Source organism: Vitis riparia, chromosome 18, assembly GCF_004353265.1.
Source record: "Vitis riparia cultivar Riparia Gloire de Montpellier isolate 1030 chromosome 18, EGFV_Vit.rip_1.0, whole genome shotgun sequence".
NCBI classification, from domain to species: Eukaryota; Viridiplantae; Streptophyta; class Magnoliopsida; order Vitales; family Vitaceae; genus Vitis; species Vitis riparia.
Genome location: NC_048448.1, coordinates 30239715 through 30311803, shown reverse-complemented (window position 1 = coordinate 30311803; position 72089 = coordinate 30239715). Strand labels below are relative to the sequence as shown.

General features: G+C 35.3%; 1 protein-coding gene and 2 pseudogenes across 1 annotated transcript in view; 2 read left to right on the top strand and 1 right to left on the bottom strand.

Annotated features, from left to right (window-relative positions):
- Positions 1 to 5266, bottom strand: part of LOC117905688 (disease resistance protein RPV1-like) — an 11711-nt gene extending 6445 nt beyond the window's left edge. The window contains exon 1 of the mRNA XM_034818571.1: positions 4743 to 5266. Within this exon, the coding sequence (XP_034674462.1) occupies positions 4743 to 5266 (524 nt within the window). The remainder of the gene's footprint in view (positions 1 to 4742) is intronic.
- Positions 5267 to 23502: 18236 nt separating this feature from the next.
- On the top strand, positions 23503 to 30818 carry LOC117906528 (annotated as a pseudogene).
- A 13594-nt stretch (positions 30819 to 44412) lies between these two features.
- Positions 44413 to 48341, top strand: LOC117906527 (annotated as a pseudogene).
- Positions 48342 to 72089: the final 23748 nt, after the last annotated feature.

The following is a 72089-nucleotide window of genomic DNA, read 5'->3' as shown; positions in this document are numbered from 1 at the left end:
TTTGGTGTCATTGTAGAATCTTGAACTTGGTCAAATGGAAGTTAAGACAACATTCTTGCATGGAGAATTAGAAGAAGAAATTTTTATGCAGCAACCAAAGGGTTTTATAGTCAAGGGAAAAGAAAACCAGGTTTGTTTGCTCAAGAGATCATTGTATGGGTTAAAACAGTCCCCAAGGCAGTGGTATAAACACTTTGACAAGTTCATGACTAGTGTTGGATACTCAAGGAGTAAGTTTGATAGTTGTGTATATATGAGAAGGCTAACAGATGGGAGTTATGTATATTTGTTATTATATGTATTATATGTTGTTGAAAATCAAGAGCATAATGGAGATAACTCATTTGAAGACACAACTACAATCTGAATTTGAGAGAAAGGATCTTGGATATGCTAACAAGATTTTGGGGATGGAGCTATACAAGGATAGGCTTGCTAGTGTTCTAACAATCTCCCAAAGAGATTATATTAAGAGAGTGTGGAAAAGATTTAACATGGATGCTACAAAGGCTATCAATACATCAATTAGAGCCCAATTCAAACTTTCTTATGATTTGTCACCAAAAATAGAAGAAGAAATGTAGGATATGACTAATGTACCATATGCTAAAGGCATAGGAAGTATTATGTATGTCATGGGTTGTACAAGACCTGACCTAACCCCATTATCGTGGTTTGAAATATCGGTACACACACACACACACAGATATATATAGGTATTTGAATTTTTTGGATATATCAGAAATATAGGTAAAATATTTGTGGATATTTTGATAAAAATATCGGCGAGACAAAAATTATTCAAAAATTATGGAAAAGCTCCAAAGAAATGATAAAATAAGAAAGAATATGCATGTTAAAGTTATTTTGTAAGTGTAATTGACATAGGGATGGTCAAGGATAATATTTATCAAATTTTTTTAGAAAAAATTATTTCAAATTCCTTTAATATATTTATATTCATTTATTTTAAAAATTAGAAACTATTTTTATTAATACATGTTTTATTACATTTTAAATAAAAAATTTAATACTTTTAAGATTTATATAAAATATTTTGTTTGAGATTTAATTTCCAAAATTTTATTACTTGTGGTGACTACTTTTTGCTATTGACATTAATTTATTAAATTATTAAAAATTATATTAATAATTTATCTTATCAAATTAATTTTAATTTATAAAATATTAGAATTTAATTATTTTTTGTTTTAGAAAATTTTAAATAAATTTATATTTTAAAATAAAAACATTCAAAATTATATATGATTTTTTATACTATTTATATTTTTAATATTTAATTATCATATAAATGATGGTTTTTATACTTTTAGTAATCAATTAAATAAATTTTAAAATAAAATAAGCAAAATTAATTTGTTTATTAAAATATTTTTTTAATAATGGATTTTAATATAACTTGAGCGCTTATATATTAACAAGGGTGAATTAGCCTACGTGGTAACTGACCTTCAACCCAAGCCTTTTGGCCTAGTTCGAAACCCTACCCTGCGAGGGTCAAACTTGCAATTTCAAAAAAATATTTAAGGGAGGGAGTTTGATCGAGAGCCAATCGTTGACTCTTGATAAAATTGGGAAATTCCCTAAAAAAATTGGGAAAAATCTCAATAACTGTCGATATATCTCAAGGTACCCCAGACTTTGGGCTCATATACTAGAGAAAGTGAGAATAACCGGTTTGTTTGAAGGTTATGCAGATTCAGATTATGCCAAGGAGTTGGATGGGAGAAAACCAATAACAAGTCATTTGTTTACAATGTGTGGATGTATAGTAAGCTAGAAATCTACACTACAAAGTATTGTGGCTCTCTCTACCATTGAAGCTGAGTATATAGCTGTTGTAGAAGCCACTAAAGAAGCTTTGTGGTTAAAAAGTCTAGTATCTGAATTAGGGATGAATCAGAGAAATGGAATGGTTTTCAGTGATAGCCAAAGTGCTATTTGTTTGACAAAGAATCAAGGTTTCCATGAGAGGACTAAACACATAAATGTGAGATTCCACTTCATAAGGGATATCGTGGAACAAAGATCGGTGAATGTCAGCAAAATTTTAACCAAGGATAATATAGTTGATATGCTTACAAAACCAATTCCAAAGGTCAAGTTTAAGCAATGCTTGGACTTCATAAATGTCGGATCTGTATGATAGTAACAACATAGGCAAAATGGAATCAATCTAGGTTGAACTTGGTTTCTTATTTTGGTGCCAAGGTGGAGATTGTTGTGATGTGGCACAAAAATATACATGCCCAGCTAGTGAGATAGTTTTGGTGTGTGTGTGGCAACTCTTTCTGAATAATATTCCTTTTTTAGTTTCCAATTGAAAGGTTGTAATAAAAGGTTTTTTTTAATTCAATGTGATGCAAGTGCATAAAACATGTTTTCATAGCTAGGTTTTCTAGTGCTTTGTTTTAAGCCAAAAATAGGAGTTGTAAAGAGGACTATGTGCTGAAAGGGGGTTGTGCTATAATTTTTCTCTCTGTTTTTCTCTTGTGGATTGGTTCTTTTATTGCTCCCATTGGTGTAGCCTTGAACAAGCTAAACCACATAAATCCTATGTTGATGCTCTTTATCCTTTGTTCTGCTTTCTTATTAGATCAATGATTGTTTGTTTTTTGAAAAGCATCATTTTCATGTTGTTTTTTTAACTATATTATTATTATTATTATTATTTGTCATTTCGATATTTTCATGGTTGTGTCCCAACCAAAATAAATACCCTTCTCTTTTTCTACCATGATGTCTCTTAATTAGAAACCGTACACTTAAAATGTCTCTCTCTTAACAATACATACATATATATTGTTATTTGTCATCTCGATATTTTTGTCATTGTGTCCCACCCAAAATAAATACCCTTCTCTTTTTCTACCATGATGTCTCTTAATTAGAAACCTTACACTTAAAATGTCTCTCTTCACCAAGAAATTCATGCAGAACATACAAGCTTTTAATCAATATATATATATATATATATATATATATATATATATATATATATATATATATATATATATATATATATATATATATATACCCACCCAAAATAAATACCCTTCTCTTTTTCAGTCATGATGTCTCCTAATTAGAAACCTTACACTAAACATGTCTCTCTCTTCACCAGGAAACTCAAATAGAATAAACAATCTTTTAATCAATTGTAGTTCTCTTTCTATTTCAATTTTATTGATTCAAGGCAATTTCATTGTAAGATGTCACTTAAACAAATTTCTATTTTTATTATTTTTAAAATAAAAAAATGGAATGATTTTTCAATTACATTTATAATTCATGTAGGAAAAAAACTTTGTTTTATGATTTTTCCATTTTTTTTTTTTTGTCGAGTTTATACAATTTTTTAGTATTTATAAATGAGACATGGTTTGATAAAAGAAGAATAAAATACAAATAAATTGTTGGTATTAATTTCCTATTTTTAAAAAATTGGAAATTAAAAGCTTTTTATTATTATTATTATTACTATTATTATTATTATTATTATTATTATTTTATTAAATTTTTCATACGGAACTTGAAAAGCAAAGAGTAAAAGTATGTTATCAAACATGATTTTTAAATTATTCTAAATTTTAAAAGAAAAGTGCAACTAAACATATTCATTCAAGGTAGAACAAATGGTTTTGAGAGGCAAAAATGGCAATGTTGCAATCTACTATAAGTCATTTCATGTAAGTTACCCACTTCAAGCTATCTTTGAATTGCTCACTTCCCATATAAGTTATTTCATAGTTTATGGGAATTAGATGACAAGAAAATATGATATACATGTTTTCTTGTTTTGGCTTTGTATGCATAGTCTATACTTTGGACATCTTTTAAGCGTGTTAAATACAATTGTTTTTACTTGTGAAAAAACTATAAGATACATGTTGATCAGCTTATAGGATTTTGGGTTGGTTATATATATATCACACTCTTTAACACCCTCCTCATATGAAGAAATGTACAGACCATTTTCAAATACGGCTTATTTTCCAAGTTTAAACTTACACACAAATACTAGCCTTCTCAGTTATTTTTAATAAATAAAAATTTCTCTTAAAAGCGAGGGAAGTAAGGAGAAGGCAGCGAATTCAAAAAATTTTAATAATATTTGTACTTTGGCCCAGTTAAGTCCATTATGAGATACAAACCTCCTAATATGAAACAAAAACATCCACAAATTTTAGTAAATGACAATGGAGTGAGACATGGTGTGTGTAATCGTGGGGAGACAAACAGGGCTAGAGATCAATGATCATCCCTATCAGAAAGTCAAGTTTGGATGGGTAATTTGAGCTAAGGGTAGGAACAATTTTTTATTTGTTTTTTTCAATTCAAATATTTTGCATTTGAGAATACCTCAATGACACCTTCGATTGACTAAAGTATGCCAACAAAGCATGTTATGCACAATAATGTATGTCTAAAAACTAGAAGCTACAATGTACTGTCATGAAAGAATCTACAATGGACTATAGACTGTAGTTAAACAACAAACCTTTATGAATTGGAATTAAAATTTCCTACGATATCTATAATTATGAATATATGTATTATGATCATGTATGTTAAATGGATATAGTCAGGTTTTGAACCCTAAGATTTCAATTTAAGCTCAATCTGAAATCAGCTTCCTGATTAGGAAAAGTAAATTAAGGCAGCAAGAGTGAGTGGGTGAATTTTCCATAAAGAATATGATGAAGGGAAGTTAAAATTACCGGTCTTGATCAAGATGATAATATCCTTTTAATTTGCTTGCTTCCGTCAAGGCGGTCCTCCAATTGTCTATCTTTTCCTTCTCCTGCTTTGCGTCGTGATCGTGAAATGCTTCTTCATAACTACGCTTTTGTTTCCGCACATCAGATGGGTTCACATGATAGAAAACTGGAACAACTACTTTTCTCGTTGCTTGTGTGCACTCCATGATTTTGACAAGTTCATCCAAATTATAGCGGGATTGAGCGTAGCTTTTGGAGAACATTACAATGAAAACCTTCGATTTCTCAATAGCCATCAAGGATTCCGATGAAATAGCTTCTTTGCTTTCAGGTTTTCCAATAGCTTCTCTAAAGGGATGAAGCCCTTTTTTAACCAAAGCTGCATATAGATGATCAGCAAAACTTTTGCCGATGTCTTCCCGGCTGAAACTCAAGAAGACATCATACTCATCTTTAGAGATGGAAGTAGGAGACATAGAAGAAGAAGAAGAAGAAGACGCTGTTTTACTGATCTGGGAAGCCATGGTTAGAGAGCACACACACGACTGGGAGAGACAAGTAACCAGATACCTTCACATATACACGCTCTAGCGAGCCTTGAAAAGAAGATGGATTTATTGATAAAGGGGGTTGATAAGGCACTTCCTTTTTGTGGCTCAGTATAATTATCTTTGTATCAACTTTTCCATTATGCCTAATTTTCTTGATTTTTATTATTATTTTTTTATAGTAATTTTAGGAAATATTTGCTCTTTCTAACATTTAAAAAACAACTCTTTTAATAAAATTTTTTAATACTATGTTTGATCAAAGGAATAAGATAAGATATAATATATATATATATATTTAAGGATATTATATCTTGGTGGAATAATGAAATATAATATTCTTACATATACATATCCTATGAACGTGATATTGTAAGGTAGTATGTTGAATAAGATATATTATGTTATATTTAATTTGGGAAATAAATAAAAAATAATATGAAATTTATACTATTTTCATTGTTTAAAATAAAAATTATATTATATTCCAACATTTTTTATTTAAAAAATTGAAATTTCTCTTATATTTAACAATATTCATGATTAAAAATTTAAACTTTATATATGAATTTTTTATATTATATTATTCACTATATAAAAATAATTTATATATTATATATTAATATTAGTTTATAATTTTTTTTAGTTTTTATTTTTTAATCATAAATTTAATTTATAATAAAAAATTATTTTGCAAAATGAGCATATAAAAATTTTTTTAAAATGATAAAAAATAAATTTATGCTACATGGGATATGCATATATATCTTATATCTAAGCAATAAGATTAAAATATTCTAGGTCGAAGGGATAAAAATAAAAGTGTGGATAATATATCTCACTACTTATCATATTACATGTTTCTTTGAATATAGGATAAGATTGAAGAACTTATCTTATCCCATCATTAATTAAATATAGGATAAGATATAATATCGTCTCTCTTATCATATCTTATGTCATATTCAATCAATTAAACATGATCAAAGTATTAAAAAAATTGAAAGCATTTTCTATCAATCCAAAAAGAAAAATAAGAAAAGCATAAATTTAAAATCAACTTCTTTCGGAGGTCAAATAGAATACATAGATCTAAATTTGAATGGAATGTAAATAAAAATTAATATTAAAATGTCATTCCCAAGTTCTTGTTTCAAGAAAAATATCTAAAATTAAGACTTAAATTTAAATATACAAACCACACACAACCATGTGGATGATTAAGATAAAAATAAATAAATCAAACTAAAAAAATAAAAAGGTAATACAAATTAAGCAAAAATAAAAAGATAAATTAAGAAAAAATAGAGGTAAATTGGTTGAATTATATTTTGTAGATGGATATTGATTAAGACCTATTTAAAGTCACAAATTTTCATATAAGTCATGTTTGGTACTGAAAAAGTTCAAGGAAAATTGTGAAGGAAAGAAAATAAAGAGGAAACATAAAAAAAATAAAAAATAAAGGCAAATAAAAAATAAATTTAAAATCAATAAATTATTTTAATATCCTATTTCAAATAAATTTCACTTATCTAACTTTCTATATAATGATTAAATAATTTTAAAATATGTCATTTTTTATTAATTTTAATTATATTTGATTTTCTTTAATAGTTTTTATGATAAAATTAATTATAAGAAAATCATTTTTCTTAATATTTTTTTTTAAATATTTTTCGAAAACCAAACATAACCCAAAAGTAATTCAGTTGCTTTGAGAATTATTTAAATAAGAGAAAAATACTAATAGTAAGAATAATAATGTAACAAAAAAAATGATAATTTCTCAATTCCGAATTTATGTGCTTTTAGAAATAATATTTGACTAGAAATTACATTTTAACCGCATTTAACAAACTTTTATCTTTGTAAAAGAGTAATAACGGATGGGCAATAAAGAAGGCTCATATTTTCTTAGATAGACACAATTCCATCCATTAACTACACCTCGGATCAAAAGGTGGTGCTGGGTATGTCTTTTTTAATGTTTGAAGCCAACATTCCGCTTGAGATGCTTTTCTACTATCCATTTCATTATTTTGACTTTTTTATATACCTCGTGTTCTGCTATAACCTGTCATCCGCACCATCATCGATGTCAATATTTTAATTTTAATTTTTTACTGCCTTTTCCTCGTATGACGTGTTATTCACTACCATGCTTTTTTGTTTCACGCTTGTTCGCCGCCGGTTTTTTTTTTTTTTACTTATTTTTTCGGTTTTAGTGTTTGTCTTTTGTAAGACCTTGCGATGACCAAGATTCATGGAATCCAAAAGGTGGCACTGCCGTTTTTGTTTCCATTTATTTTTTTCGGTTTTAGTGTTTCTCCTTTTTAAGACGTCGCAATGGCCAAGATTCCTGGAATCCAAAAGGCGGCCCTGCCCTGCCCTTGTTTTTTTCGATGTTTGTCTTTTGTAAGACTTCGCGACAATATTCATGGAATCCAAAAGGTGGCATTGCTCCTTTTTTTTTTTTTTTTTTCTTTCTTTCTTTTATGATGTTTGTCTCTTGTAAGACTTCTCGATGGCCAAGATTCATGGAATCCAAAATATGGTACTTCTTTCTTTTATTTTTATTTTATATTTTTGGTTTTAGAGTTTATCTTTTGTAAGACTTCCCTATGACCAAGATTCATGGAATCTTTTAATTTATTTTTTTGGTTTTAGAGTTGGTCTTTTTTAGGACTTCGGAGATGGCCAAGATTCCATGGAATCCAAAAGGTCACGCTGCCTTTTTTTTTTTTTTTTTTTCCTGTTTATTTTTCGGTTTTAATGTATTATCCATTTTTAAGACTTCGTGTTGGCCTAGATAGCATGAAATCCAAAAGGTGGCATTGCTCTTTTTTTCTTTTTAGTTTTTTTTTTCGGTTTTAGTGTTTTGTCTTTTGTAAGACTTCGAGATGGTCAAGATTCATGGAACTTTTAATTTATTTTTTCAATTTTAGAGTTGGTCTTTTTTAGGACTTCGGAGATGGCCCAAATTCCATGGAATCCAAAAGGTTGCACTGCCCTTTTTTTTTTTTTTTGTTTATTTTTCAGTTTTAGTGTATCATCCATTTTTAAGACTTTGTGATGGCCTAGATAGCATGGAATCCAAAAGGTGGCATTGCTCTTTTTTTTTTTTTTTTTTTAGTTATTTTTTTTTTCGGTTTTAGTGTTTGTCTTTTGTAAGACTTCGCGATGGCCAAGCTCATGGAATCTTTTAATTTATTTTTTCGATTTTAGAGTTGGTCTTTTTTAGGACTTCGGAGATGGCCCAGATTCCATGGAATCCAAAAGGTTGTGTTGCCTTTTTTGTTTTTTTGTTTATTTTTCTGTTTTAGTGTATTATTCATTTTTAAGACTTCGTGATGGCCTAGATAACATGGAATCCAAAAGGTGGCATTGTTCTTTTTTTTTTTCAGTTATTTTTTTTCGGTTTTAGTGTTTGTCTTTTGTAAGACTTCACGATGGCCAAGATTCATGGAATCTTTTAATTTATTTTTTCGATTTTAGAGTTGGTCTTGTTTAGGACTTCGGAGATGGCCAAGATTCTATGGAATCCAAAAGGTCACGCTGCCTTTTTTTTTTTTTTTTTCTGTTTATTTTTTGGTTTTAGTGTATTATCCATTTTTAAGACTTCGTAATGGCCTAGATTGCATGAAATCCAAAAGGTGGCATTGCTCTTTTTTTTTTTTGGGGTTTTAATGTTTGTCTTTTGTAAGACTTGGCGATGGGCAAGATTCATAGAATCCAAAAGGTGGCATCCTCCAGAAATTATTTAAAAAGGAGTCCCCTCGGAGCAAAGAGTTTTTTTAGAGAAATTCCATGCAACTAGAGGACCGTGCAGGATTTTTATAAAGGAAAACTGTGGATTGTGATTCCAACTCTCGTGCATAGAAAGTGATTCCAACTAAGGGGCATGACTTAGTGCCACCTTACTTTAGATATCATCATGACACTTAGAAATGATACTTTACATATTAGTGCCACCTTACTTTAGATATCATCATGACACTTAGAAATGTTAAGTGCTTTTTGAACTTCTACGGCCAGTTTGAAAAGAACTTCTTAAAAAAATGGTAGTTATCTACAACATTTTTTGTCCGATTGAGAGGTGTGTCTTCAAGAATAATGTGTTAAAAAAATTAAGTTTACATTATGAGACACCTCCACAATTCTATAAAATTAAATTTATATTAAAAATATTTTTAAAAAAACACTTTTTCACAATTTTCTTTATTAATTATAAATATTTAAAAAAATTAAATTTATACTAAAAATGTCTCTTAAAGAAATAACTTTTCACAATTTCACAAAATCGAATTTATACTAAAGAACATACGTCTTTCATAATTTTTTATATCATCTACATAGTAAAAAAAATTGAATTTAGACTAAATATGTCTCTTCAAATGACACATTTTACAATTTCATAAAATTAAATTTATATTGAAGATGTTTATTTAAAATAGACTTTTCATAATTTTTATATCAGTCACCCATTGAAAAAAATGAATTTATACTAAAGGTGTCTCTTGAAAATACACTTTTAGTATAAATTCAAATTCATGGAATTGTGAAAGATGTCTCATCAAAAGACATCTTTAGGGTAAATTTAAATTTTGTAATGTGTGTCATTAATATGAAAATTGTGGAAAGTATTTCTTGAAAAGACATCTTCCGATGAGGCAAAAAATACCATAGATTTGGAAATATTTTTCAATGTGTTTTATTTTAAAACCTTAATTTTAAATGCGCTATACTTTTATAAAAAAACTCGGATGTTAAAAATTATTAGAAATTTGTCGTGGACAACATTTTAGATGGCGTTATGTACATGATAAAGCGACAAACATTAGAAATAATAGCGATGCATGGTTATAACTTATGAGCCCATGGATTTAAATTGTACATGTCAGGTCAACCTGCCTCACAAATAGTCATAGTAAAATACTTTTAATTGTAAAAAATTACACTTTACAAAAGCGTTTGGTATTTAGGATAACCTTTGGACACACCTATTCACACCCTATACAATTTGTTTTTCAGTTGAAAGTTTAGGGTAGTCCCCCTAAGTTTTGCAGAACCAGCCTAAAAATGTCACTCCGCAATGCTCAAACAGCTTCTTCTTCTTCTTCTTCTCCTCCTCCAAATACTACCTTTTCTCCTGAATACAAGTTTGATATTTTCTTGAGTTTTAGAGGAGCGGACACTCGCACAAATTTTACAGATCATCTCTATAAAGCTTTAGTTAGAAAAGGATTTCGTACCTTTATAGATGCTGCAGAACTTGAAAAGGGAGAAATAATTGATCAAAACCTTCTGCAAGCAATTGAAGAATCAAAATTTTTCATCATTATTTTCTCAGAAAATTATGCAAATTCTGAGTCGTGTTTAAATGAACTCGTGAAGATCATGGAGTGCACAGCAAAGGGAGGGAAAGCTTTTCCGATATTTTACCACGTGGATCCATCAGAAGTGGAAAAACAGTCTGGAAAATATGGAGAAGCATTTGCAGATCACGAAAATGAGGCAAACCTAGAGAGGGAGCAGATACAGAAATGGAGGACTGCCTTGACGGAAGCCAGCAAACTAGCTGGATATCATATACACTACCAGTAACTACAACTTCCTTTCTTCTTTCCCTTCCCTTGGCATATTTTCTCTTTACCTTACTTGACTTGTCTACTATTACTAGTAAAATTAGGACCATCTCAGTAGGAAAAAACTTGCGCATTATTACATGGAAGCCCGCTTCTCTATCCATTTCATAAAAATATCAGATACACTTACATATTTTCAAATATAGTTTTTTATCCTCATCTCTTCAATTTGATTATAAGCATTATATTGGGCATTTTAAATTTTAATATTGATGATTAAAAGTCTTACAAAGTGTGCACAAATGTCATATTCCTTAAAAGCTTTAGGGAGCCTTGATAAAATTAAAATAAAAAGGGGAATGAAAATTAACTTAATCAATAGTGATGTATTAGACCTAAGTAAGGCCGATTTTATTAATTTCTTTGAAGGGCCAATTGCAATTTGTCCATGTAATTGATGATGAGAATCTTGATATTAGTTGCATGTTATTTCATCTTTCATGTTATTTAATATGTTATGCTTAATCTTCCTCTTTCTTTCCATGCCACGTATAGATGTTTTGTATTCTAATGGAAAGCAAGATTATTTTTTCATGCATGAAATACTTATGCTAATAGTTCCAAGATGAATGAGAAATATATGTGCCTCGTAGACCATGTAAAAATGCACAAAATCCTTTGAGATGAAGGACGCTTCATAAAATTGGTAACAATTGAAGATATGTTAGTGTCATATCAAGTACTACAAACTTGATTGAAAGTTCTATTAAAAAAGTTCTTATTATTCTTGACGATGTGAATAATACGAAACAATTGGAAATCTTAGCAGGAGAACATGGCTGGTTTGGTAAAGGAAGTAGAATTATTATCACAACTAAGAAAAAACATCTACTACAGCATAAAGTGGATGAATTTTATCAGATTGAGGAATTAGGCACCCTTGAAGCTCTATAACTCTTTAGTCACCATGCCAATACTAAAGGAGAATCCCTGTGTAAGTTTTCTCACCTATCAACGCAAGTAATAAAGTATTGTGGTTTCCATCCTTTGGATCTTAAAGTTGTGGGTACTTTTCTACGTGGCAAGAGTTACTTGCATTGGCAAGTTCAGTTGGAAAATTTGGCTAGAGAGTCTGCTAGAGAAAATTTGGGTATTAGAGTAAGTTATAATGGATTAAATCTTCGAGAGAAGGATATATTCCTTGATGTTGCATGTTTCTTCAAAGGGGAGCACAAAGATTTTGTTGCAAAAATGCTGAATGAACATGATTTCTCTGCTGAAAAAGGAATAGAAGTTCTAACTGATAGGTGCCTCATAACAGTTTCAGAAAGAAAGTTATGGGTGCAGAGTATAATACAAGAATTGGGCTGGCAAATTGTTCGGGAAGCAGGCAAACCTTGCCGCTTTTGGATCATATGAATATCCAACGCCTATTGAGAACAAAGAAGGTATTTTTTCATAAATATATGTATTCTTAGATGTTTATATAGTTTAAGAAACTATTTACTGATACATATACACATAAAATTTTTGTTTTACTTATTTGTGGCTCTTTCTTGTAGGGGATACGTGAAGTTGAAGGCATATCCCTAGACCTATCCAAATCAAAGGATATAGATTTTTCTACAGAAGCCTTTGAAAAGATGACTGAACTTAAATTGCTAAAAGTCTTCTTGGGTTCTGACTGCGTAGATGGAAAGGAGAATTATAAAGTGAATCTTTCTACGGACTTTGGACTTCGTTGTTCTGTGTTAAGGTACCTCCATTGGCATGGATACCAACTAGAATCTTATCCTCCAAATTTTGAGGCAGTGGAGCTTCTTGAACTCAACATGCCATATAGCTGCCTAAAACAAATTACCGGGAATGAGGTATGATTGCTATGGTATTTTTTATACATGTGCTTGTTTCTAAGATGAGTGATGATGTAAATAAAAGCTAATTTACTCGATAAAAATTCTCCTTCAGATTCATTTTGCAAAGTTGACTACCCTCAATCTTAGTCACTCCCAACACTTGGAAAATATCCCAAACTTCTCGAGGATGCCAAATTTGGAGAGACTGGTTCTTGAAGATTGTAGAAGTTTGGTTAAGGTTGACCCATCTATTGGAAATCTGAACAAGCTTTCTTTGATGAATTTCAAAGACTGCAAAAGGCTTAATACTCTTCCAAAGAGCATTTGTAAATTCAAATTTCTTGAAACTCTTATTCTCGCGGGTTGTTCGAGACTTGAGAAATTGCTAGGTGACTGGGAGGAACGGCAAAGTTCAGTAAACCTGATGGCAAGTCGAACTTATAGAAGTGAGTATAAGATACTGTTATTTTGTTTGGTTTTCGCACACTATTAGGTCTAAGCAAATGCCATATATGTGATAGGGCAGTCCCCAGTCATTTTTTTATGCTTACTGTCATTGCAAAAGTTAAATCTAACTGGAAATGACTTTATTATCATACCAGGAGTCATCATTCTACCTCCGACGCTAAGAATTCTTCACTTGGGGCATTGCAAGAGGTTTCAAGAAATTCTAAAGCTTCCTTCAAGTATCCAAGAAGTAGATGCATACAACTGCATTTCTATGGGAACTTTATCGTGGAACACCAGACTAGGAGCATCCATTTTACAGAGGATCAAGGTTTCTCTCTCCCATGTTAAACTTTGTTATTTTCAAGGCAGATCTTTGCTCTGTTTTTCATGATAAACTTTAATTTTGATGGCAGATTAATCCGGAATCTGCATTTTCTATCGTTCTTCCTGGGAATACAATTCCAGACGGTTGGAACCCCCATAAGGTGACGGGATCTTCGGTGACTATGAAGCTGAAAAATCCTGATCGGTACAACGATGACTTCTTGGGATTTGCCGTGTGCCTTGTTTTTGCACCACAGGCTGAAAGGCATACCGACCCTGAAATATTTTGTGAATTGAAGAATTTCACATTTTTCTACTGTTGTGGCGAGGACAGTGTAGATGAATTTCCAGAGTCAGATCAAGAATGGGGCAACAACAGTACAGATCACGTATGGTTGGCATACCGACCACATGCTCGAGCTGATAGATGTCATCCTAAAGAATGGAATCATATTAAGGCTTCATTTGAAGTCTTTAACTGTGTGGTGAAAAAGTGTGCTATTCGCCTTATATAAAAGTAGTGTTTGGGTAAGAAACCCAGTGAAAATGGAATTTGTGGCTCATACTCCGTTGATAACTCCATTATTCATGATATTTCTTCCAGCTTCCAAAACTTTTGGATTGTTTGATTTGAATGTTCCAAAATATCCATACAAACTCCTTTCAAAGAAAGTCTGTTTATCTGTGGATGTCACCTTTGTTTCTCTCCACCAATTTGTAAAGATTGATTCATCTGAAATTGAGCAATCATCACTGACCTGAGGATTTAAGTCATCATCTCCACTGCCGGTACCAGTTATTGCCTGTCTGAAAACCACCCTTTTTACTAATCAGGGTGCTGCCTCCCTCACTCCCACAGCCAGAATCCACAAATTAGCACTGTACTTTCTCCTCCACCTGTAGCTGGCCAGTTTTCTCCTTAATTTTCAAGATCAATTAATGGTCACATAAAGGGAACTATGTTCCTATTTGCAGATATCTTGCCTGCATTCGTTGGAGAGGAAAAAAGAGAGGGATTGTGGGCGAGGCAGTGTAAGGGCTTATGGCTTTGGCGTGGGGGGATCTTCAGTGTGAGAGTGAATTGTGGGCTGTTCTGATGAGCTTTATCTTTCGATGTGTTTAATGTCTTTAAGATAAGGCCTTGTTTCATTGTTTCTATGTATCTTTACCTCCAACTTTGTACATTCTCCTTTGAATCTTTTTCATACCTGGAAAATGCTTCTCCGAAACTCCCATCTGCTTTCGGACATTGGATGGATCTACGTGATAAAAAATTGGCACAACCGGTTGTTCCATTTCTTTCCTGCACTCCATGATCTTCACGAGCTCATTCAAGCACCATCCGGAACTAGCATAGTTTTCTGAGAATACGACTATAGAAAACCTTGATTCCTCGATAGCTTTCAAGATTTCTGGAGCAATCTCTTCTCCTCTCTTAAGTGTATCATCTCTGAAATTTTTAATGCCTTTGTGAACTAAAGTGGTATAAAGGTGATCAGTAAAATTGAAACGGGTATCCTTGCCTCTAAAGCTCAGGGAAACATCGTACCTCCATGGACAGACAGAAGTTGAGGAGGAACAGAAAGCTTTTTGAGCACTTGTGTAAGCCATTGATGAAGTGCATGAACAAGAGTTTGGAGATTTCTCTACATATCATGAATGATTGACCACTATTAAGCTTTTTTGCTGGAAAAAAAAATTGGGTAACAGAAACAAGGGTGAAGTGTCCTTTGCAATATAAGGTCAACGACTCCAATAATATTTTAACAATATCAAGAAAGTTTAATTGCCTGTGAATCCTCAGATCAACTGTAGCAAAAAATCTTGCAAGACCAAAATATCCTTCGTGAATCTTGGGTTTGGATCATTGAATTTTAATTTTTCTTTTTATTTCATCTTCATTGTGTAAATTAAGTATTATACGCATTGTATATATTTAGATATTAGAAGGAAAATATGAATTAATTAATTGTTCAGAGGGCTTGATCAAGTGAAAATGATATGATATATGGCAAGTTAGCTGAATTTTTCAAAAAGCATTTGTTGGACCAAATGATTATTCGTGAACTCCAACAAAAATGACTACACAATAGGTTTCCTGTCCACTTATAGATGGCTCACCTTCATCTCTATTTTGGATCATATGGCAAAGGGATTAAAGCAGTCAACTCTTTATTATATTTGTATCATTAATCTGTTTTCTTTCTGCCAATTTTTCTGTTCAAACAAAAAATTGTAGCCTTATTTCCGAGTCCTTGACTCCAATCCACCAAGGATTCTTAAATCCTATCCGAAATCATTTTGTTGGAGAACGAATTTTTTATTAGGATTTGTTTCAAAACAATTTGAGTCCATTGTTACATTTTGTTAAATAAAATTACTGCAGAAAACTACACAGTTGATCGCTTTCAGCCTTGGATTTTACCAGTCTATGCACAATATTCCAATTAACTGAAGATGCAGCAATCATCAGATCAGGCAAAGACTCAATATTTATCAATTAAGCCATGTAAATTCTTGTTAATAGAGGCAAGTTAGTTTTCCTATTTTGAGTAGATTTCCAATTTTAGTCAAAATCTTCCGATTTGTACTCCCACTCTAATCGATTTGGATTGTAACATGTATTTTTCCCACATCAAGAATCAGCAATCAAACTTAAGATAGGAAGAACACTTTAAATTCAGAAATCTTCTTTGGAATGTGACAAGAGGTTGGTATATATCTATGATTTGATGATAAAAGTATGGTTATTGATGTTTGCTAGTAACTGATTCTCATGCTAGTTATACGAGGTTTCCTGTTGGTTCAGGCTTTGATTGGGATTCATTAATGGCAGCCCAGTGTGTATACTTTGTAGGAAGGAGAAAAGTTTCATATGGATTATTGACATGCTAATCTGAGGCTTTGGTAGGCTGCAAGTAAGTTGTTTAGTTTTCATATGGATTGTATGTTTTGGGACTAATACATCATAAATTTTTAATTCAATCCCTTTTTGGACATTTTCTCACCAACCAAACAAAGTGTACTTCTATTTTAAATTTTTCTTTTTCGTTTTTCAGTTTAAATTCTCTTATTGATTTATTGGGACACTATGCAAAGCATGAGGAAAATATCATTGTAATTGAAATAGAAACACACAATCTGGTTGTTAATGTGGGTCGGAGACAAGTGGAGGTGACATCATAGCTTGGAATTAACTGTGATCTGTTGCCAAATGGTATTGCATTAAAGACCCTAAAATGTATTTATGGTATCGTTGAAACTAGTTCATCTTTACAGTACTTGTGTGAAAACATGCAACTATAATTTGGAAGAGTTTCGGGTTGTCGGAATAAACCATTTCAAAGTATTACTCATTTTGCATATTCATGGGATATGGATATAAATTTTATGAATTCTATATGTTATTTTGAGATGGCCACGTGTCATCTTTGGAGAGACCATCAGACATTGCACATCTTGCCTGTTAGGAGAGATGATGGTTGGGCTGAAGATGGAATGAGCGGATGACACGTGTTATGGAATATTCCGAGGGAGAGCGTAGGCTGTTATAGAGAGAGGAGGTCGTTAGAGGGAGGGGATTTTTTTTTGGGTTGCTGGTTACAGAGAGGAGCGTAGGTAGCTTGAGAAGCAAGAAAGGTTTGAGAGCGTGTTGGGTTGCTTGGTGATTTTTGTTGCTGGTTACAGAGAGAGGAGGCTGTTAGAGAGGATGAGAGGAGCGTAGGTAGCTTTAGGGGGAAGGGAGTTTTTTTTTTTGTTTCAGAGAGGAGGAGCCTAAGAGTTGCTGGGAGAGGCAAGACAAACTGAGCTGAGAACATAGAGGGGAAGGAATATAGCTTTGAAGGAGGAAAAAACCAGAGGGATAGAGAGAGCGGCAGGTTAGATAACGAGAGAATGAGTGAGGGAAGCTTGAGAGAAAGTTAGGAGGAAAAGGAAAGAGTGGAGAGTAAGCTGGAGATTTTTGAAGGACGGAGGCAGAGGGAGGGGTATTTTCTTTTGGAGAGGAGAAGAAAATGAGCTTGAAAGGGGAATAGCACAGGTATGGTTTCTATCAGCTGGATCCCTTTGTTTTCATACCATTTTGTTATGTTTTCTGGGAATAATAGGATTTTTATTTTCATGACTGGATGTGAGCGTTGGGGACTTTTGTATGTTTTTGTGAAATCTGAGCTTGCTTGCCCTCACTTTATGCTTGATTTCTAACCTGTTTTCTGGGCTCTATTTTTGGCATTCGTGTCTTGATTTTTCCTTGAAACCCATTTGAGATCCATTTTGGCACACCCCTACATCTAAGCTGGTTGATTAAAACATGAAACGTCGCTTGTATGGATTCATTTTATTCCTACCCTTTGTACTCTGTTTTGCTATCTTTCCTGTTTCTGGTACCTGTCCATGGAGTGCATTATTTTTCTCATCTCTGCCTGTGGGAGCAAGGAACTACAGAGGATATATTCTCAGTAGGTGAGTGCTTGGTGATTATCTAGACACAAAGGTGACATATTCGTCATGGTAAGAAGGTTCTGGGTATGCAGTTGCTGGGTTGGTGCGCTGCTTGACACTGTTGCCATGTAATACAAGAAAAGTTGTCTCATCATTTGAAGAGAACCTTGCTGGGCAAAGGGTTTTGCATGCTTTTGAGCCTGATTTGCCTAAAGATCCTGTAGGATTTGATCTCATCATCAAGAAGCTAAGGGACCTCGTGCCGGTATGGATCAATTGTTCCTATGAATTCATTACGTTGGTTCATGCTACCATGCATCTTGATGCTCAATCATCTGACTGTATGCTATATATACTTCAGAGCATGGATCTCGCAGTCAGGTTCCTTGACTATGGGACTGACAAGTCTCAACCAGGATTATGCCCATCTATACACCCTTATGAAGGACCAGATATGATCGTGTGAGATCAAGATGTCTCACCTGGAGTATTGAAGAAGCTGCAAGCGGAGATATTCAAAGCCTCTGAGCAGGTCACCCTTAAACCCTTTGAGCGAACCATGCTTGTGATGTTGGTGGGTACAGAATGTCAAAGAAACAAAAGCCAACAGCTCATTCCACCAATAATACCCACACCCTTCACACCCACTGCAGCAGCTCGTTTCATTACCGTGCCCATATCACCATTTTTCAATGCCCACTCACCCATTCCTCTCACCATCCTATAAATCTTCATCCTCCACCATTCATTCCCCACTCACTCATTTTCTATCATCCCCGTCGTGCATGAACCCCTATGTACATATCTCCCCATCACAACCATCCACTTGTACCCTACCCTCTACCTAATTTCCCTGTCACCTTTCCCATTCCTTCATCTGCATAGCACGCATGACATTTTCCAGCATGGACAGAAATGAGTGGTGGCGCTGCGACTGGTGTGTTTGGTGCAACCCAATCTTCTTCCCCGTCGCCTTCCACAACAACATTTGGCGCTTCTTCCCACCGGCTTTTGGAAGTTCAGTGCCTGCTTTGGAGCTACTTCAACTCTTGCTTTTGGTAGTTCGTCATCATCATTTGGTGGATCTTTTGTGTTCGGACAATAGCCTGGTTTTGGAAGAGGGTCACAACCAGGTAGCTGAAGCGGAACTGTAAGATATGATCAATGAAGTTGATGCTGATCAAAATGGCACCATTGATTTCCCTGAGTTCTTGAATTTGATGGCACGCAAAATGAAGGATACTGACTCTGAAGAGGAACTCAAAGAAGCTTTCAAGGTCTTCGACAAAGATCAAAATGGCTTTATTTCTGCTGCAGAGCTTCGGCATGTAATGACAAATCAACTGCTAGAGACACAATGAAGAATGCCGGGGTTTCTACTGTACCAGGAAGTGATAGATCATTAAAAAGCACGGAAAAAGGTATCAAGCTTGCCAATGAGATTGGCTATCCTGTGATGATCAAGGCAACAGCTGGTGGTGGAGGACGTGGAATGCGCCTTACTAAAGAACCCAACGATTTTGTGAAGTTGTTACAGCAAACAAAAAGTGGAAGCATGCACTTCTACGGAATACCATGGACAAAGAATTGAATGGGTTAAACAAACGCCTGGAGCCAAGGTGCTATTCAAGTTACGTATGCAGGAAAATCGAGTGTGATGACGATGAAATGTTGACAGTGAAAAAAAAGAAGGGCATGTACACGAGTTCCTTGAGATTTGATCTGGTAAAACATTGGCATTTGGAATCCTTTCTCCACCCTGCAATGACTTTGGTTTCAACAGCTCAAAGGACGCCACTGCAGCCGCTACGCAGGAGTTCACTCGATCTGGTGGAGGCCTTTTGGAGCACCGCTATTGGTTGCTGGTGAGGACTGTTGGTCCCTCTGGATTGATAGCTGAAGTCAGGTCCGATGAGTCGCGTCACCAGTCGTCCCCAGAGGCTTCGCTTGGAAATAGATTCAGCTTTAAACATGGAAAGCGCCGCTGTGAATGACGTCAAGTGGGGAATTTGCCGCCAGATGATTGAACTGTTTTCTGTCCATCCTCCTTCTCCTGATGTGAAACTGAAGCTGCTCAAGGAAATTGCTGAAGAGCACGGGCTAGATTGGGATCCAGCTGCCTCTGAAACTGAGTTTTTCAAGCCACATGAAGACTTGCCGAATGGCCAATCATCCAACATTTTTTGTCTCTCATTACTTCAAATAAATTCTTTTAAATCAAAATTTGTTTCTAATCTTCTAGAATTTTCTATCTATCATTATTTCAAATAAATACTTTTAACACGAAATTTATTTATAATCATCTAACATTTTCTATCTATCATTTCTTCAAATAAATTTTTTAAGTCAAAATTTGTTTATAATCTTCTAGAAATTTCTACGTATTATTATTTTAAATAAATTCTTTTAACTCACAATTTATTTATAGTCATCCAGAATTTTCTATCTATCAGTATTTTAAATAAATTCTTTCGGCTTAAAATTTATTTATAGTTATCCAGAATTTTCTATCCATCATTACTTCAAGTAAATTGTTTTAAGTCAAATTTTATTTATAGTCATTCAACATTTTCTACCTATTATAACTTCAAGTAAATTCTTTTAAGTCAAAATTTATTTATAATCATCCATGATTTTCTACCTATCATTACTTCAAATAATTCTTTTAACTCAAAATTCAAATAATTATTTCAACTCAAAATTTATTAGGGTAATAGTATGTTAAATTGTAGAAAAAGATTCCCACTTTTTCTTTTTGGTTTCCTTCGTGATAATTTTATAATAAAGATAAATTGTAGAAGAAGATTCTAACTTATAACTTATCATAATTTAAGTTTTTTATTCGATAAAAAATAAATTTAGATAAAAATCAAATAAATACATAAAAATTGTTTTGAATTAATTTGTTTTTTCAAATCCAGATTTTAGTTTATACTATTCATTTATCATTCAATTCCCTTTTCACTTTACCCAATTATTAATTTATTTTGTATTTCTCATTCAAAAAATAAAAACTTAAAAAACCTCATCTATTCCCTTTATTTCCCATTCGCTAATGACAAGAAATCATTATCAATTTATTTAAATTTCTCTATCAATAATAATAATAATGAAAAAAAAAACTAAAAAGCCTCATTCATTCCCTTTGATGCGTGTTGATATTGGTGTTAGATAAAAATCTCTGAAGTTACAAGCAATAAAATGAAAATCCAAGAACGTACCTTTAGCCATGACAATCAAATTCACACAAAATAGGGATTAGTTGGCTAGTCCTTACAAGACCTTATGTTCATGCATTGATGGAATTCACAGACTTATTCTTGTAGACCAGAAACCCTTTTTCCCATTTTTGGAATTAATACTGTATATTTGTATTTTCTTTTCTCTTCTTCCCATCAAAGAAGACTTAGGGTTGTTTTCACACCGTGTAATGTGTTAAACGTTTGTAGACATGAATGGTTACTCCATAAGAGATGTGACCCTACGTTTCATTTATTTTAGGGAAAATAATATTTAAATGGGCCACAATTTTTTTTTAAAAAAAACTTTTTATTTTATTAAAATACAAAACTGTTTCCAACATTTCTCCCACTTTGCCCATAAAAATTACTTAATATGTATTAATTAAATTAATACATAACATATTTTTTCCCTAAATCCTTATACTTAATCAAAAGAGTTTAAAGCACATGAATCATGGTGGCAAGTCCTTTAAGAACGAGTGTTACTTTCCATGTATTACAGTGTAACTTTCTCTTTTGAATAAAAACAATATGTGAGTCATTCCCTTATGAATGAGCTTCCAAAATTCTTATTCAGGGTCTACTTAACATTCATAACATGCATATTGTCATTCTCTAAACTTTATGTATACAACCAAATGAGAAGACAAAATTGAAATAATTAGAGTTTTCATATCGACCAAAAAATGTGATAAAACTCAAAGGGTGTCTCAATTACATGAACTTTACAAAACAAATTGAGTCCCATATGCTCAGCATATTCCTTATAAGCCTTAGGTGGCAATCCTTTCGTCAAAGGATCCGAAATCATCAATCTAGAACTAATATGCTCAATACACTGTGTTTGACTTAATATGTTCCCTAATAGCTAAGTACTTTATGTCGATGTGTTTACTACGACTTCTACTCTTATTATTCTTAGCCAAAAACATTGTAGCAGAGTTATCATAGTAAATCCTCAATGGCTTAGAAATTAGTCAACAACCTAAAGCCTGGAAATAAAACTCATCAACCAAATAAGCTATGACATTGCTTCAAAACATGAAACAAATTCTGCTTCTGTGGTCAATGTAGCAACTAATGTTTGTTTTGCACTTATCATGAAATGGCTTCTCCAGCTAATAAGAAGACATATCCTTCGCTACCCTTCAAGTTTAGATTAGGTTTCACTTAGGTGCACTTTAGGTTAAACTTAGTTAGGCCCACTTAGTCTCACCATAGGCCCGTGTAGGTATACCCGACCCATTAGGCACCACCTTAGGCCCATTTAGACACCTTAGGCCCGTTTAGGTTCACTTAGGTCCACTTAGGCACACTTGACCCATTAGACATTCTTAGCGTGACTTATATGGTTGCATGACTCATTTATCTCATTTGCTTATTTATTTGTTTATTATTATTATTATTATTATCAATCACTTTTATTTGATCATTTATTATATTTTTATTTATTTATTTATTTTTCATTGTTATCAATCACTTTTAGTTATTTAGTTATTTATTATTATTATTTATTTATTTGTTTATTATCTTGTTGTTTATTCATTTATTATTATTATTATTTTTATCATTCCCTAATTTATTTATTTTTATTTATTCATTTATTTAATTTAATAATTTGATGTTTTTATAGGAAAATCTACCAACCGGAGGAAAAAGAATTTTGAAATTGGTAGGACCTTGAAAAGGAAGGGAACTTTTCTAGAGAGCTAAAATAGGAATGAAGGAGTTTTTGGAAAAAAAATGGGACTTTTTAGGTGATATGCATGGATTGGTTTTGTTTGAAATTTAAAAGGGATTTTTCTGGTGGATGAGATAGAATTTAAAGAGAAGGAAGAAGTCCTAAGGTGGGATGGCCGCCAATGGCTATAAAAAAGCATAGGCTGGTGGTTTTGGGGGCATGCTGGAGATTGTCTTCGTAGGGAGAAGAAGGAAGCACGGAAAAACAGAGTAAGAGATCTGAGATGATATACCAACGAGGATTTTCTTACTAGAAAGGGTGTTTCCAAGTATGTTTTCTACAAATCTTTCCTTCATTCCCGTTATCTTTTGGTTATACATTAATCTTCACTGGATTTCGAGTTTCGTCTGGGTGCTTGGGTTTAGAATGACAGAGGTCGTATGTTTGTTGGCATTGGTGCTAGATTGACTATATAGTTCTTGCTATTGACTTTTTTTTTCTCTGAAGTTCCTTAGTTTTGGTTTGAAAATGAAAGGCTCCGTTTTTATTTATTTATTATTATTTATTATGCTTTACATGAGAATCGTGGTTGTCTTTGTTTGCTTGAATCTGTTATTCTTGTTCATGGTGTATTTATGGTGTTTTGTGTGTTGAAAGTTTCTGGGTTCATCTGGGTTGTGTTGCATTTATGGGGTTTTCTATGGATTCAGAGTTCTTATGTGGGTCATGATTCTAGGCATTATTAGATAATGTCTAGTCCTGGGTTTAATAAGCTTGCTCAAATTCTTGTTGGGAATTGCATAACCTGGATAAGCATTGTGTGGTGGAAGTGTTAAAATAATTATGGACTCACATACATTAATAATTGTTTATGATTAAGCTATCTATATATAAATATTCAATTTATATTTATTAAATATGGGTCACCTTGTGTGTAGAGCTCAAGTCACATGTGTCTTACATGATGGGCCTAAGACACATGTGGCCCAATAGCCCAATGGGTATGGTCCTTAAGGCATAGAGGAAGTTAATAAAAGGGAAAAGGAAACTGAAGTTTGGTGTCTTTTAGTTTTCTTTTCTGAAAATACAAAAAACATTCCCTTTCCTGCCTCCATCACAAGAAAGAAAACAGAAAGGTGGTTTCCTCCTCTATTGCCTTAGAAGAACCATATTTATTCAAGATTGACAATGGATTCAGGTTTGTCTACATTCTCTAATCTAATCGACATGTTTTCTTTATGATTTAACATGAGATTTTTGGTTTTGGGTTGATAAAATATTTGGTAATCTTTAAAAACTGTTCTACAACAAGTGGTATCAGAGCCACACATGTTGAATCATTAAGAAATGCATGTTGATTCAAAGTTATATGAATTTTCTCCCATATGGCATATTAGGGCAAGAAATTTCTTGACAGAATCTAGGAATTTTTCTGGGTTGGGTTCATTTTTTGAATCTAAAAAATAAATAAATAAATTTTAATCAACTAGTGGAGAAAGCCAAAACATGTCTAAAAGGGCTGGAATTGGCCTACAGTTTGGAGGACTTGTTTTTTAAGGCATAGAGTTTAAATAATAATTGTTATCATTTCTTTTGTGTTTTAACTTTGGGAATTGGATTAGAACTTTTCCAATCTACCAACATACAAGATATGTAAGGCTATTAATCTTGTTACCAAAGTGACTTCAGTGCAATTTTTAATATTAAATAATGGATTTAGCCTTTTCTTGCTACATTTGTGTTTAATATTTTAAAATAAATGAGTTATATATATTTGTTGCCAAAGTAACTTATATCATGTAATTTTATTTATTTTGAAATATGTAAACATGTTATTATTGTGTAAAATAATTGGTCCAAAGGAAGATTATTTTAATATAGTAATAAATAAAGTTGTCATAAATGTGTGACATATAAAGTTTACCTTGCATGCTATATGTTAGTCCAAAGAAAGACATATTGCTTCGATTTTATTGTCAATATTTATGAACTGATTTTGTAAAAGAGTACCAATTACAAGTTGATATTTTTGTCCAAAGACTAGATATTAATGTTTGTGCTAGGTATCTTGTTATGGGTCCATATACATGTATATATATGTTAAATTTTTTATTTATTCATGTATGTATGATATTTTTGTGAATAATTGTGAGCTTTATTGTTATTATTCAGCATCTTCTATATCTACTAATGTTTATAACATTCCTATGCTTAATGGCACAAACTTCAAGAAATGGAAAGAGCACGTTATGATTGTGCTCGGGTGCATGGATTTGGACTATGCATTAAGGAAGGATCACCCTGCAGACCTTACTAGTGCCAGCACTGCTGAGCAAAGGGCTACTATGGAAAAATGGGAGTGATCCAATTACATAAGTCTAATGATAATGAAGCACTCAATTCCAGAAGCTATAAGGGGTGCAATACTTGAGGAGTCTCGAGCCAAGACATTCTTAGACCAGATAGCAAACCGATTCACTGCAAACGAAAAGGTCAAGACAAGCACTATTCTTAGTAAGCTTATCTCCATGCGGTACAAAGGAAAAGAGAATGTAAGGGAGTACATAATGGAAATGTCCAATCTTGTGACTAAACTCAAGGCACTAAAGTTAGAGTTATCAGAAGATATACTCATGCACTTGGTCTTAATCTCTCTACCTACACAATTTAGTCCATTCAAGATTAGTTACAACACATAAAAGGAAAAATGAACTCTGAATGAGCTTATTGCTCAGTGTGTGCAAGAGGAGTAGAGACTGAAACAAGAGAAGATAGAAAGTGCTCACTTGGCTTCCACATCTTAGGGACATGGTACCAACAAGAAAAGAAAGAGGGACAATAAGGGAAAACAAACTGCATATTCTGGGACATCATAACAAAAGGTGTAGAAGAAACAAGATAAGAAGATCACTTGTTTCTTTTGCAAGAACACTGGTGATATGAAGAAGACTTGTACCAAATACATTGCTTGGCTTGAAAAGAAAAGTACTCTTCTCAACTTTGTTTGTTCTGAAATTAATTTAGCTATAGTGCCTATTGACACTTGGTGGATAGAGACGGGTGCAACTACTCACATAAGTGTCATGATGCAGGGTTGCCTAAGGAGTCGAATACCAACTGACGGTGAAAGATAAATCTATGTGGAAAATGGCAACAAGACTGCAATGAAGGCTATTAGCCTTTTTAGATTACAGTTAGATTCTGGTTGTACTTTGGATTTAAAAGAGACTTTTGTGGTATTGTGGTTTAGATGAAATTTAATTTTTGTTTCATGTTTGGACAAATATAGATATTTTTGTTCATTTGGAAATGGAATGGTTAGTCTTTATCTAAATTCAAGTGTTACTGGTACTGGTAGTCTAATAGATAAGTTATACAAATTGAACATAAAGGCCTCTAATGGTAATTAAACCTTGCCTTCAAGTAATTATGGCATTAAGCGAAAGTTAACAAATGAGAATTCATCAATGTTATGGCACAAACATTTAGATCATATTTCAAATCAACGTATTCAAAGGCTTGTATCAGAAGGAATTCTTGATCCACTTGATTTTTTAGACTTTCAAGTTTGTATAGAGTGTATTAAGGGTAAACAAACAAATGTGAGGAAAAAGGATGCCAATAGGTGTGGTGACGTCTTGGAATTGATACATATGGACATTTGTGGTCCATTTCCTACCCTTTCTTGGAACGGACAACAATATTTTATTACTTTCATTGACGATTACTCACATTATGGCTATCTTTATTTGATTCATGAGAAGTCTCAGTTATTGGATGTGTTTAAGAATTTTAAAGCTGAAGTTGAGAACCAACTAGGCAAGAAAATAAAGTCTGTTAAATTTGACAGTGGGGCTGAATATTATGGTAGATATGATGAATCTGGTGAACAACATCCAGGATCATTCGCCAAATATTTGATGAAGTGTGGTATCATCCCTCAGTACACCATGCCAGGGGCTCCAAGCCAAAATGGTGTAGCAGAGAGGCGAAACCATACTCTTAAGGATATGGTAAGGAGTATGATCAGTCATTCTACCTTGCCAGAATCACTTTGGGGTGAAATTGTCAAAACTGCAGTTTATGTTTTGAACAAAGTCCTAAGCAAAGCAGTAGCCAAAACCCCATATGAGCTATAGACTAGCAAGAAACCTAGTATTAGGCATTTGCATGTTTGGGGTTGTCCAGCTGAGACTAGGCCTTACAAACCAAATGAGAAAAAATTGGACTCCAGAATTGTGAGCTGCTACTTTGTAGGGTATTCTGAAAGGTTGAGAAGTTTCAAGTTTTATGATCCCTCAATTAGGTCTTTCTTTGAAATGGGCAATGCTAAGTTCATTGAGGATGTTGAGTTAAGTGGGAGAGAGCCATTAAGAAAGGTGGTATTTGAAGAGGAGTCTATTAGTATTCTTATTATTGCAACTGGACATGGTCATATTATGTTTGATGACACTATCCAAAATGTACAACCACTAACAGAGATTGTAGACACACTTGAAATTCCTCCTACTCAAGTTGTGGAACTAGTTCAAGTTCATGAAGAGGTAACTCAACAACCTCAAGAACCTCAAGTACAAGTGCCACTGAGGAGATCCACTAGAGAAATGAGAAGTACAATTTCAAATGATTATGTTGTATATCTCCAAGAAGATGTGTTTGAAATGGGTTTAGAAGATGATCCAATTTCAATTAGTCAAGTCAAACAAAGTTCTAATTCTAAAAAGTGGATAGAAGCCATGAAGGATGAGATGAAATCAATGAAAGATAATGGTGTTTGAGACCTAGAAGAGTTGTCTGAAGGTGTAAAACTGATTGGTTGCAAATGGATTTTTAAGACCAAGCGGGATTTAAAAGGCAACATTGTAAGGTATAAGGTGCCTAGTCGCAAAAGGTTTTACTCAAAAGGAAGACATTGATTATAAGGAGACCTTTTCACCGGTTTCGTCAAAGGACTCCTTTAGAATCATCATGGCACTTGTGGCTCATTATGATTTAGAGCTGCATCAAATGGATGTTAAAACTACATTTCTTAATGGTAACATTGATGAGACGATATATATGGTGCAACTAGAGAACTTTGAGTCTAATGATTCAAAGCAGCTTGTATGAAAATTAAAAAGGTCTACATATGGTTTAAACAGGCATCCCAACAATGGTACCGAAAGTTTGATAAGGTGATTACTTCATTTGGTTTTAAGGAGAACACCGTTGACCAATGCATATATCTCAAGTTCAGTGGGAGCAAATTCATTATCTTGGTGCTATATGTAGATGATATTCTACTTGCAAGTAGTGATGTGGAACTTTTGCATGAAACCAAGTGATTTCTATCCAATAAATTTGATATGAAGGATTTTGGTAATGAATATTTTGTGATGTGTATACAGATCTATAGGGATCGTTCAAGAGGTATACTTGGGTTATTACAAAAGTCCTACATCAATAAGGTGCTAAGTAGGTTTGACATGAGCAATTGTGCAATAGGAAACACACCTGTGGCAAAAGGCAATAAATTTAGTTTGCACCAATGTCCGAGAAATGAACTTGAGAGGAAGGATATGGAGAGGTTTCCCTATGTCTCGGTAGTAGGAAGTCTCATGTATGCACAAGTTTGTATGCGTCCAGATATTGCGTACATTGTTGGAATGTTGGGTAGATATTTGAGTAACCTAGGTATGGATCACTGGAAAAAGGCAAAACGAGTTATGTGGTATTTACAGAGAACTAAAGATTATATGCTCACATATCGAAGATCCAGTCATTTAGAGATCATGGGATATTTGAACTCCAATTTCGTGGGATGTCTTGACAGGAGATCCACTTCAGGCTACATCTTCATGTTAGCTGGAGAAGCAGTTTCATGGAAAAGTGTTAAACAAACACTTATTGCTTCTTCCACTATGGAGGTAGAATTCATAGTCTGCTATGAAGCATCAAACCATGGGATATGACTACAAAATTTTATCACTAAGTTGTTCATTGTTGATGGGATTGAGAAACCATTGAGAATCAATTGTAATAATAAGGCTGCAGAATTGTATTCTAAGAACAATCGAAGTTCGTCAAAGTCCAAACACATTGACATCAAGTTCTTGGTTGTGAAAGAAAGAATTCAGAGTCTTCAAGTATCAATCGAACACATAAGCACAAACTCGATGATTGCAGATCCTCTCACTAAGGGTTTGCCACCCAAAGTATTTCATGAGCATGTCACACATATGAGTGTTGTACATATTAATGATATGCCAGTATAGTGAGAGTTTGTATTTGGGTTTTGTGTTTGTTTTCTTAATGTATTGTTATGTTTGTGTTATCTGTACAGACTTTAGTTTTAAAGACTATTGTGTTTGAATACTCTGAATTGAAATGATGACTTTCAGAATTAGTTTACCAATAAGTGTTGAAAGTGGAATTTGACTATTTTTAGTCACAAAGTAGGACCAATTGGAAATAGACATATTAAAGACCACATTTTATGTAATTTCCATGCTCCACATCCATACTTGATCTATGTTGCTAATTTTTTTAATGTTGTGATCATTGATGGGTCTAGTTATAGTTATGATTAACGAAGGCTTCTTTGATCCTATGTTAGCATAATTAGTAGACCGGATTGTTTGAGGATATTTGGATAGGATAACAAAGATGAGCTCAATAAAGTATTATCATGAACATTATTTTGTAATATATGTGGTCCAAGTGGGAGATTGTTAAAATAATTATGAACTCACATATATTAATAATTTTTTATGATTAAGCTATCTATATATATTCGATTTATATTTATTAAGTATGGGTCACTTTGTGTGTAGAGCCCAAGTCATATGCGTCTTACATGATGGGCCTAAGACACATGTGGCCCAACAACCCAATGGGTATGGTCCCTAGGGCATAGAGAAAGTTAATAAAAGGGAAAAGGAAACTGAAGTTTGGTGTCTTTTAGTTTTCTTTTCTGAAAATACAAAAAACATTCCCTTTCCTGCCTCCCATCACAAAAGAGAAAACAACTTCCTCTATTGCCTTAGAAGAACCATATTTCTTCAAGATCGACAATGGATTCAAGTTTGTCTACGTTCTCTAATCTAATTGACATGTTTTCTTTATGATTTAACATGAGATTTCAGGTTTTGGGTTGATAAAATATTTGGTAATCTTTAAAAAATGTTCTACAATAAGAAATGAACTCATAATGCCCATCATATAACTTGTAATAGTCTTGATTATGATCTTGATCTTCATCATATTCCAGTGTTTGCAGTTTCTTCCAGCTTGTTTGATTCCATAAAGTTTATCTTTTATGGGAGAATATTGAAATTTGATTATATAGCTAGGTTTTTTGTGAGTTACCAGCATTGGACCTATTATCCGGTTATGTGTGTGGCAATGATTAATTTGTTTCTGTAAACATTATTATTGTTGTTTTCTGGGAGGAATATTCCAGACAGAGCTTTGAATATTATGGGGATTTGTGTGTTTTAGGCATGGTACCCTCTTTTTGTTTCATGTTTGCCCAATTGGGGTGATAGGGTGATGTTTCTGCTTGCGAGCATGGCTGTGACTTCAATTCAACATATTTAATTCACTTTGAACCTTTTTTTTAGCTAATTATATGTTGGGCCGCCTTATGGAAACGATTGGTTTGAGAAGCAGATTAGTGGGACAATTGATATTTCATGCTCAACTTGGATGGATTGGTTTCATGGTGGTCTGCAGTTTCAGCTTAAGCACCATTTGTTTCCTCGGTTGCCAAGGTGTCATTTGAGGAACATTTCTCCTTTGGTGAAAGACCTATGCAAGAAGCATAATTTTCCTTATAGGGGTTTATCGTTTCGGGAGGCCAACGTATCAACAATTACGACACTAAGAACTGCTGCTCTGTAGGCTCGTGACCTTACTAACCATGTCCCAAAGAATTTGGTTTGGGAAGCTACTAATATTCATGGATGAGGTCTCTTGAGGCTTGCCAAGATTTTGCTGTTGTAGTTCTTTAACACCAATAGGTTTTCTTTTTTCATGGATGACTTTTTTATTTTTTTTATTTTTATTTTCTTGTCTTGGGCCTCACCTATGCATGGCTGTCTTGGAACACGTCAATTTCATTCTTTTGAGCATCCTAGGTCCATTATCTTAGGATTGGAAGCTCTTCAAATCTTAATAATTATCCACTTAAAATCCAAATGGCTTTCCATGATTCATAGTCAAGTTACAGACGCCACCCCTTTCTCACACAATCTCTTGATCCAAAACTTTGCGTGGCATGCACCATTATACATCAAGTGGCCAATTTAAAATATCAATAGTTACCAGAGGAGTTTTCTTGTATCTGTTGACGTGGTACACACCCTACACTCTAATTACATGGATAATCATGACCTCTTGGTTGGATCCAAGAGCACTTATTGAGTTCAAAGTTAAGCAATGCATGTATTGGACTGAATTAACCGATTTGAAAAGATAATTAGGGCGATTGCTATTTTTGTTGAGTTCCTTTGTAACCTTGGAGACCATGCATTATCTATCTGGTTTGCCCCTATTTCTTTGGCTGTAGGTTTGGTTTCCTCAGTCCATATTGGTCTTCCTTTCAAGTTTTATCAATTCTAAATCCCCAGATTTGCCATCCTTTGATAGTCCAGATGTATAGAGTATCATGAAATGCATTCGTTGTCATTCATTCATTGTCTGAAAGTTGGTGATCGATATTGAGAAACTAGAGACGAATCGGCCACCTGTACACTAGAACTACATCGGGCTTTATTTTTGCCTATGCAGATGGTTCTAGGACACAGGCAGCAATACCATAGTCAAACAACATTTTGTAGGGGAGAGCCGAAAAATGATTTTGAAAGCACTACACGAGTAGATCGCATGGTTTCGATTGGAATTTATACTAATTAAAGACCGAAGATGATTCAGTCCCATCTACAATGACATTGCTCTTCTCCAAGTTCAGATATGAGGGGTATAGTAGTGGGGAATTTGATTACATTGCATGAACAAAAACTTGATGGAACCCCCACAAAAAAAAAAAAAAAAAAAAAAAAATTCAAAATTTTTTTTCCTTACTGCCAGTTTTCACTCAACCACTAACCCTTTAGTTTCAAAGTTCTTTTCAGCAACCTCATAATATTTTTTAAAAATTTTAAAAACTTGTATAACTTTTCTCACTCCTTGAAATTGAATTTAAAGTTTCGTTTCAGTTAGAAAACAATTCTAGAATAGAAGATATAAATGAGTCTTTAGAGGGGCTCTGTTTTCACCCAGTTGTGGACACCCGAGATTGTTTTGCAAAAATAAAATAATATATGACTTTTTAAATTTAATTCAATATTTTTTCTTAATTCTAGGCTTCTTGAAATTGATTTTAGATACATAAAATATTAAAAAAAATATGCCTTTTTGAGGGAGATATGATTTTTCAAAGTCATACCTACTGCACATGCTGGATTCTGGACATCTGGCTAGCTTGAGTATTTTTAAAAATACTTTTGAGTACCATCCAACCTTGGATTCATTTTTTATTTGATATATACACTTTTAAATATGTGCATGATTTTTTTTTTTTTTTTTATGATTTTATGTAATCATTTATTATTTTTTTAAAAAATTTCTTATGCATGTTTCTTTTTCTTATCTAATGTGGACTTTGTAGAACCTTTAAGTGTCTTTGTTGCAATCTGTCCTCTAAATGAGTGTTTGGATTTTGGTATGTTGATCTAGACATGTAGAAGTTGTTTTCTCAAATTTTTCATAATTAAATTCCACTCTAAGCTATTTTTTTAGAAATTGTTTTTTTGATGCTCCTTTTTCTAATTGCATGATGATGATCTTATACATTGCTTGAATTGGTTATTTATTTTTGAAGTCATTTAACTTACCTTGGCTCAATTTTGGCTTTGGTATTGTGTATTAAACATAATGAATATGTTATATAGTTTATACTTGTCCTAACCACTCTAGCATTTTTGGAGGAATCTTATAAATTATGCATGTTATTTACATACGCTTTTTATCACTTACTTTTCGAAATTTTTTAAACATGCATGTTATTGTGAGTCTTATTTATGCTTGATGTGATCCTTAGGTGCTTAGATGTATGCTTGATTTGCTTGGATAAAACACATGTTGTGTGCTATATTTCTATACTAACTTTGATATTTATGATAGCGCTATAGTTCAGGTACACACCCTAAATCTTCTTTATGATTATGATTGGTTTTTCTTGTTTGGCATGCTATTGTTTGAAATCACCTAGCCTACCTAGGTATCTATAATCAACCAATTAATTGCCCCATTTCCTTCAACTTAGTTAGTAGAGACCTTTGTAGGGCTTAGAGGGGTGCTACCTTTTAAAGATATCTTCCCAATAGGTAACCTGATCCCTGGACTTGGACTCAGGTTTTTCAAAGGCACGCTTTTCCAAAAACTATGGAGTCACTTCTTTAGGGTTTTCTTTCTTCTTTTATTTTTTCCTTTTAAAATAAAATAAAATAAGTGACGACTCCAACTTTTCCAAAACCAAATTTTCACCAATAAAAAAAAGTTTCGCCGATTGAGTGGGGACACACATGAAAAATGCGGGTCCACACCTAGCTAGCTACTCTTGGCACTCGTAGGAATAGGGTTATGCATATTGTTCCTTCTTCATTTGATGCCAAGAGCACTCTGCCTACCCAAATTTCCCTAATGCCCACTACACATACAACTACTCCACCTATTTTGTTTGCTTCATTTTAGACTGTTTCTACTACTCTTACCCCTCCATCATCAACGTTAACAACATTCTTTGACTCAACCTCAAGTTGATGATGATGCTCCAAGTTTACTACAAGTTATGACCTATTTGGCCATGCTTTAAGACCTCTTATGAGCATGGACTCACATATTGATGTCAAACTCAGTTGAATGGAGACCCGTATGTGGATGATTTGACTTTTGTCGTTCAACAACTAAGCTCTTTGGCTGGAGTCCTCAAATTAAGAGAGGGTTTAGCACCACCAACTTAAGGAAACCTATGGATAGATGGTGGTACCAAGGTCTGCACCCATTTTTTATACCAAAGCTAGGGGAGCAATGTTTGTAGCTAGCCACACCCATCCTATAAACTTTCAGAGATGCTATGATTTCTTATGCCTATTATTGACATTTTGAAGTTTGGTAAGCTTGTTGACGAGGGGATTTCTATCTATCTCACCGATGGTGACATTAACATCACCATCAGTGACAATTCACCTACTACTCAGGTTGTATAGTACACTAACTTTTTTTCCCACTCATATTCCTTACTTTGTTTCTTTTCTTCTTGTTGTTTTAGGTTTTGCCTTATATATCTATGCATATTTTTGCCAATGATGTTGTTTCCTTTAGTGCAAGATTTGGTTTTAATCCATGATTTTGATTTGATGATCATGAAGTAACATCTTTTACATCTCATAGAATTTAAACATAAGACATATAAAATTTATTTATTAACGAAGTTTTAATTTTAATATTTCATTTTTTGGCATCAATATAAAATTAATAGGTTTAGGAGACACAAACTAAAGTGTATATATTCTATATGCATATATATTATAAAAGTAAAATTTATCTTATGATAAAGGCCCACTAACTCCATATTGGAGGTCAAGTGTTGTTCGAGCATATGGTGATAAATTAATAAATTCAAAACAAAAAATTCTAATTGATAAATCAAATGATGTAATTGATTCACTAGGACTAGAAGTATGTCTAAGGAAAGCACGTGACATCTAATGTTTTCGATAATGAGATTTGTGAGCTCAATCAAGGCAATGGTGATGCTTCATCTAAGCATGAAATAATCATTTTTTAAAAATAAAAATAAAAATTTTAAAAAATCAAATCTAGGAAAGATCACAAACATGTGTGAAGGAATTAATTTCAAAGAGGAAAATAAATATAAAAAAGTGAAAAAAACTTATCTAAAATTAAATATTTCCACTGTTATAGTAAAAGAAACTATGCTAATAAATATCCAACAAAGAAAAATGGGCAAAATGATAACCAAAGTAAAATGGAGTGATTTTGATTTAAAGATGACTGGTATGCATGATTGATTTTTGTGATGAAATTATTGTTGGGATAAAGCCCTTAACAACAAGATATGATGTGACAAAGTTATTTTCTACTTTTCCATATTCACTTGCATTAATATTTATTTGAACATTCTGGTCTGTATCACTTACATTGTAGATGACTCGAGTGCATTAGGAGTTGCACTGAAAATCCAAGTCATGGGTCCTCATAAGTTGATGAGTTGTTTACTGCTAGTTCATAGACTTAGGAGATCTATTTAAAATTGTAGTGTACAACTTCTTAATTGGAGGGATGATTTGTCTTGGTCATTAGGATTTGTTTTTCATGGTAAGTGCACTAGTGTACATGATTATACATTGGACAGGACCTACAATGAAGCACACCATTTACTATTAGGAAGTCATGATTTACCAAACTACTATGTTGCATGGACTCTCAACCTTGAGAGAATATTGAGTTAGTATTGAGGTCTTTAGTGGTTTTGGATTATAGATGAGACCTTAAGGTGGTCATATATTTCATAAGGATTGGGTCACTATTGATTAAAGCAAGTGACAATAAGTATTCTCAAAATAGGCACCATAATATTTTATAGGATTAGGGCAATGTGTCCCCTTGGGTGATCATAACGACTTGTGATTATGAAATCTATGGCGTTGTAAGAATCCTTTTAGTGAAATTTGACATATGTTTTATGTCAATTAGAATATGTCAAGTGATCACATAATAGGAAAATTTGAAACTTAACGATTTTAGATGAAATCTTGAGAGGTTGATAACATTTATCTTGTTAGATAACGGACACTAGTTCATGGACAGTCTGGATGCACGGGGTAGTATGTCATGGACCAAAAGAATTGATTAAATTGGATTTAGTCAATTCTTATCTCGATAACATAGGATATTGAAGTACAATTAACTTTTTTTAATGGATTATTAAGTCAACTTCACAACTGGATTATGACGAACTTTATATACCTTGATATAATAACATAGGATACTAGAGTGCGATTGATTTTTTTTTTAGTGAATTATTAAGTCAACTTTCAAAACTAGATTATGAAGAAACCAGTATTTTCCTTTGGGTCCTAATGATTCTTGTCCAAACTCATAGTCTTTGTTGACACAAAGGTTTAAGGGAAATTGGAGATTTAATCATATGCTTGCATAAAGGCATTTAGGTAAAAGAACAAGGTTGCATATGAACTTATGATCAATGTTTTTAGAACCAGGAAGATCATTTAACCAGAAAAGTTACCGATTCTATATTGTTTTTTTATTGAAACATTTATTATGTTGGCTGCATAGCCCAATGGTCCAAGCATTGGCCTTTTTAATCCAAGATTTGTGGTTCAAGCTTTCTTAAACATTATAAGCAATCTCACATTGGAAGTTTACAAATTATATTCCTGTATAAAAACCTTGCTTATCCTTGGAGCTTTAAACATATTGTTAGGCTAGAGAATGTTATGGGATTGCAGACAAAGCTCATTGCTAGAAATGAAGGGGGTTCACATTATGATTTTGGTCAAAATATTAATATTGATCGGTTCAAGGAAAATGGGACAGTTTGTTTGATTCGACAATCAAACCATCGGTTCGGATGATTAAAAACCAGTCTAACATAGTGTGGACCTGCATGCTTCACGTGCGTTCCCACTCAATTGGCGAGACTCGCTTTTTATTTGGTGAAAAATTAATTTTGGAAAAGTCGGAGTCGCCACTTATTTTATTTTTATTTTAAAGGGAAAATAAAACAAAAAAGAAAACCCTAAAGAAGTGACTCCATAGTTTTTGAAAAAGGTGTCTTTAAAAAACCCGAGTCTAGGTCCGAGGATCGGGTTACTTATTGGGAAGGTACCTCTAAAAGGTAGCACCTCTCTAAGCCCTATAGAGGTCTCTACTGACTAAGTTGAGGGAATTGGGGCAATTAATTGGTTGATTGAGGGTACTTAGGTAGACTAAGGTGATTTCAAAAATAGCATGTTAAACAAGAAAACCAATCGCAAATCATAAAGAAGATTTAAGGTGCGTACTTAGGCTGCTTCTTAAGCGCTATCACAAGACATCAAAGTTAGTTCAAATAATATATCATCCAGCATGCGCTTTATTAGAAATAATCGAATAATGAAGTATATATATCAAGACACCTAAGCACTATCAAACATAAGCGCAATTCACAATGACAAGCCTATTCACAGAATTTAGAAGGTGGGTGTTAGAGGGCGTACCTGAATAGCATAGATAACTTGTAATGTGCTTCCACAAGACATGAAGGGTTAGATAATAAATAATAAAATAAAGAAATCCTGACATGCTTGTTATCTAATTAGCATAACAACAAGGATCAAAGTATACGAAATCATCAATTATCACATACATCTTGTATATAATTCCTAAAAAAAAAAATATAAATATGAATACATCAAATAGCAAAGATGGCAACAAAGATGATTTTTGAAATTTTTCCTTATGTAGGGGTTCCACCAATTCCCCAATTGATATACACAAATCTAGCCTAGAATTATCCCATTTATTTGGGACCACAAGCTTGGATTCGTATTCCTTTCAAAACTAGAATTTTTATTGAAAACTCAGAAAGATGCTAATCGATCAAAACATGGTTGCATATTTTTTAAGAAAATGAGATTTTGACTCTAAGGACTCTAAATGAGTTTTTGAAATAGTTTTCAAAGGGATATTTTTGAGAAAAAGGTTTGTTTTTAAAAGGAAAGAAATAATTTACAAATGCCAATACTCAAGGATGAAACATAGGCAACCCAAAGGAAAACAAAATCACAAAATAAAATTTTGGACAACTAAGCCGATTAAAATGGTGAGAATAAGGCCAACCTTCATGGATTTCCAATGGCCTTCAAAGAAAAGGATTTGACCAACAAACACTAAGGCAACAAACTAATGACTTCCAAATAAAACAAGCTAACAAAAATATTATCCAAGACTAACATCTAGATTTCAAGAAGCGCATGAATTAAGATAAAAACCAATCAAGGATTAAAACCAACAAACTTAACATATGGAGATAATAGCATGGGATCAATTAAAGTAAATTAACACTCTAACAAAATGTAATAAATCAAAAACCAAATTTTAGCAAACTTGAAAATATGAAAACAATCACATGTAATTAACTAGATTGATTAGCTAAAATTCCAGAAAACTCATACTAAATATTAATAGATCAAAGCCAAAATTAACATACTTAAAACATGAAAATAATAACATGTGATTAACTAAATTAATTGACCAAAACTCTAAAACACTCAAACTAAAATATTAATGGATCAAAATTAAGATTACCATACTTAAAACAAGAAAATAATAACATGTGATTAAATAAATTAATTAACTAAAATTATAAACCAACTACAAAATTGAATATAAAGGGATTAAAATCAAAATTAACGAAATCGGAAGCACACAAACACATTCAAACTAAACTAAAAAAATAAATTAATACTAAATTAAATTGGAACTAAAAAGATCAACTTCATCCAATAAGATTGACTAAACTGTCGAATTAAAATTACAAACACATTTAAACTAAAACAAATAAATAAATAAGTAAATTAAAACTAAACTAAATCTAGACTAAAAAGATGAAATTTATCTAAGAGGTTTAATCAAACAATAAAATTAAAATCACAAAAACATTCACATCATGGAATAAATTAAGACTAATCTAAATTGAAATTAAACTTTATCTAATAAGATTGATAAAACTAATAAATTGAAACTAATAGATAGATTAAAACCAAACTAATTTGGGGTTTAAAAAAAATATAAACTTTATCACAAAGAATTAATTAAACTATTGAATTAAAATCACAAACACGTTTAAACTAACAAATAGATTAAAAATAAACTAGCATGGAACTAAAAACATAAGCTTTATGATTATTTAAACTAATGAACCAAAATCACAAAAAGCATCTAATCTAAGAGATAAATAAAAATTGTGCAAAATGAGATTAAAAAAATTTATCACAAAGAATCAAATTAACCAATTAACTAAAAATCTAAGCTAAAAAAATGCTTATTGAAAACTAACCTATGCTATGCAGAGGGCTTTCTCATGCGTGTCCGTCCTTCCTTTTGATCTGTGGAGAACAAATCCTCTCTTGATGCGTCAAAGTGGCCACCCAATCCGTTGTTCGAAGTCCTCTACTGCTCTCCAAAAATTGTGTGTCCTCCTCTTTCAAGTCGCCATGTGTTTGGTGTGTAGAGATTCTTATGACAACATGTTGGTTGTCACCCTCCCCTACGTGATTGTCTCCTTTTTATACCAGAGGGCCTCATAATTGGCATGGCACCTGAGCCTCTATATTAAGGCTGCAAGGCTATTATTCGCAAGTCGTGAGCCAGTGTGGGTAAATTTTATCACCTTATGCCACTTAAGTAGTGAGGGCATCTCCCCTCTGTAGTAACTAGCCTTTGACCAGGAAAACTGGGGCCTTTTAGATAGGCTTAATTGCTGCATATTTCGATGGCAAAGATGGAACCATCTTAATATCATCATTTAAAACCTCTATGAAATTCTTCCAGTAAAAAAGATCTTTAAAATCACTCGGGTCTGTCCAAAAGGACTCATGATCAAGAGAAAGAAGAACAAGAGTGGCATTCATAATCTTGGCAACAACAACCATATCACATATTCTTGTTCTCATTTGATTCAATCCACCATTGGCGTGAACTAGCATGTAACCATTGGTCTTTGAATCAATCCGTATCCTATTCCTTGGTCTAGTAATACACTTGTGATAGTTATCACTGTTTGGTTTCATCCAAATTTCAGGAATTGGGATCTTTTCCAATACTCGATGGGGTTTGACAGCATTCGAAGCCTCAACCTCCGCCACAACTTTTTGCACCATTGCCCAATCCTCCTTGAATGTCTATATAATCAAAAGCCCATTATCTCTCTTCTCATTCACCTTCACATGTGCCTCCGACCCATGTGCCTCTCCGATCTCAGCCACTGCACTGCCGTCACCACCCATGAACACCCATTCTCAATCTTGAGCAACCACGTCTCCGGTGTGAAGAAGAATATCCTACTGCGAAGCAGCCAATAATGGATTGACGGGTGGTGGCAATGGCGGTGGTGAAGAGAATTCTCATGGAATAACTCTGATACATGGAGCATAGACAATGGTGTCTGTTCTGCAGTCTTTAGAACAACAGTGTTCCCACATGCTGATGCAGGCTCGACCTTCCAAGCGTACATGAGAAGTGGGAAATTCCAAGGAATGATCTGCTCCGCAACACCAATTGGCTCATGCAATGCTTGTACAAGGTGCAGTCCGTCAGCAGGAATTGTGAGACCATGAATTTTATCTGCCCAACCAGCATAGTATTGAAACAGACGCACAACATTGGCATTTCAATTTTGGCAGCCTGTTCATATGGGTTCCCATTATTCCAAGTCTCAAGTGCTGCAATTTGATCATTGTGGTCTTCAAGCAAATCGACAAAATGCTACATTAACCGAGATCTCTCATAAGCAGTCATCCTTGGCCATAGTCCCTCATCAAATGCCTTGTGAGCAGCCAAGGCGGCTTGGTCAATGTCTTCTGCATCATCTTCAGCAATGTCAGCGATCTCATGGCCTATCCTTTCCTATATTGCGTGTTCTACTTCATATGCATATTTTGGCAGTATTCGTAATATGATATGATAAAGATTTGAATATATGAGTGTTTTCTCGACAAATAGGCCACTGACCATATGGTTTGCACCAGATTTTGCATGAAAAAAAATCCATTCGACCATCAACCCCACAGTGAGCCATTTTCTTAATTTTTTTTCTATGGCATTCGGTGATTGTTTTCAACTTGAAAATATCGATTCTGGTTCTATCCTTACCAAAAAAGGTGAAAATCCTTACAATCTTGTAGTCATCACTATCAAGATCATAGAAAAAGCTATACATACAGTTCTGGTAACCAACAAAACTAGGGCATGGAATATGGTTGCATTGTCTGGTAGATGGGTTCCAAAGGATGAGTTTTTTAGGGGGCTTGAGGGAATAAAACCCATAAAAGAAATCAACTACACACAACAACCCATTCTTGATCAATGATAGAGCGAATCAGATTGATCCACGCAAACCCCAAGGTAAACTAAATTGCAGTCAACCCAAACACGAAAGAAACCACATTCTTGAAAACTGGAACAGTTCCAATTCGCAACAGGGATTCAAGTATTCATAAGATGACGTCGAAAAATTCCCAGATTGGCTTCAAATAAGCTTGAGTGATTGAAATCATGAACCCATGATCGATCCACCAAATTCATCGACCTCATCTTATCGTCTTTTATCAGAGAAAAAATCCGACAACACCCGCCGCTTACACAAGATGATCACACACAGACCCCTCTAATGGTGGAATCGCCCCTCAAACTAGACTTCACTTGAGGGGACAGAGAGTAAAAAAGCGGGTGGAAGTTGGCAATTGGATTGACCGGCTGTAGACCCTCAATTTTGTCCCTTTAGCATATGTCTTTAAAATTCGTTTTCAATGCTCCACAATAGTTCCTTGGTGGCCCATGGCTACTCATACCACTTACCTTTTTTTGAGTCACCTTGGAGATTTTGGTTGAGGGATTATTTGATCCCTTATTGTGACCCTTGGCAGCCCTAACTTAGACTTAGGCTTTTCTTGTTTTTTTTTAGGATAGCTTTTAGACACACTTGGCCCATTAGGCACCACCCTAGGCCCACTTAGTCTCATCATAGGCCGTTTAGGCACACTTGGCCCATTTGGACATTTTTAGCGTGACTTGTATGACTTGCATGGTTACATGGCTTTTGGGCTTGGCTTTTGTTTATTGGTTTATTTTTATTTTTATTTTATTTTATTTTTTAGTTTTAGTTTTATGATTATCATTCACTTTTTATTGGTTATCTTCCTCTTTATATTATTTTCCTTAACTTATTTATTTATTTATTATTTATTTTCGTTTATTTATTTATTTATTTTTACCGTTTCCTAATTTATTTACTTGCTTATCCGTTCATTCAATTATTTAACTTCAAAATTTTCATGTTTTTGCAAGGAAACTTACTATTGGAGTTTAAGGAAGGTGGGACTCTCCTTGGAAGGTTTTGGAGGGGAATTTGAATTGGAAGATTTAAAAAAAAAAAGAAAAAGGAAAAAGGAAGAAGAGAAGAAAGGAGATAGGAGAATTTCCCTTTTTAGAAACAGATTTAGGCCTTTAGGGGGTGATATATATATGTGAGAAAAGGAAAAGAGAAAAGGGACGTATTGGAGGATTGGAGAAAAAAGGAGAAGAATAGAGGGAACGGAGAAGAGCAATTGCAACCAAGGCTATTCAGGTATGTTTTTCGTTACTCTCGGAATTTTTACCCATGTTCGATTTTCCGGCGTGATCGTTTCTGAATATTCATTGTATTGTTGATTTGGTGTGGACGGAAAGGGCCACGATTTGTTTTGTTGAGATTGGTTGCTTGCTTGTTTGCCTCGTTCTGATTTTAGGTGTCATTGATGTCTTCAAAAGTATATGACTCTATGCCTGAATGTGATCATGTTTTGTCATTTTTTTTGTTTAAATCCTATTCTGCTTTATTCCCACTGTTATCAACCCATGGATTAAGATTTGAAGTGGGGAGGTTATTTATGTTTACTAATCAATGCCTCCTATTTCCTTCCTCTCCCGAGTTTTGCTGTGTTTTATTTTATTTGTTCTATGTTCCTCTTCCCGTATGGCACTCGAATCCTTGCCTTTGTATTTGGGTTACATTGAAGGCTGTCCAGAAGAACCGGTATGAGAGGTGAGCTTAATGGAGCCAGGTCTTCCGGCGAATTTGGAAGTGATAGCAAACATGGCGGAGGAGTTTTGCACCTGTTTATCACAGAATCGAGAGGACCTCTGCTTACTATTTCTGGGAGAATCAGGGGTTAAATTTGAGAAGAAGACATAGGAGGACGATTGGACGGGAGAATCAGCGACGAGCAATGTGTCTAGCTTCGTATTCTCTGCATGAAAGTCTCAATTCGTCTGTATATGGTGCTGTTCTGAAATATGGGTTCAAGCAGGAAGTGATTTAGTTTTCATATGGAAAGATTGGATGGCTTGGCTGCTTGCTACTGGATGTTTTTTTTCTTCAATTCGTGAGCAAGGTTTGGCGTGTCAAATTATAACAGTCAGTGCATATGTTGAGGTGGGAAGCTTTACTTTTGTTCAGGAGCTGTTTGATAAAATACCCCACAAGTTACAGCATATAACTCGAATGTACTAAAGTCCTCTGCCTGCGAATTTTTGTCAGTTTTATCTGGGAACTTCTTGAAATCTGCACAGAATGGTGATAATTTGTGCATTACAGAATTTTGTGACGTGCAATAGAATTATTAATCGAGCTGTGAATGTGACCCCTGATGATTGACTATCACATGGACTAGCCCAGCAGTTTGTTTCCTTTGATAACTTGATCCAGCTGGCTGAGACTGAAATACAAACTCCATCTTCCCAAGGAGTCTTTGAAGGTTTATTGCTTTGTCCTAGATTATGGAGAAGAGGATATTGAGTGAGGACGCTGCCATAGTTGGGATTGAGATTGGTTTTCATTACAATCCATCCCATGAAATGAATGCTCTGATACAGGCTGCAAATTGAGAAGACCAATTTCCGATGTTGATTTTGAAGATGGATAGAGAAAGGAACCAATTTCTTTAAGGAATATTTGCTGTGTCTCTCGGGTTCGAAGGTAGTGATTTATGTTGCACATCAAGTAGAGTTCTTATCTTTGCTGATTCCATACTGGTCATAAAAGATGTAGTCTTTTGTTCAGAGTAAGAACCCATGTTATCCTTTGCTTCAGAATTACTAGATCATGTGGGCTTTCAAGAGAACGAAATTGCGCCAATATCGAAAATTCCAGCTGCTACTTTGTGCCTCGGAAATTAGCTTGCAAGGTGGTGATCATCATAGCTGTGTCAACCATGCTAAAAATGCTTATTAGCATAAATACTGAGGACATCCCACCAAACTGCTTTGATCAATTCAATGTAGAAATGAATGAGAAACATAATGTGAATTTTCTGTAGCTTGATGGTCTAGTGCAGGGAAGAAAGTTGTTTCTTGCCAGTTTGTAGCTTATCAAACGAATCCTTCTCAAGTACTTTTGACCGTTTCCTCCTAAGACCGAGGTTCCAGATGTGCCCTGTTTGCGAAGTTACTTCTCAAGCATTCAGTCTCGTATGGATTTAAAGGAGAAATAATTGTCGTATTCTTGGTATGCATTTTATCGTGTTTCTGAAATAGACTTTTCCTGAAAAAGGAGTGACGCTAGTCTTTGATATGAAGCTCCATCGCTTGGAACGAGTTGCTCGCTGAACTGGTTCACCAATAATGTCCCCTGGAACTTTAATGAGCCAAAAGCTGAAACATTGTGATTCCTTTCATTTCGAAAAATTTGTGGAGGAATATGCTAGTGTGGATGAAGGTGGAAAAAAAAGCCAAGTAAGACCTTGATGTTCATTGAGGGCAAAGTTTTTAAAGGCGAAAGCGTAAGGCGAGGCGTTTTTGTGTTTGTGAGGCGAGGCGTAAGCCTCGAGGCGTTGAGGCGTAAGCTTTTTGAGCCTCACATTATATAATTAATTAATATTTTAAAATATATAAAATATAAAATAATTAATTAATCTATTCACCCCTCCCGTACATCTTTGATTGCAAAATTTACATCTTAAATATTGCTCCCCAGAAACTTCAATCACATACTTCCACACAAAATCTTTTCTTGAATTTTTCGGAGGAACTCATTCTAAAAAAATCAACAATAATAATATTCAAATTTCCATATAACAATATAATTGACTAAAAAATAATAACAAAGCATAATTGAAAGGAATTTAAAAATGAAATACAAAATTTAATTGGTTTAAATTAAAAAAAAACCAATTTTTTTTTAAAGGAATTTAAAAATTATACACATAAATTTTAATTAGAATTTAATAATGAAATAAAGAAAATTGAGGTGAAAATTAAATTTAAACCAGAAATAAAAAATTCAAAATTAACAAACTAGAAATAAAAAATTCAAAATTAACAAATAATTATCTTTAAAAAAAAAAAAAGGAGAAAAGCCTACTGTGAGAGAGAGAAAAATGTGGACTGCCGGATAAAAAATTCAAAATTAACAAATAATTATCTTAAAAAATAAAAAAATAAATAAATAAATAAAAAATAAAAGGAGAAAAGCCTACTGTGAGAGAGAGAAAAATGTGGACTGCCGGAGAAGTGTGGACTGCCCGAAGAGAGAGAGAGAGAGGGTTTAAATTTTAAATAGGTATACATTAAATATCTACATAACTGATTTGATAAAATAAAATAAAATAAAAAAATTTTGGATGAAGAGCCGACGAAGCCCGTGTGGACTGCGGAGAGGGAAACGAAGAGGGAGAAACCATGGAAGAGGGAGTTCGCAACATACCTGGAGATGAACGAGAGGGATCGCCGCCGGAGAAGACGCACTGCGATTGGTCGCCATCGAGGGTGAGTACTCCGTCGCCGCTTGAGTCGTTGGAGGTAGGGTTTCGTTTTGGGTTTGTTTTCAGTCGAGAGTCGGGTTTTAGGGATTACTTAGGGTTTTTTTTTAAATCTCTGTTCATTGCCACATCAGATCCGACGAAGCGTACGCCTTCTTCTTGGAGCGTGAAAGGCGCGATCAAAGCGCGCCTCAATCACGCCTCACCGGAAAAGCGTACGCCTTTCAGGCGTCTCGTTTTATTTTTAACGCCTCAGGGCGTTTTCGCCACGCCTCGCCTCAGGGCGCGCCTCAAGGCGCGCCTCACAAACGCCTTTAAAAACTTTGATTGAGGGCTGTCCTACACGGCAAGGTTGTACGATTTTACTGAAAGGAACTCACAGTGAGGAATTGAAGAGGATTAAATGTGTTACGCAGTGTGCAGTTGTTATGGCATATCATTTAATTTTAGAGACTTCTTTCCTAGTTGATCAAAAAAACAATGTTCTCTACTATTCCTTTTGATGGGTTAGCAAATCTAGCGCCAACTAATCCACAATTCCCTGTTGTTGGCTCTGGTAATTCAAGTGCCTCTTGTCTTGAGGAGCCTATTGCCAAAGATGATGCATTATGCTTGAGTGATGTTCCTGTTTCAAGTGGATTCCTTGAAGGAGCGTCCACCCTAGATTTGGAATTAGAAGGTGATTCTTCATTATCTTATGAGCCATATAACCCAGTTGTTCTTTCGGGGTTATCGTCTCTTTCAGCCTCCATAAAGAAAGTTATAGGGGACAATTTCCCTATTGTATCCTCAACTCCTTATCACTCGCTATCTTCATATTTTGGCTTAAATGGAAAGGAACATCACAATAAGATCATGACGTCAGTTCCAGTTTTGAAATCTCCAGAGGCATTTGAAAATTATGATATGGAAGCAAAAAGTGGTTCTGATGAAGAGAAGTCACATGATAGCGAAAGACCACTGTCACCCTTGGCTTGTTCTGATGTTCCTTTGGATGACGCAAAATCTGGTGGCAAAAATGAAGACCAAATGCAAAGTAAGGATGACATTAGCACAGTTTTGGACTCCCAGAGCATTTTGGTTCTGATGTCTAGTCGGAATGCATCAAAAGGGCGGATTTGTGAGCAAAGCCATTTTTCTCATATCAAGTTCTACAGGAACTTTGATGTTCCCCTTGGGAAATTTTTCCAAGATAATTTACTCAATCAGAAGCATCAATGCCCACATGTGGTGAACTGCCGGAAGCTCATTTTTACTACTATGCACATTGCAATAAGCAGCTTACCATACAAGTTAAACAACTTCCCACCAAGTCATGTTTGCCTAGGGAAGCAGAAGGTAAACTTTGGATGTGGAGTCGCTGTGGTAAATGTAAACCTGAGAATGGAATCACACAATGTACAAAAAGAGTGTTGATATCCACTGCTGCTCGTGGCTTGTCTTTCGGAAAGTTTTTTTGAAGCTCAGTTTTTCACACCTGTCTTCACCCAGTAGGGTATCAAGCTGTGGGCATTGTTTTCACAAGGACTTCCTCTACTTTTTTTGGGTTAGGTCCCATGGTTGCAGTGCTCAGATATTCTCCCGTCTCAACTTATGCTGTAGTTGTACCTCCTCATAAGCTGGAATTCAGTAATTCAATTAGACAAGAATCTCTCAAGAAGGAAATGGAGAATGTCTACATGAAAGCAATATCACTATTCACAGAGGTTGTTAATGCTTTGAAGAAGATAGCATCTCGGTTTGCAGGCTCCACTCTGAATCTTGTTGGTTCATTGAAAGATTTTTCTGATGTTGAAGAGATGTTAAGCCAGGAGAGATATGAATTTGAGGCTATCGCGGTCGGACCTCATTCAGAATAGACTATTTTGCGGGAGTTTTGTTGGTATCAGATGAGTAATATGTGTCATGTTTGTGGTGCAAAGTTGACTAATTCGAGGAGGACAAGGATAAACACAAGAATGAGAATTTACTAAAATTAAATGGAGATTCCATTAGTTCTTGTAAATTGTGTGGGCAGAATCACCATCAAGAAGCATTAAAATGGGATGATTTGAGTTCTTATCCTTCACGGATATCAAGTCCACCAATTTCATTGACAAGCAGTGATAGTACTGTCTCAAGCTGCCGTGAATTTTCAGTTGATGTAAATTCATATGGAAGGGTTGATCAAGATGAAAGTACTGCAGAAAGCAGAACTGAGGATGCTAGTTCTAGTCTAAATGGACATTTGCAGAACTCAAACATGGCAACTCAAGCAGATGGAATTGATAGATCCAACACACTAATAGAAAACAGCCTTAAGAATAATGGACACATGGGAAGAGATGTGGAAATCAGCAGAATTAATGATGGTCAAGAAGGAAGAGATACTGGTGTTTTAAAAACTAGTGGATTCTCCAAAGTAGGAATTGATATTTCTTATGATAATGAGAAGGATGCCATAATTTGGGAACCCCCGGAACCAGAGGATGACATGGAGTGTAGCATGGTTAATAGTGATGACGACGATGAGTTTGGTGATGGTACGAAATGGGGAGAGCCAAGTTCCTTGTGTAGCTTTGGAGAAGAAGGCAGCGGGAGCTGCAAGTTTAGGGATGAAAAGCAAAAGGCAATGGAAGAGGTTATAAATGGGAAGTTCAAGACTCTTGTGAATCAACTTCTTAAATCTGTGGGTGTTGTCTCTTCAGAGAAAGATGCTGACAGCTGGGTGGATATAGTTACTTTTTATCATGGGAAGCTGCTTCATTTGTGAAACCTGATGCCATTGAGGGTAAAGCAATGGATCCGGATGGCTATGTGAAGGTGAAATGCATTGCAGCTGGTTCTCGCAACCAAAGTCAAGTAATTAAAGGACTGGTCTTTAAAAAGCATGCTGCTCATAAGCACATGCAGACAAGGTACAAGAACCCTCTACTGTTGTTGATTCAGGGCATGCTTGATCATTCTTCAAGTGGGTTATCATCGTTTAATTCAATGGATCAGGAGAAGGGTAATCTGAATTCTGTTCGTGAGATGATAGATGTGTGTCGCCCGAATGTAGTTTTAGTGAAGAAAACTGTTTCTCGTGATGTGCATGAAACTCAGGATTGCAATGGGGATGGCTCAGAATTTGAACCTGGTCGATCTTGAGGGCCGAGGTCAGACATTATATAATTAGGATAGCAAAGAAGAGTTCTTACCTACAGCGGCCGAAATTTATTAAGTCATCCACTGACATTAAAGAGATCGTTGGCTTGATCTTGGAAAATAAATGTCACCATGAGCAGATTTTGTTCTTTTTTCTTCAGCTGGGAACCAAATACATCTCATCATTGTACAGGAAAGATTGATTACAACCCTTTTTTTTATGAACTCCAATTTCAGAAACCTAGTTGTGGATGTTAATCTGATTCCACTCACGGTGTTCACCCTGAAAACGATTTGGGGAATTCGTTCATGGCATCACGAACAATGTATGTACATATCAGTGTGAAGATTTCAAAGCTGCTGGCAGTTCAAGAGGTATTGGAATTAAGTCAGGATATGCAATGGAAAATTTGTGGTTTTTTCAGATGGAGCTTTTAAATGGTAGGTATATTGGGAACGATATGCAACTGGCAAAGGGACCCAACACTTCTGATGACTGACTGACTGACACGCTGTATGATAATTCATTCGAACCTTTGCAACAATAGTCTGATCAACATCAGCAACCCCTCATTCAGGGCGATGGATATGGGATGAACGCTGCTAATCCTTCGAGATTTGCAACCTCCTATAATACTGTAACACCAGCTGAATCAACGATGAATACGCAGGAATTTGAATCCAATTAGCTTGCAGTAGATATCCAAAGCTAACTCCACTTTGATACTCAGCTAGTCGAATTTGCATAATGCACAACAAGCTGTACATATGAAGCCATCACCGGTCAGTCAATCAGAAAAGAAGCCACTAAGTCGGCAGCACCAGATTTTGATAAAGAAAGACACCTCTGGTCAGCTTCAGCAGACATGTGATCTAAGCAGTCAAAATCAATCCCGGCAGAACCCTTATGAAGACCATCCTAGAGGTGCTTAGTTGCACTCTCTATCATCTAGAACACAGTATGAGTGTTCATCCACGTCTCAAAATTTACGCCACTCGTAAATCAGCAAACACAAACCAGGAACAACATTTTAAAAATCAAAAGAAGCAGCCTTCGTTCTTGCAATATGCCCTTTGTACAACCCGGAAGGAAAATGTCAAGATTGCACTACTGTTCAAAAGTTGTGAAGGCATATGGATAGATGTAATCTGCCACAATGTTCATTCCCCCATTACCTGCATACCAAGTTATCAAACCTCAGAAGACCTGCAGCCTTTATCAAAACACATGAGAACAGAGTGGCCTTCCAAGCCTCTTTTTGCTGAGAATGAGAGCTCTGCAGTACTGGTTCCCGTAATCATTGAATCTCATGTCCCACAGGATGTACAACGCCAAGAAGATCAACATGGTGATGATTAAGTATGTCAATTAAATCTGAGTTTATGGAAGTAGGGGTGGAAGTTCTTGTGAACCATGGACAGAGAACTTCTTAGGTTAGTGAACTAAAGGAGGATAATTTGGATGATATCTGCAACCAGAGTCTATTAGTAAACCTATTATATATGATGAGTTTGCTGGTCTTGCTAAGAAAGAAAATGTGCAACTTGAGAAAGAGAAGTGACGAAACCTTGGCAGTGAGAATTTAATTTGGAATGCAAAAAGCCTGTCAATGCAGAAAATTGGGAATTATGGACCTTCTGTTCAATATTTAACCACTGTTGGGAAAATCCAGTTGAGTTTACAAATCAAGTTGCCTTTTTGATTGAAGCATTTGATAACTAAACACCTTCATGGTGAATTGGCTTCTTCTATCCATAATTCCCAAGCTCTCTCTCTTTCTCTCTCATGTTGAAAGTCTGATTTGAATAGTACTGGAGTCACCTATGCTACCATGCTGGACGTTGGAAACCTTGTGCTCGAGAGCCGCGATTCCACCTATCCATGGCAGAGTTTTAATTATCCAACAGACACAATATTACCCACTCAGATGCTGAATCAAGGCAGCAAACTTGTTGCTTGTTTCTCGGAGGTGAATCACTTGAGTGGAATATCCATGATTATATTGCATACTGACCAGAATCTTATGCTTTACACCATTGATTTCTCAATGGATTCCGCAAATCTATACTTCGAATCGTATAGAACAAGAAAGTTGCTTTGATGCTCCTTCAAAATCTTGTCTAAAAGAATCTTCAAGCGAACCTTTGGTCTCAGAGTTCCCATTGCAGTCAGCTAAAAAGAAATTAGAAAGTCCTAAACCAGCAGTAGATCCATCAGAACCAAGTTCAGTTCAGAGAGGCCTGATCATGGCTTACTGACTTCAGAGGAAGAAATGGTTGAACCTGTTCTTACTTGTACAAACTATTGACGATATAACCTTAAGACACGCTCCTGTATCCCTACAGAGAGAATCGATCCAACCTCTAGACCACTTAGCATTGGAACTCGCTTTAGAAGAAAATGAGTTTTAAAGCACTTGCCAAAATTCAGAAGGGGCACCACACACGTACAACTTGGAGATGTTGCAACAGCCCGTGTATTTATTCGAAAAGCTACATCAATGAATTTTCCCATGCGAGTTAAAAAAGACCAGTTAGTACTACTGAAAGGGCAAAAGATGAAGTTCGCGATGAGCTAGAAAACTCAGATTCTGAACTACAGAAAAATCCAGAAGTGAACTATAAGAAAACTGATGAATCAGATGAACTTCTGAGTGAAGATTTGAAACTTGAGAATGAGTGGCAGCAAGTGAGCACATTGTCACGGACTTAGTCGTTCACTAAGCTCGTGCGGCACTTAGACAAGCCAAGACGCTTGATCTTGCTAAGTCAGCCTTGCTCTCTCAATGCCTAGCTCGCTCGGCTAAGACACTCGCGACTCAAAAGCTTAAGAAGCTTGGTAGGCAAATCTTGAAAGAATGGAAGCTTTCACTAACTCAAGAAAACCTTTACAAGTGCTTGGATGCTCACTTGCTTGGTTAGGAAGTGATTTGGGTGGTGCCTTGGCCAAATGAGGCCCTCACCTATTTATAGGCACCAAGGGAACTCTCTGGAACCTTGGAGGGTTCCTTACAACTCAAGACTATTCTAGAATGTCCTACACCATTCTAGTTACAAGCCTATATACAAGTATGTACAAGAGTCTTCTAGATTTCTCTAGAAAGCCCCGGACTCCTCTCGTGCCTTCCACCATGGTGTAGAATTGTGTGGATTCCTCCAGGCTTCTCTAGAACCTTCCACACTCTTCCCACTTCTAGGAGTCTCCAGAAGCTTCCTGGCTCTATATAAAGCCATGGGGAGGCTCATTTGAATAAGCTTGTGACACTCTCCCCCACCGATGTCGTCGACGTCCTCGTCGTTGCCTCGTTCTGAAACCTCTCGATGTGTTTCCAGAACTTTCTCAAGGCATCCGCTTGTTCCCAGCTTACCTGCCTCTTAGGTAGTCCTTTCCATCGGACTAGATACTCTATCACAGGAGGGACCCCTTGTCTCCTGGTGACCCGTTCAGCCAGGATATTCTTCACCTCCTTCTCCCGTGAGGCTCCAGATGGATGCAGACCCGTGCGCTTTCGATGCTTAGAGTGCTGCTTCCTCTTATCCATTGAGTTCACCTTCCCCTTGGTGACCTCTTCCATGTGTGTGCGGGCTACCTCAGCTCGCTCCCCTTTTTCCTCCTTTACTTGCACCCCTGCTAGTAAGGAGGTCTTAGGCGTACTAGGCTTCGGGTTGAATTGGAGGGCACCTAGTAGCTGCATTGAGCCCATATGTGCTTCGTCCTCCTGCTCCCTCTCCTCGATCATGGCACTAAGCGCCTTCCTCTTTGGGCAATCCCGTGCCCAATGTGGACCGTCACATAGGAAGCATTTGGTTTTAGGCGTGAACTCCTTCCTTTCCGCCTTACCCCTTCCTTCTCGGACGTTAGGCATCTTGCCTGATCCCTTTTTAGGAGCATTGTGGTCCCTTGAAGCCTCGTCTCCCCCACCCATGGCGTGGCTATCCTCCCAAGACTCAACCTTGGGGGAGTCTTCCCTCTTATAATCCGTTAAAGACTCTGCTACTGCCATGGCAGTGGCTAAGTCTTGAACACCTCGGCGTCTTAATTCCTGCTCGGCCCACCTTTGCAGGTTATCCATGAAGTTGAATAACAACTCCTCCTCAGTTGCCACGTGTTAGGAATCTCAAGCATGAGTGAAGAGAATTCCTTGACATAGTCGCGTATTGAGCCTGTGTGCTTGAGACGCCTCATGTTTTTCCTAGCCAGGTAAGCCACGTCCTCGGGGTAGAACTGCCTCTTGATCTCCCTCTTGAAGTCCTCCCACGTCTCTATGGTGCAAATGCCTTTCTCCATATCGGCAAACCTTCGACGCCACCATAGAGTAGCTGTGTCAGTAAGGTAGAGGGTCGCAGTTCTCACCTTAGCCGCCTCATCCGTCAATGCGATAGCTTCGAAGTATCGCTCCATATGCCATAAGAAGTTATCCAACTCCTTGGCATCCCGCTTGCCACTAAACCCATGTGGCTTCGGCACCTCCACCCTAGATGCCTCATGTGTGGCCATGACCCGTGCCGACACAGCAGCCTTGTAGATGGCCAACTCTTGCCTAACCTCCTGGTCTCGGGACTCCATTCGAGTGGCCAAGGCCTCTATCCTTGACTCCATGCTAGCAAGCATGCTCAAGACCTTTCCTTGGAAGGACATGAACTCCTCGTGTGACACTGGATGAACTTGTGAGACTTGCACCCCCTCACGAAGGTCTTGGATCTGCTCCCTTAGATCCTCTAAGCCCTTCTCCATGCCTTGCTCGATCAAGTCCAACCCCTCCCGAGTGTCCGCCATGGCTAGCTCCACTTTGGCTAGCCTTGCCTCCATGTTGGCAACGGCATCACGAGATTTATCCTTCTTGCCCCTGCCCCGTGCAGTAGGCTCGGTCTCCCTCCCACGGGTTTGCTCACTAGTCTCCTCCACGTTAGAGCCCGACATGCTTCCTTTGCTATGCCCACCTCGTAACCGCGCTCTGATACCACTTGTCACGGACTTAGTCGTTCACTAAGCTCGTGCGGCACTTAGACAAGCCAAGACGCTTGATCTTGCTAAGTCAGCCTTGCTCCCTCAATGCCTAGCTCGCTCGGCTAAGACACTCGCGACTCAAAAGCTTAAGAAGCTTGGTAGGCAACTCTTGAAAGAATGGAAGCTTTCACTAACTCAAGAAAACCTTTACAAGTGCTTGGATGCTCACTTGCTTGGTTAGGAAGTGATTTGGGTGGTGCCTTGGCCAAATGAGGCCCTCACCTATTTATAGGCACCAAGGGAACTCTCTGGAACCTTGGAGGGTTCCTTACAACTCAAGACTATTCTAGAATGTCCTACACCATTCTAGTTACAAGCCTATATACAAGTATGTACAAGAGTCTTCTAGATTTCTCTAGAAAGCCCCGGACTCCTCTCGTGCCTTTCACCATGGTGTAGAATTGTGTGGATTCCTCCAGGCTTCTCTAGAACCTTCCACACTCTTCCCACTTCTAGGAGTCTCCAGAAGCTTCCTGGCTCTATATAAAGCCATGGGGAGGCTCATTTGAATAAGCTTGTGACAACATGCTCTGAAATGAATATGGCCAGCTCTACTCCAGACATGCTAGCAATGTACAGAGGCCTCTTCATACAACCATCAGCAATCTAGCAACAGCTAAACCTCCCAAGCTCCAGTACCTCATGGCTATCTTGCTACACACACCTCCTCCTCTCTTTATTTCTTTGATTGGGAACTTACTGTTTTAAATTGAATTTTGAAACCATTGTTCAACTGAATATTCCCAGCTTTGAAAAATCCATCTTAGGAGCATCTAGGTATAAAATCCCAATTTTAACGTGCTATTTGCTGCCATTTTCCTTCGGGCATGCACTGTCACTGTTTTATCTGATTTTTAACTATTTTCATGATTTTCTTGATTTTCAACAAGCATGAACAAACTTCATGATTCCAAACAATGGAATTTATGGAATCAACTCATGCGAAATTAATTAGGGCTTTGGTGGGGGCCCGACATTCAAGATACCCTCTTCCATATTGTTTGCTTGATACCTGATTGATTTTTGACTCCCCTTGATGATATACATGAATTTGTTTCATATTTATTGTTGAGATACCCTTGTTCCCATAGATGCGTGGATGCTCGCTAATCAGGTACGCTTTTTCTACCCTTCAACTCTAAAATTCTATGAATATGTATGTTATCATGAACCATGACCGTGTTTGATGCCATAATTGATTGCCTTGATGCTTGTTTGATCATCTTTGATAAAATATATATTATGTGTCATATTTTTCTACACTAACTCTTATGTTTTATGATAGCGCTTGAGAAGCCGTTCAGGTACGCACTTTGACTCCCTCTTATGATTGGTTTTCTTGTTAGGCATGAAATATTCGAAATCATCTAGCCTACTTAGGTATCCATAATTAACTGATTAATGGCTACACTTCCCTTAACTTTGTTAGTAGAGACCTTTATAGGGCTTAGAGAGGTGCTACCTCCTAGAGGTACCTTCCCAATAAGTAAGCTGATCCCCGGACCCAGACTCAGGTTTCCCAAAGACATGCTTTTTCCAAAACTATGGAGTCACTTTTTAGGGTTTTTCTTTCTTGTTTTATTTTCCCTTTAAAATAAAAATAAAATAGGTGGCGACTCCAACTTTTTCCAAAAATTAATTTTTCACAAATAAAAAGCGAGTCTCGCCGATCGAGTGGGGACGCACGTGAAAAATGCGGGTCCACACCGGCACTGGCCATAACACCCCCCCTATCATTCCTTAGAAACGTACTCAGAATCCTTTTCATCATCCGAATAAGAATTTCTCCTCCTCTCTCACACAGCCCTTTTCCCGTCCATCTACATGCTGAATCATATCCCAAAAATGTGCTGAAAATCCTTCCAAAGTGTGATCTTAAGCTTCCAAAAAAAAGGTGCTGACTTTCCTTCTTCGTGGACTCCTTCCTTGGGAATCTCTTCCAATTCAGAAAAACCTTCTTTTCATGTGCCTTCTGGTAAACCTTACCAAAAGACCACCAAAACTAAATCCTACACCTTTTCACGTCAAAGCACAATCTGGTATCTTCCAAAAACCTTCCTTTTCACATGTTAATCAAATTTGGTACTCTACCATCTTAAAAATGGCATCCTTAGTGTCATCTCATGCCCATGGACTTTTCTTCTTTTTCCAATTGGTTTGGTTCCCTACAAAAGCACAAAATTATTAGATTAAATAAATGAATACAAGTGGTGTTTTAGAAAATTATAAAATAAATAAACAAATTAAATTAATAAAATAATTAAGTAAATAATAATAATAATAATAAAGTGTCATGCAAGCTATGCAACCATGTGAGCAACTCAAGTCATACAAAGAATGCTTAATGGGCCAAGTGTGCCTAAGTGGGCCTAAGGTGGTGCCTAATGGGCCAAGTGCATCTAAATGGGCCTAGAGTGCCTAAGTGGGCCTGAGGTGGTCGGGACATTGTCTAAGTGACCTAAACATGCCTAAGTGTGCTATCCTAAAAAAGAAAGGAAAAGCCTAAGTCTAAATCAGGGTTGCCAAGGATCACAATGGAGTCAGATGAGTCCCTTAACCAAAGTCCCCAAGGTGGCTTATAAAAGATAGGCTACACAAGTAGTAATAAGCCACTAGGGAATTGCTGTAAAGTACCAAACAAATACCTAATAGGACATGTGCTAGGAAGACAAAATGGAGGGTCTACACATAGGAACAATTCATTACAGTCAACTAGACCGAAGAGACCATTGATTGACGATCTAACCAATTTAATTAACTAGTCTTATTTGACTTTTAAAACATTGCTTATAATTAGTTATTTTGAGGCTTTGTGGAGAATTAATCATTTATGTGTATAAGGGCATATTGTTAGGCTATATATAGTCAAAGCTCATTGGGCCATAAATGAAGGAGGCTCACGTTGTGACTTTAGTCAAAATAATGTTGATCAGTTCAAGGGAAATCAAACAGTTCGTTCGATTCGATGTTCAAACTATTGGTTTGGACGGTTTAAGACCAATCCAACATAGGAACAATTCACTCCAGTCTATTGGACCATAGAGGCCTTTGGTTGACAGTTTAATCGGTTGAACCAATATGTCCAATCCGATTTTAAAACATTACTTATAGTTAGTTATTTTAAAGCTTTATGGAGAATTAATCATTTATGTGTATAAAGGCATTTTGGTAAAAGTGTAAAGTTGCACAATATTTTGAGATTAATTATTTTTGTTGAGTTAATAAATTAATTGGACTCTATTAGAACTAGTTAATTAATTAGGACCCATTAGACTAGATTAAGTGACATAGGCCAAAGTTGAACCAAAGTCACTTAAGCACATGAGAGAATCTACATAAATCCCTTAGGTTTTAGGGTGAGACTAATTTTTAGAGTTGGTCTTTTGTAGACTTAGCCTCCATCTCTCTCCCTCAAGAAGTGTGTAACTGCTCTGAACAAGTGTCATGGATCAAAGAATGAGTCATTGAGCGAAAGATTATGAGGTTTCGAGAAATCTTTTATAAAAAAGGATTTGAGTTTGAGAATATTCAAACTTCAATAATGGTTTTTAACACACTCTATAGAGCTGAAGTTGTTATTTTTAATTACTTCTATTATGTCCATGCTCTGCATACACCCTAAAACTTTAATGGATATGAGATCTCCCGACTATTATATCTCATAAAAATTAGTAAATCATATAATAAATTCATCTTGGATTGACCATATAATGTGTCTTAAAATCAATTAGAAAGCATGTAGAAATCCCTTGGATGAATTGAGTACATTGAATAGTGAATCATTTTTCACTTTGACAATACCATAGAACAAAGACAACTTAAACACAATATGAAAATAAAGGCCCAAATGTAATTGGACATGCTCTTTATTTGTTATTGGGTCCTCTCAAACATGGATCATGCTGGTATAATGACTCAAATAAATATAAAATAAAATAAAATATTTATTTTATAGACTCGATAATTTTCACTTGTGAGAGCCAAACCAATAGTATAAATATAAAATAAAAATTATACGATAGTTTAGGTGACCTTTACATACATTTTTTGCAAAACTTCCATAGACAAAAATCATGATTTAACCCATGCTCTCCAAAGCTACCATTAAAATTTTAAAAATTTGAAATAATTTATATATATTAAAATATTTTTTAAAACTTTCTATAAAAAAAAAAAACATAGAAATTGACCTTATGTTCTAAAACAGTAGTTACCAAAAATTTTAAAATTTGACATAGTAAATTTTTTTCAATACCTATATATTTTTCTAAACTTTTTTTTTTAAAATCATTGTCTTGTTAAAGTATGCATCTTTCAGTGGCTATTTTCTATTTTCTAAAAATAAAAAACAAAAAAGGTCTTTGAGTACCACCATCCATTTTACATTCAATTTTTTAAGTCACTAATATTTATTGAAATTATTAAAATATTGTTTTTTTTTCCAAGAACAAAAATTTAGCTTGAATGCATTAATATTTTCATATAGTAATAACTTTCACAAATTATGGATTCGAAACAACAAATTAGGAAAAATTAAAAGATGTTTTAAGTATTTTTTGCAAGACATTTGAGAAAAAACTTTAAAATAAAAATATATATGTAGACCCCCATTTTGACAATCCTTGATAGCCCACGTATTGCCTCATAGTTGGTCAGTAAAGAATCACAATAGTGGATTGAAGAGGCAATAGGGTGGCGACACGTGTCATGGAATACTCTGGAGAAAAGCTACAGACTGTTAGAGTGGAGGAGCGTATTCTATTGGCAAAGAGAGGTGAGATATTTTGAGGGTGTTTTCTTTAGCTTGAGGGGCAAGACATAGGGGGAGAGGATATTCGGTAGCTTTTGAGGGGGGGTCTTTTCTGGGAGAGCAGGTTTTTCTGGAGAGGAAGCAAATGGGTTTTCTAGGAGATTCTTTGGCTTGGAGGGCAAGACACTTGGGAAAGGAGGAGGGTATTCAGCAGAGAGGAGTGTATCATTTAGAGAGAGAGAAATATTCTTTTGGCTTGAGGGGCAAAGACAGAGGGGAGGGGGTGAGGTTTTCTTGGAGAGAAAGTTTTACATGGAGAGGTCCTTTCTAGGGGAGCATGGCTGCTGGAGAGTTGCTGACAGCTGGAGGAAAGATGTGCTGAAAGTGAAGGAGAAAGAACCTGAGAAAGAAAGAGTTGCAGGCAGCTTGAGGAGGAAATCAGTTGGGGAATTTTTGGAGCAAAAATAGTTAGAAATCCATCACACTTTGCAGGAAAGGGACACTTTCAGGTATGATTATTATGGATTTCACATTCGTTTCAACCAATATACTTTTTTTTCTCTTTTTCTGCTGGTTCTTGAGTTCTATTTTGATTTAGCTCTGCTCAGTTTCCTCATAAGATATCTACAATCATGTTTTGATTCCCGTTTAATATTCATTTGACTTCACTCACCCTCATCAAGACCCATTGATAAAAATATGAACGTGGCTTGTATGATTTCCTTGTTGTTTCTATCCTTTGTGCCCTGTTTTGGCTATCTTCCCATGTTTCTGGTACTTGCCCTTAGTGTGCATTCATTTTCTCACCTTTGCCCGAAGGAGCAAGGAATTGCCAAAGATGTATTTTCAGTCCATGGGTATGGAAAGTTGTTGCACAATTTGAGTCCAAGGAAAGGGAGTCACTAAAATCTTCTACCAGAAAGTGTCTTCGAAGTGGTAATCTTGGGGACTCTCAAGATACAAATATTGTGGGATTGAAAAGCTACATGGATGTTCAATACTTTGGTGAAATTGGTATTGGTACCCCCCTCTCTCAAACGTTCACCATAACCTTGGACACTTTTGTCTCAAACTGTTGATATCCATTATGGCACCGAAGCTCTCTCAAGTTTCTTAAAGTCCAGACAATGTGAAAGTTGAAGCTATGTTCCTCAGAGGCCATATTGTCATGGATCTCGGCATGTGCATGGATTGAGAACAGCTGCAAGAGAGGAATAAGGGTCGTGTTGATGCCTTCCACATTGACCATGCGCAGCGTAGTAAGTTTGATGGGGTTCGAGAGAGTTCCATGTCTTATGCTGCCTGGAAATGCATGATGTCCCACTCGCAAAGTTCCACTGTTGAAAACACGCATATGGAATTATCTGAAAGGTTTTCCTCGTTTGTTTCTACATGGGATAGAAAGGTTCAGGTCTTTAAGTTAGCCAAATCTGAGTTGAAAGTAGTGATTAAGTAGTGAAGAATGCAGACTCGATTCTTCTTGATGCCCCAGATATGATCAATAAGCCCAAGAGGCCTTCAAACAAGCCATTACATCTTCTTCCACAGGATGTGCATAAGGTTGGTGGAATGGGAGCTACCCCAATGAGATGTGTTGAAACTGGTATCTTTAAACCCGAAATGGTTACCGCATTTGGGCCAAGTAGACTCATTATTAGAGTCAAGCTAGTGATGACGAATTGAGGTCTGGATTATGGGCTCTATCAACTCTCTCTCAACAACAAAGATTGATGGGTATTGGAAAATTGTGAATGAGAAATGCATGGATAATATTCTGAATATGTTTCCACACAATTGTGTTGAACGATTGGTCATTACATGCACTTACTGGTGGCTTGTCTCACCTGCACCCTCACGACCTTGTTTCCGCTAGTGTGGGGGTTTCCACATGGCAACTGAAAAAGAAAAGGAATATGCACTATCTCACTAAAAGATCTACAGAAGTAGTTGATGGAAAATTTTCAAATGGATCCATTCATAAACCATGTCTAGATGAAAATGGAAGCACGAAGTGCCAAAGATGCAGCATCAGATCTCGAAGGCGACTGCTAGAACGGTTGAAGCCACTGGGAATGTCAGTAGCAACAACAACATAGGTAACCGTGTTTGATGCAAGCTTCAATCGTCTCCAAGGCTCACTGCCACCCGTCATTGGTAAGGTTTGCATTTGGAGCAACTAAATATTACCCACCGCAGTTTCACCGGTGTGATTCCATCCATTTCACTAAACCCATGCCCACCTCTCAACACCCACTGAACCCGTTTTCTTACTACATTCCCAATTTTCATATCCCACTTCATTCAAACTTGCCACCACCTAACCTACCTCCCATTCATTCCCATTATTTCCCACGTGCATGAAGACCAAAGTGCCTGGCCACTCTTATCTCCCCACATCCACAATCACCATACTCATCTTTCATCTCCCCATACCCATCATCACTTTATTTCAATACCCGTTAACCCACGTTCCATTCACTATCATCTCCATCTCGTTACCCTCCCAACCTTCACAGTCCACCATACCCGTTTCTCACTCATTCATTCCTTACCCATCCCATGTGAATGTAGTTCATGCATGTGACTCCTTAGTATTCCTCCTAAAGCCTCCAATAAACCCATTCTCTTACTATATTTCCAATACCCATTCCATCAACCTTTTCCTATACCCATTATTCTCATGACACCACCCATTCTAGCCCACTGTTATCTTCATTGCTGTTGTTGATGCTTTTTGGATCAACGCCAGACATCAAACCATGAAGCAATTGGTAGATATAAAAACCAAGTTCATGGCTTTATGGGAATGGTAAAGTTATGGGCACAGGTGGCCTTTTAGTTTTTGGCTTTAGGATGCTGGACATTATGCAAAGAAAAGAATGAAGGACGTTTATCTAGTGAAGCAAATGTGCAAAGCGACTGACGATCTAGCCTTGGAGAGTGGCATATGTTCTAAGTTGCATGGTGCAGTCGACATCTGCTATGACTACTATGACTACACCAGAACTGCAGCACGCTTCAATTTGGATGATGCCTTTGATCAGTATGGCCTCCGTAAGTGGACTTGGCATGTGTGCATAGAGATGATGTCGCCCACAAACGCAAATACAAGAGCAAATGTGAACCTCTCATCCACATGGGTGCCAAATACCAATCTTCTCTCGAAGGAGTAGCTGTATCTTGTGATGACACATTTGCCATGCTTGCAAACCCTGAAAATGCAATGGATGTCGCTTATGGGAATCATGATGCTGCAAATGAAATTGGCCTAGGAAAATAGTACGTATGGGAGACATTTGCTTGGATGCATTACTATTGGTGTCTCACCAATGACAACATTGAATTTCTGAGAATTCACTTGAATTTTCCTTCTGAAATCATCCTTGCAACTCAAAAATAATTTTTTAAGCTTGTCAGTAGGCCCATTGGACCACCTGTTGACTGTCCACGTGATCCACCTCGCTTTGAAGGAGGTAGACCAAGGTTTGGTGACCAAGATGGATACCGATGAAACTCTTTCTGTTGTGAAGCCAGAATTGGCAAACCCATAAGCAGCTATAGTAAAGTCACTGACTATTTCAACACATGCACGGCCTTTCTGAAAGACCATGGAGAATACACTCTTGATGGTGATGATGTGCATGGCCTCAGCTTCTTACACTGCAAAGTATTTTGGTTATGGGCTTGGGGCCCAAGTTAGTTTGGTGAAGAAACTTTCAGCTTACGTAGGGAACGAATAGATGGGATGGTTCTTGTAAGCCGTGACGCTATATGTGCCTCAATAAAGAACATGTTTGAGGAGAAAAGGAGCATTTTAGAACCTACAGCTGCTCTTGCCCTTATTGGAGCTGAAGCATACTACAAATATTACGGCGTCAAGGGAGAAAACATTGTAGCAATTACCAGTGGGGCAAACATGAACTTCGACAGGTTGAGACTAGTAACTGAACTTGCTGATGTTGGTCGACAACGGGAGGCTGTGCTGGCAACATTGTTGCCAGAGGGACCTGGGAGCTTTAAACAGTTCTATGAGATGATAGGACATATGAATATCACAGAGTTCTAATATAGATATAATCCTCATAAGGAAAAGGCTCTTGTACTATACAATGTCGGCCTTCACATAGTGTTTGAACTCAGTGCAATAGTGAAACGGATAGAGTCTTCTCAACTCACAACCTTCAATCTCACAAATGATGACTTGGTTAAAGATCATTGGAGACATTTGATGGGCGGGTGATTACATGTTGAGAATGAATTACTTTATTGGTTTGTTTTCCCAGAAAGGCCAGACACTCTGATGAGGTTTTCAAATACTTTCATTCTGCACTAGAATATTAGCTTGTTCCATTACCGTGAGCAAGGTGAAACTGGTGCAAATGTATTGGTTGGAATTCAAGTCCCAGAAACTGAGATGACTGAGTTCAAAAGACGTGTCGATGCTCTTAGATATGAACATACAGTGGAGACCAGTAATAAGGCCTACTTGCTTTTGATACATTGATCATAGCTAGCCAAGTGATTTCAGTTGAATAGATTATATTAGGCTTAGCACCCAGGACCCTCGGCTTGCCAAAGATAGTCATAGAGGAGACATGAAGGGGCTTACAACATCATTGCCTGATTCGGTGACTGTACAAGCATCTAATCAAAGCTTTATGGCAGACACTGCAGGGTGCACCTTTAGCATGAAACCTTTGGGCCACGCACCATCACCCTAGTTCATCATCCCCTAATTTTGAAAACAATTTTCCTAAGCCCCATTTTATTAATAATTTCTCCAATTCTGGTTTTTTTTAAAAAAAAATAATTTCAACTCTTCCATTTTTCATCCTTAGCATTTTTCTTAAGTTCCAAAAATCCATTTTTTCCAATAAAATTAGCTGTCATTTTCTTCAGTAAGCAATTTTCACACCTCCTCTATTTTTAAAATTTTTTAAAATAAACAAGAATTAAATTTCGTAATTCCAAGTGATGAAATTTATGGAATTGATTCATGCAAAAATAAATTGGGCTTTGGTGGGGGCCTAACATCAGTGAATGTTTTCTCTAAAAATAAATTTGAGTCAATTGTGATATCTAATGATTTCTAACTCGTTTAGTGGCATGTGTGACATAGTTTGTGTTCATTATTATGCACTAACCCCTTTTTTTGCTAGCGCTTTATCAATTGCTGCTAAGGTACGCATCCTCTCCCATTCTAACCATTCCCATGCATGCTTTGACTTTCAGTGTGTGATCATGTCGATATCCATTGATTTTCTTACCAATTGCCATGATTGTTTCATTTCATCAATAGAGACCCGTTTTTAGAGACTTAGAGGGGTGCAACGGTCTTTACCATACCTTCCTAACAAGTAACCTGACCCTCGAGCTCATATTTGGTTTTTCACAGACCACCTTTTCTAAAATAAGGAGTCACATTTAGGGTTTTCTTTCTTATTTTGTTTACCCTTTAAAAATAAAACAAAAATAAGTGGCAACTCCAAGTCATTTTCAAATAAAAAGCGAACTCGTCATTGAGTGGAAGTGCATGAGCAAAAATGCGGGGTCCACAATATATATATTGCTAAACCAACGTGTTAAAGAAAGAAAGACTTTCTCATGAAAATTGTTTTCTTTACATAATTCTCAGAAAAATAATTAAATTTTTGTATTAAAATTAGAAACCAATGTTTATTTTCTTAGTTTAAAATTAATTTCTTTTCTTCTTTTGAGACATTAAGTGAGATTACTTGTATAACAAAAATGTCCAATAGTTATTTAGTAACAAAAATAAAAATAATTTTGTCTTTAGACCATAGTTTGCAGGACTATATATTATATATATAGAGGTGAGTTGGGAGTGGTGTAATTAAATTTCCAAGGTCATGTTTCGTTCAGAAGATTATTTAAAAAAAAAAGGAAGAAAATCACATTTAATTTTGTTGTGAAAGAAATAAAAAAATAAAATGTAATTAAAATTATATAAAAATGTGTACATTTTAAAATCATTTGACTTTTATAAAAACAAGAAACAAATTAAAATAATATACAAAAATAATTTATTGATTTTAAACTTATTTTTTAATTTTTTTAATTTTCTCTCGTTTTAAAATTTTTTTTCTCTGTTTTCTTTTTCTAACACTTTTCCTCGGATTTTTAGAAACTAAACCTAACCTTAAAAAAGAAAAATAAATAAAAATAGTATATGCATAGGATAGATTTTACACTGACGTATCAAGCCATCAAGCCATAGTCTGCATTAAACCTAGGCTTAGGGCTGAGTTTAAGCTAAGAGTTAAATTATGGGCCAAGCCTAATGACTTTTCTTATTTGGGATAATTGTTGAGCGTGGAGTGGGCACATCAACTAACCCATCACATAGTAAATTGTGTCCCACTAAATTAATTATTTTATCGAGGGAAACATTTAAAAAAAGAAAAAAGAAATTCTTCATCCTAAATGAAACTATGAACATGTTTGTAATTGTATTGTTTTTTGTTTTAAGTATTCATACTTTTTTGAAATGCTAAAAAAGACAATCTAAAAATCTTTCAAAAATATATAAAAATAGGAAAAAGAAATCAAACTCCTTTTAAAATCTCTAGAATAAAGGTCTGTTCTTTAATGACAAAAAAATATCCATATGAAAATAACTTAATGTTTCAAAATCGAATTGAACATTAAACAGAAAAAGTTACTAATGTACGTTTCACTGATCGAACTGATAGTCGAATCGGGGTCAGACCAATAGTCAAATTAGGATCGAATGGGTGGTCGAATCGATGTCAAATCTGTAACGTCATAAATATATAATTTATATTTTCTTAAAATTAAAAATAATGTTAAAATATTTAAAATATATATAATTAAAAATAAAAAAATATTTATAATATTATTTATTCATTTTTATATAAATAGATTAATATTTTAAATTTTATTAAACAAAATATATACAATATTTTAAATATAAATATATATTAAAAATGGAGAAAAAAATCATATTATATAATTATATATATATATTATTAATTGACACAACCTATGTAATTTATTCCCAGTTAAATTATGATGCAAAAAAAGGAGTAGCAAAGTGGAGCAATAATCCTATTATGAACCTGTCGGTTCAAGCTCCCCTGCTGCAACATTAAAGTTGATTTTTCCTTTAAATCCCTTTACATTGATCCCACACCAGAAATGATGACGTTTATAATTCATTCCCATTCACTGTGACATGAGTGGCTATTGGGCCATGAAGCTCAGTGCAGCGCTAGTGGCCTTTTTGCAAAATGAAAGAGTGGGCATTGAATGTTGGGCTGTGAAGGGAGGCTTAGCCCATTTTGCTAAAAAGACTAAAAAGGGAGGTGCGTTGACCTGTTCGATTCTTGAAGAACCATTCAGCTCACCCGGTTCAACTGCTAGTTTAAGCAGCTCGAGATCGGCTCATTAGATGAATGGTTCAAAACGGGCAACCAGACCGGAAAGGCCACCTGTTGGAGGTCAGACCGGCTGGTGTCCGGTTTTCAAAACACTGGAATAACTTAACATCCGACATAAACCTACGAGCTTATAAACCATCTTAGTGTACAAAACCTTTAATATAAACCCACATGTATGCCATAAGAGCACTCTACAATTCAAGTACAAAATCTGTCATCCGGAGCACTCTGAATCTTTTCACATCTCCATCATGAAAGCTTCCAAGGTGAAGTCTGAAGAGAATTTTCTAAGCAATGCTTACCAGGCAACAAAATTTGCCACCCTTTCTGTGCTTTGACTCCATTGCATCTCGACCATGTGTTTTTGTTCCAAGCTGGATTTCATCAGTAAATGTCAATAAAGATCTCCATCCTCTAGTTCATCTAATAAACCCAACCTACACACAAGTTAAGTAATTGAACAAAGAGAAACACTGATCATTCATGAAAGGTATATTGTTTCGAGCACCCACAATTCATGCATCAGATATCCACTACATTTAGTGTTGTTTGGTGCTTTCTATCTACAAGATTTAATTTATGATTTTGATCTCTAAGAAATAAGAAAGCCATACAGACAAGATCAAGCAAATGCATACCATGATAAGTGACAGTAAATTCTTCAAACCATCTATTGAAACGTGACTGTAAATTAGCATAATTAAATTACTAGGACAACAAATATCAAGTTCAAAAGACACTTCGTCCATTTATGCATACTGTCGGTCTATTTGTGAACACAGACATAGTGCAAGGCAAGAACTCAAATCTGTTCACAAAGGGACATAAGTCCACTAGTGCAAAATTCTAGGTGATGTAAGGCAATGCACACAAATTGCTATTGGTCCATTTGTGTGGACTCTACATCACATCCTGCACATGTACATGGTTTGCTACCAAAGGGATTAGGTTGTCTTTTCAGTTAGCAGTCGTTATCATTAGTTTTTGACTTGTAGCAAACTTATGTTTAAGAATATCTTAGGTATAAATGAGTAGAAATGAGTTTTCTTTTATTCATCCTAAAGGGAATATACATGGTCTTGGTAGATAGATCATTGTAAGAAATAATCTAAAAAAGAAAAGAAATTCTTGAGTGAATCTAGTTGAATAAGTACTCTTTTGTTTGGCCATGAGGAAAGGGTGAGAGAAAGCCTTCAATTTTGTGCAAAAGAGAGAAACAAAGGTTCAATATCATTGACTAGCAAAGCATTTGTGGATTCTTTTCTTATGGATATAGGTGATCTTCATCAAACCACGAAGCATCTTGGTGTTGTGATTGTACTTTATTTTTTGTTGTATTTAAGTTCTTGGGCTTATTTAATTGATCTTGTCGAGGTAAAATCCCCTTAACAAACTGTTATGAGAGCCTGTAGATGGATTTAACAAAGGTTGACATTCAATCAGAAGAATGATTTGGCACTATGGAGAATGGAGATGATAGCATCACTAGTTAAGCAAGAAGTTCCTAAGGGCAAACTTACCAAGTTCTTTATCCTTTGAGGACAAGACCAAGATCCCTGATAAAGCACACAATGTTGTCTTTTCGAGTCTTAGTGATAAGATGTTATGTGAAGTCTTAAAGGAGTCAACTATAGCTTTGATATGGTTGAAATTGAAGCATTTGCTCGTGGAAAAATCTTTGACAAATAGACTACTAAAAGTAGAAAATGCATAACATATTGAAGACTGCATTGACAACTTCAATAATATCAAATTAGATCTTGAAAATAGTCAAGTGAAGATTGAAGATAAAGACCAAGCAATAATCCTCTCAAATTCATTGTCTGAGTTATATAAGCACTCTGTAGACACCATGATCTATGATAGAGGGTATTTTTTCCACCGTTTTTGCCACTTATTTGCTAAGCTATGATGACATGTTCATAGCATCTAATAGACTAAAGTCATTTTTTTCAAAGTGACTTAAAGACGAAGGATCTTGGACTAGCCAAGAGGATTCTAGGGATTGAAATCATAAAGGTTCTTGATAGGTTTGTTATGTCAAGGGCAAATCCAATGGGAACAACAATTGCGTTGTATTTTAAGTTGTCCCAAGCTTAGTCACCTTGACCTGAAATTGGGGATAAGGATTATATGGTAAAGGTACCCTCTGCTCGTGTAGTTGGAAGTATCATGTACTCCTTGATGTGATAAACCTTATTTATGTAATGCTATGAGTGTGATCAGTAGGTATGAAAAATCTAGAAAATGGATTGCAATGTTGTGAAATAGCAACTAGGGCATCTTAAATGTATTAAGGATGTTGGATTGATGTATTAAGGAGGGTAGAATACAAGTCAATAGGTTAATGGCTATGTGGATTCTAATTATGCAAGAGACTTGGATGGTAGGAGATTATTGACAAGTTATATTTTTTATCTAGGGAGATTCATAGTTTGCTAAACAGCCTCCTAATAGTGCATAGGTTCTCTTTCAGTCATAGAGGTGGAATATATGGCAATAGCTAAATCTATCAAGGAAGCAATTATGCGGACATATACAAGGGTTGGTTAGTAAGCTAAGCATGAAGCAAGGGTCTGTAACAGTGTTTTATGATAGTCAAAATGTAATTTATTAGTCTAAAAATCAAATATAACATGAGAGGATAAATCACATTAAGGTAAGACTTCATTTTATCTTAGACATAAACATTGGGGGAGTATTACACATAAAGAAAACCTTAACTCTTGGGAATCCAATAGATATAATCACAAAGGCCACAATGTTTAATTAGTTCAAGTATTGCTTAGACTTAGTTTATGTAAAAGGTTGTTGACTTAGGAAATAGGAAAAGGCTAGTGTTGCAAGTGATTCGAATTCTACAACCAATGTGGAGGATTGTTGAGGAGTGAGTTCGAAATAGCTCACTTAAACAATATGAACGAGTGAAATCACATTCAAAAGACACTTTGTTCATTTGTGTACATTAGCATAGAGTAAGGTAAGAGCTCAAAGGTGTGTACAAAGTGACATGTTCCATTTTGAAGACTTTGGGTGACGTAAGGTAATGCACACTAAGTGGACAAGTCTCTTTGTGTGGTCTCTTCAGTATTTTGGGCTAATGCACACTAAGTGGACAAGTCTCTTTGTGTGGTCTCGTCAGTACTTTGGGCACATGCACTGGTTTTGCTACCAATATAGATCAAGTTGTTTATTCAGTTAATGTTTATTATGATTAGTTGTTCACTTCTAACAACTTTTATTCAAGACAAATGAGTACTATTTTACTTATTGTAAAGGGAATCTAGATCGCCTTGATAGATAGATCATTATGAGAAAGATTCTAAACACAAGAGAAATGCTTGCGTAAATATAATTGGGAAGTGCTCCTATGTTTTTCTAATAGGAAAGTATGAGAAAGAGTCTTGAAAGAAAAAATGAAGGTCATATCTTAGTGATCAATTATCAAACCTTTGTAGATTCATTTCATATGGATATAGGTGGTTTTCACTGAACCGGGTAATATATGTGTTTTAAGTGTGCTGTATTTTTTTTTTTGTGTTTTTGTGATTCTTAGGTTTGTTTAATTAACCTTGTTTGAGCAAAATCTCCTTAACACCATCCAATGGAATTCCTGACTAAATTATGATTCCAATTTGAAGTGCCTCATAACATGTAATGAAATAATTGAAAATCATCTAAAAATATGAAAATAAGGTTTCAGAAATCACAAACAATGGGTCGTAAATTCTCTAGCTTCAGATATATTATACAAATTAAGAAGGAAGAAATCCAGTTAAGATAAGATAAACATTTCAAATGCAAAGGCACATAAAAATTTAAAACATGAATCATTCTCTAAAGATTTAGCTAATCAGTACACATGAGTTTGGACCCAAAATTTAGGTGCCTAGAGTATTGGCTAAAGGGGGAAAGATGACATATTTTCATGAATAACCTTCCTGGTGAAGGTCATAAATCTAATCATATCCCAGATGGATAATTCGAAATTTTCTATTAAAGTTGTTTTAACATTTGAAATTGCATAAAGTAGTTAGCGAAAAGCTAATAGGAACTACTGTAAAACGATTTATGCTATAATTCATTTTCATCTTCTAGAGTTTGTTTTCACTTTTGAAGTGCCAAAATACTAATATCAAATTAATGAAGGCATGTATAAGAAAACAATGGTTGCGAACTTGGCAACGTCAGGAAGATGGTAAAAGAGTTAAATAATTCTAAAGGTAAAGTTGTGGCTTCATGATAAATATTTTATAGTTTGGAGGATACTTGGGAAGTCTTCTGTAAATTGCAAGGAATATACAAGAAGTCTTCAATGGATTAAGCAAGAAGAACATGTGTAAAGCACAACCAATCCATCTGCCTTAATATGTCTTCAAGTTGGTAATTGATAGTGGGGACTTCAGACAAATGCAGAATGACTAAAAAAGAAATTGCTACGTACCACTGATTCAAATTCTAATAATAACTCAAAAAGAACTACCACTAAAGGTCAAATGAAAATTGCATTAACAGGCACGAAATACTAAATCAGAGCATGTTGGGAACTGATTCATTCATTTTGCCTTTTAGTATAGGCACAAACTAAAGTACTAAATGATCATAATCTATGGATGGCCTCAAATTGTATCAAAGGTTACCTGAATAACAACCATGCTGAGACTACCTAGCACGGCCATGGTTTGAAATGGTATTAGCTATAGCCATCAAGATCATAGGGTCCTGAAAAATAATTTTTGTGGTCATCTGCTTGGGTAACAAAAAGAGGGGTTTGAGGTATGAGAATCGATCTTCATGCTAATGCTATCAAAGTATGGCATTGGCATCAGTTTTTGAGGTTTGTCCACATTCAATTGCATGTTCTGCAAATAAACAAGTGAAAAGTATTTTTGTATTTCACTCTCAAAGCCTCCTTGTAAACCCACATTTGGAGATATTATACTTCTATTATAAGATGTTCCTTCCTGCAATAGTGTCCTACCAAGGTTGTTAGTGGGATCAAATTAATCCTTTTTCTGTGGTTTTTGAGTAACACAAAATCTCAAGCCAACAACATTGGACAAACTTCCTAGGCTAACACCAAATCCCAAGAACACACAATCTCTAGCTTACTCCTTGAGCCAATAGCAAATCCCGAGCCAACTTGATCTTGGATATATTTCTCGGGCCGACACCAAATCCCAGCCACATACAATTTCAAGCCTTACTTTTTAAGGCATCATTTTCCTGGGAGGGGCATTGTGGCCAACCTTTGGCTGGTGGTTGACCAAATTAGAGAGGTTTCCATGTACCATATGCCTTCATGCATTCTGAACTTGTTCTAGAGGTCTCCGAGCCAAAACCATAAAAAAGACCAACAAAATTAAGATGGCCACCTCCAGTATAACATGCTGAAAACAGGGGATAACTGTGGTATCCTAACAAATCAGTGGATCAAAACGGTTTTCCTCTCCACTGCAGGAAAGAAGAAGATTACATTGCATATGTTTCCAACGGAACTGGCTATTCCACTAAAATTTAATTTCTCAGTATCTACGTATCAAAATAGAGTGATTTTTCTTTGAGAAAAGAGGTCCTTGGTTGTAGATTTTGGTGATTTAATAATATATTTTTTTTCACACAAAACATTTGACTTTTAGTGCAGTCCAGATGAAAGCCCTAAAAATGCAAAGATGAAACAGAAAGGTTGTTTAAAATTATCTCAGATCAGTGACATAAGAACATAATTCACTGTCAAAACTCCAAGAAAAAACTCAAGAAATTAATATTACCTGTCTCAACCCTCAAGAATAGAAAGAAAGATATGACAAGAATTGATGTATAAGAGCAGCAATGCGATCAGTTGATAAGCCTTACTACCAACTGTCATATAATGAAAAGGCAAACCTCCATTATCTCAGTTCTAAAACTTTCAAATGCGAATCAGAATCTGAATGGGTCATGGTTAGAATCAAAATGGCTTGTGATTGAGAAGGTGTAAAGTACTGTAACTTATTAACCCAACAATGATTCTAAATTAGAGATTGAGAAGGTGTTATGTAGCTTAACTTTTACTCGTGTTTGATAAATCAATTTAATAATTTAATATAATTTAATGACTTGAATCATTAAGTAATTTAAGCATGTTTGGTAAAATAATTTAATATCACAACTTTAAATAAAAATTAACTTTAGATATTAAGTTAAAATTGTTAACTTATTTTTAATCTCAAAACCTTTTTGTCTCATTTATTCATGTTTAGCAAAGGGATATTTAACGACTATGATCCTACATTCACAACTCATCTTTTATAGTAAATATCTTTGTAGTTAACTTATGCATCTATGATA